Below are 72,089 nucleotides of genomic sequence, written 5' to 3'. Positions count from 1 at the left end.
TATATATGTCGGAGATGAAAGGAAAACCGGAGCCTTCCCTTTGCAATTTTGAGGAAGCCTTCTAATGCTTTAGCCTAGATTTTATCATAACTGTAATTAAGCAATTGTCATTTGTAATTGTTTGACATTTGTGAAAGCGAAAGTGGGTTCGAGGTGACAGCTGGTCGCCGAACGTAGCCACGGTCACGGGATAAACGTTTTGCCTGACGAAGGTGTGGATCGGTTGTATTGTTCTCCCTAGAAATCACATAGAATTGTACTTTGGAGATGCTGATATAATGGGACACACGTTGTATTAGGAATCAATCTCCAGACAGAAACAGGTCGTCCCATATAACGTAATACGTTATAACGTCATCCCATATAACGTAATAAGTTATAACGTCATACCATATAACATAATACGTTATACCGTCATACCATATAACGTATTACGTTATAACGTTATAACGTTATAACATATAACGTAATACGTTATAAAGTTATATCATGTAAAGTAATACGTTATAACGTTATACCATATATCGTTACATATGTCACGACCGGCATACTTCAAATCCGACGGACTGACGATAGAGATAAAGCACTCGGCGACAATGTATATCGCGGAAGTGCCTAATGAACCATCAACATCCCAACGGTCCTTCCACCGAAGGTTCTAGAAGAAAGAGCACGTGGCAACGATCGCGGACGCCTAGCAAATGCATGGACGGTGGGGATGTTGAGGGATGACAAAAGAAAGTAATCGGATCCGATCGAAAGTAAAATCATAAGAGTCAGTCTTAGAAAGTCACGCCTAGAGTTCGGAAGTAGATTGTAAAGTGTATTGATGTTAGAAAAAAAATAAAGTTTTCTTTTTTTATTTTTTACCTCAAATTCCTTTTTTATTTTGTTATTTTACGTGACACATACATCGACACTCTGTGTTACCACAGATTTTATACGAAATAGTGAAATTGAAAATTGAATACTGTATTCAGAGTTAAAATATAATGCTATATGGAAATGAAATAGCACTTCAAAGACTTGATAGATTTCGTTAATAAAATAAAGCAAAATAAATCTTTAATTCACTCACTACGAATTTATGGTATTGATTAAAATCAATGAATGTAGAGTTACTTCCGATTAAGGGTACAACTGTTATAAATTAAGAGCATAATTACATTGAATTAATGGGAAAATGTTGTTATAAATTATTGGTATAACTGTTAAGAATTAATGATGTAATTGTTTTAGATTAATGGCTTAAATGTTATAAATTAATGGCTTAGAAGGTATAAATGAATAGCTTAAATGTTATAAATTAATAGTTTAAATGTATAAAATAACAGTTTAAATGTTGTACATTATTGGCTTAGATGTTGAAAATTAATAGCTTAAATGTTATAAATTAATGGCTTAAATGTTATAAATTAATAGTTTAAATGTTATAAATTAATGGCTTAAATGTATAAAATAATAGTTCAAATATTGTAAATTAATGGCTAAGATGTTGTAAATTAATAGCCTAAATGTTATAAATTAATAACTTAAATGTATAAAATAACAGTTCAAATGTTGTAAATTAATGGCTTAGATGTTGTAAATTAATAACTTAAATGTTATAAATTAATAGCACAAATGTTGTTGAGAATTGTGGATCTTTGAAGTCGAAATAATGTTATAAGAACACTAAATTTATACTGAGGATTAATTTTAAAATAGTAATATATTTATTTCATGGACGATTTCTTATATATTCATCGATACACACTTGCACGCGTCTCAGCACTTTCTTCTATACCCGACTATTAACGGACTGAACAGTTTACATTCATCTGTTTTCGAGACGCCGCGCACACACATACATCCACACGCTGATATTGACATACAAGTATCTCTACTACACATTTAACCCAGTCCAACACAGAAAATTATACATATCTCAACAAATGTTATAAATTAATAGTTTAGACGTTATAAATTAATTGCTTATATGTTATATATTAATGGCTTAAATGTTATAAATTAATAGCTTAAATATTATAAATTAATTTCTCAAGTATTGTAAATTAATGGCTTAGACGTTATAAATTACTAGTTACAATGTTGTTATTTGATATTTTTTTTATTTACCTTATATTTAAATTCTTCTTGGATATTCACTATCCGGAATTTCAGGCACGAAAGAGCTCGCGCGCGACTTCCGCGTTCCTTATATATCTTGACAAGGTGTCGAGATGTCAATCAAACGTTAACGATCTCTTGACATAGCAAAGGACGGGTTTTCCATTATAATAAAATCAAATTGAACAATTTCTTAATTTTTATCGTAAATTGGCGCCTTCGACGATTTAATACGGTATCCATTTTTATCATTTTAATAGTTTCTACAAACTAAGACTAAATTCACACCTCCTTGATACTAGTTTTCGACTATCAATTAGTTTGAACAAAAAGGGAAAGGAGCCTAACGGCAGTCGATGACGTTACTGTGAAATATGTTATGGTATTTAAATAATCAGCCAGATAAAATTCATATTAATCATTATATTATATTATCGATATTCGTTCATTTACTCGTTCTAATTACAAAATAAAATGTTCTCCTTTCTTGAATAACACCTACATCACCGTCTGCGATATTTAAATTTCTTATTTAATGCTTATTTAAAAGTCAGGTACCTTTTTAATTCCTCTCAAGTTAAACGAGTAAATTTACTCGTTATAGTTGTAACATAAAATGGCTATTTTCTTCAATACCACTTGCATCGCTGTACGTGATACAAATATTAATTATGTATCGAATAATATGTACCAATTGGCTGTAATCGCGGTTAGGTATTTCTTCGTTTAATCTACCAAGAGATCTATTAGGCTATTAGCGAAAGACTTATTGATTCCTCAAAGATGTATCTTAACTTAAATCTTAAAGATTAACTAAATGATTATATTTGATTAGTTTTCGACAGTGTCTATCATATTCAGCCATCTTCTTTTATAATTAATACTGCTCGGATCAATTATTTTATAATAAATTGCAGATTATGCCACAGTATATTATAAGATATTTGTCTATAGCTCTTTTTTTCTAATTCATTGATTTTATTATTAGTCTCGTTGGTTTTTCCTGTGAGTATCTGCTGTACGTACATTGGAAATACATAATGGATACGTACATTATATATATATTTTAAAATATAAAAATAAAAAATTAACAATACCATTATAAATATTGCTATTATAATTAATTAATAATAATTTAATTAGATAATTAAATTAGAATAATTTATAAATATTTAACGTAATAAAATAAAATTTTTTAATAAAAAATTGAAATTTTTTAATAAAATTGATAAAAATTGAATTATCTTGTATATAAGTATATATTAATATATAATTATTAATTTTAAATATATTAATTTTAAAATCTTTATACATATATTTAATTTTATAAAAAAATTAAAATATAAATATAAATATTTTAACTTTAAATTGAAAAAAATGCATTATATATAATTAAATATTTATATATAAAAATTAATATAAATTATAAATGTTTTATTATCTTGAGATATATAATTAAATTATTATTAATAATAGGTAATATTAATTTATAATTATTTATTTATTTATATATATATATATACGTCGGGTTTACATTAGAATTAGGGTTAGGGGCGTGAAACGAATCTTCGTTTGGGTTACACGTTGTCGTTATGCAATAGAGAAGACATTGACTAGTGCAAATACGATTACCATAGAACCGGACAAGTAACCGTGGTTATTAGATATTCGAGAGACTAATGACAATGATCCTAGGTTCAATAACGAATCCGCGGACAACGGGACGGTAGTCGTACGCACTCGCAAAAAATCTAAGTCGGATTCTGTGTTAATATTCGCTGACCGTAAGGAGTTAATCCTTTTTTGTCGATGAAACCGCAAGAGAGAGAGACTTTCCGACCAGGTGATACCCCAGAGGAAAAATATGACGGGGTGTGTCTAAGGACACGAGATCATCGGATTCATCGGGGACATCCTACGTTCGGAAAGTAAGGGAAATTGACGTTGCTGCTAATTGGCCAATCTCCATATCGGTAGTTAGAAAAGGATGCTAGCCGCCCTTGAGGGAGGGTTGCTAGTGGGAGACGTCGTTCGTGGAAAAATAGGTCTCTCCTGTCTTCCCGTAACTGGGACAAAGATTGTGTATCTGTTGAAGGATTTTAGGTAACTAGATATTAGTGTTTATGACGGTCCTCGGGCTAGCCGATCACGTACTGTGGAGACGCGTCGACATCTGGTAAACATCCTGCCCGGAGAATAGGATCTGCGTGTGGCGAGCTACGGGACAGAAACCGTTGGAATGTTTACTGCCATGTGCCGCTACAAATCTTTCTTTTAAGGAGAGCTATAGGATTACTTAATGCCTTTGTTAGATGGAGAGTTCGTCCCGTTGACCGTGTGACACCAATTACCTCTCAGAGAAAAGACATCGACTCCCGACTGTCGGACGCCAACGCCGCGACGCATCTTAGTCCCCATCAGAGATAAGGCCCCAACCCCGACTTTCGGACTCCTTGGAATCCACACCAAACCCCCCAACATCCCCAAGCCAGGGTGTATATAAGCCGAGACATCACCCAACCCGGGGAGTTCTCGTTCTAGTTGCTGTTTTTGTACAACACCCCTTTCTCTGTTCAACGTTATTCTACTGTAAGTGCCAAAGTCATAATAAAGTTCGATAAAAGAGAATTAATAGTTGGGCTACGACTCAGCTTTCTTTTCTCTCGCAACCCAAGTATCCATTTTACGTGACATTTTGGCGATCCGTGCCAGGATCCATCAACTTCAAGAAAACGAAATTACGCATTTCGGATGCGATCGACTGCAGATCAGCTCACTTTGCGTGAAAACGACTTCTACGGAAAGCGGACTACGGTCATCACCAAAACTGAAACTGGTCACGAAAAGAAGAATATTCAGGTAAAGAACTGGATTCTTTTAAATATTATCGTACTCGTCGCAATAGCTTCGCTAGTACAGACTCCAACAACAGTACAATAACCACTATGAGCAAAAAATCAGAAGACACATCTTCTGTTAGCCCTATGGCTACTGGTGTGAATCCAAGTATTCGGGCCATACTAGACGCTATGCAGAAGCAGAACGAAATCAAGTTAAGAAAACTGTTAAAGGAGACTATTAAAGAAGCTACTAGTCGGAGTTATCAGGGTAGTTTAGTTTCTAATAATTTGAACAAAAGCTTGGAGAAAACAGACGTTACTGTAGGAAATGAAGAAATGGTTTTGAAAGAATTTTCAAAAGAATTGCAGTCTAATGTAGAAAATTCTTATGAAAAGAAAGTATCAATTGACACCGCTTCACAGGATTATATTTTCATTAAAACAGACTTAATGTTTGATGTCAATAGCTCGACAGAATACCAGAAAGAGTCTGTGAAACGAAGGAAAGAAGATATTGCAGTATTGTATAATGATTTGTCACCATCTTCGTCACAAGATACTCAAAATTTACAAGAATGGTTTGACAAAAAAAGTAAAAGTTTAGGAGAAGCAGAAAAAGATCATAACAAGAAGGATAATATTTCAATGAGAAATATTTTGGACGGCGATACAAATAAAGAAAACCAAATTGAAACGAAGGAATTAGAAGCAGTTAGTAAATCAACTGCTGAAAATGATACAAAATCAATAGACAACGTTGAACAAAATATATCATTAGAATCCATACAAAAAGCAAGAGATAATGCTTACAATAATGAACATTTGCTTATAGAAGAAGACCAAATGATGACAGCGAAAAATGCGTGTGACACTACAGAATCAAAAACTTCAGCAGATCTTATGTCGAGAAATTTAGATGCTAATACACAAGAGAAGTCTTTAGAGAATAAAGATGACAAGAATCCATCTCCATCTATGTTAGATAGTAGTAAACGGAGCAGTCGTTATAATGTTGCTGCAAAGCCTGCTACTTCGCCAAAATTTGAAGAAATTGTTTATAATCAAACCAGACAATCAAACACAAATAAAATTTTGCGAAGCGCTTTAAAGACGAAATTAATCGAAGACAAGTCTGAAATAATTAATAAACAAAAGGCATCGGAAAATGTAGAAAATAAATTTGCCAAAGAAGAAAAAAGAGGTGTTAAACAAAAATCAATTTCAGATAGTGAAAACGAAACAACTGATACTCGTCAACGAAGGGAAGTTCTTTTAACGAACACAGCTAGTGATAGCGATAGGTATAAATCTGTAGAAAATGATAATGCAGCAACGGGTGTAATAGCAACTGATGAAGCGAAACATAGAGGCAGACCTAGGAGATCGGATAAAGTCGAAGTTAAAAAAGATGAAGATACAAGGAAGATCCTACAAAATGAGAAGGGTGGATTAGAAGAACAAAGAAAACTCGAAGAAGATACAAAAGAAGAAACTGCAGAGACAGAAGTCAATTCAAATTGACTGTATATTAAATAATAAGTGCGATTTACTTGATACCGAAAGAGCTATTGAAATTAATGATACGGTTCAAGATATTAAATTTACTGAAGGTAGAAGCCGCACTCAAAATGATATGGAAGATGTAGTAGAAGATTCACAAGAATTATCTAATAAAACTAAGTTATCAGAAATAAGGATTGCACTTAACAAAATTGAATATACAAAAACTATTTTACGGAATAAAAAGAATTCATTAGAGAGAGAAAGAGGAGTAAGGAAAAAGAAGAAAATGTACAGACAGAAATTATTTCAAAAAATATATCAGATGATAAATGTGATTTGCTTTAGAAAAAAAAAAAATATTATCCACAAACTACATTAGGAATTTATCTATTTTAGTGAGGAGAAAGAGAAAGGATAGAAGAGTTGATCAATAGACTGTGGATTTTGAAGCGTTTATGAAAAACTTACAATTTTAATAAAATATTCAATGTAAAGTCTTTGTTATAATATTCAGATAGATAGATGAAAAAAAAACTGAATTTGCATAATTACTCATGGCTTATTGATCAATCATGCGACTCGTTCAGAGGTAACTCGAGTTGTAAAGGCGACAATTTATTAAAAATGGTATATCTGACGTACGATGCATTTGCTCATGTTAAACTATTTAAATAAGTATAAAAATCACGCGAAAAAAAATCTACTGAGAATAATGTTGAACTAGTTAATAATAATAAATCATATAGTGAAACACAAACCTTAAATCAAGATTTTAAGTTCAAAAAAAAAAAAGAAAAAAAAAGAAGAAAGAAGTTGATAAAATGACAGCAACATGTAGCAGCAGGCGAGAGAAAATAAGCCAAATTTCTAAAAGAAGAAACGATGCTCAAGAACTCGAAATTTCTCGAGTGGATATGCTAAACAACGAATTTAATGAACAGTTGAAAGAACGTGAAACAGCAATAGAAGACTTACATCAAATGTTAAAGCATCAATCGGAGATTCATAAAGTTACCTTAAATGAAGCAAGTTTGAAAATAGGAGAACTCTCTGATAAAATTAAATGTTTTAAAGGAAAAGATAGCCAGATACCGAAACGTAATGAATTACTCGAAGAAGAACAGAATAAATGGAGAAATTTAGAAAAAATGATTACAGAAAAACTTGAAGAAGAAAAATCCCGTTAGGAAACAGCTGAAGACGAAGTGAGAAAGCTTTCCAAATATAACGAGCAACTTCTAAAAGATTATCAAGAAATCCATAAAAAAAAAAAAGAGAGAAAGGAAATACGCTGAGGTTGTTCATCATAATCACAGGTAAAGAATTAAACATGTACCTCAACTGAAAGATAAAATCAATCGACAGGATTTATATGCGAAGAACATAAGAACACAATATATAGAACAGCACAAGATGATCGAAAAATTGAGAGTAAAAGGAAAACGTGTGCATAATAAAGGTAAAGAGAACACATAATGTATCTTCACCAGGGGCGCATGATCCAAAATTAAATAATAAAATAAAAGGTTTTGTTACTGAAAAGTTAGAGAGATTTCATGACAACAAAAGCATTGCCTGTGCAGAGTGCAGTGTATCAATGTGCACTAAAAATGCAAGCAACGTGACGATTACTTTTAGAACACCACAAGCACCACGAAAACACAATCAAGACCAAACAAGATCAAGTTCAAAAGTGAAGTTACGTGAGCTTATTACTGCTAACGACCAAAAATTGAATTACGATCCCGAGCATCAACTCGCTGATCTTCAAGTAGAATGTTCCGACAAAAACAGGACGACACAAGATTTCGAGAAGCACATAGAGGACATGAAGGAGGAAGTGCAAAAATTAGAATTGCAACTCGACGAGTTACAAAAAAAAAACACACACACACACACGCACGTAAAAAGAGTTCAATCTTTTGGAATACAAATTGAAGAACTAACAATAAAATTAGAAGAAATAACATAAGTCACAAATATGAAGTTGACTTGCTGGAACAAAAAAAAAAAGGCCAAACTTAATTCATGTGTTAGTAATTCAATGGAGGAACGTGAAGCTGGAGCTAAAGATGCAAAAGGGATAAAATGTAGTTCTTGAACCACAAGGACAAATAATCTGCCCTTCAATATGAACTAGACGAACTAAAGGGTGAATATGAAAAAGTGGGTGATTTTGGATATAAATATGAAGAAGAAACTAATAAATTGAAACTGGATTTTGAAAAATAAGAAAAATGATCCTTGTCAATGAAAATAAATTTGAAATATTGCGTAGGGTAGAAATTGAGGGTAAAGTAAAAGATATGAACGAACAAAATAATTTTCTTAGAAAAGAACTGGAAAACGTCCAAAAACTTTCCAAAGATGTTAATAATCGCTTACTCGAGGCGAACCAAGAATTAAAAGATTCACATAGAAAACACACTCTTATTTGAAAATTGAAAAAAAAGAAAAAAAACATCAGGAAGAATTAGGTGATATAATAAAACTTCATGATGAAGAAAAATATAAACTGATACAGCATTGGTGTTCTGTAGAATGTCAAACTGCCATAAAGGGTTACATTGATGGAAAAGTGCAGTAAATATTTAAATAACAATCCATGACTTCTTAAGTAATTGTAACAATCTTGATGTTTTACTATGGAACAACTAGATGAAGTGCACAGTGACATTAATAAAGTAGAATCATCGATAAAAGTAGATGTATCTTCTTCATTAATATCAGAATCAACGACTGATATTATAAAGAATGCGCATGATATTCCAGATGATCAAAAAAAAAAAAAAAGTCACAGGAATGTACAGATAATACAATTCACGATGGTTTAGTAGTAAATAAATGTGATGTAACAGATTTAAATAAAAACAAAAAAAAATTTTTTAAATAAGGAAAGTAGTGAGACAGAGAGCATAAAGAACGCTGCGATTAATGAAGTAGAACAAAAAATAATAAATAAGGACCCACAAATTGATGATCAATATAAAAAAGAAAAAAGATGAGAAATTTCAAGAAGAGCAAGCAGAGAATACAACTGAGATTGGAGATCATTCAAGATATGCAGGTGACACATCTTTAGATAAAGAAAGTACGAACGATGTTGAAATATTTAATACAAATGAGGGTGAACAAAACATTGAGAAACACAACGTTTGTACAGTGTTAAATATAGATACAGTTAGTGTTACTAATGCTCAGTGTCAAGCATTAATTAAAACACTTGGTGAAACTTTTGATGATAAAGCCCAAACATTGCATCTCACGGATACAGACACAGATTTGTCTAAACTAGTTGATAGTAGTTCAGAAGTAATGGTACTGACTGTAGAAACTATTATATATTAATGATATGAATGAAAGTACAGAAGAAAATATTGTTTTAACTGTACATGAAAAGGATGCTGTTGTAAATTCCAATGAAGAAAAAAAAATGTTTCTGCAGAACAAAGACGAATGAAGAACGCTGAAATTGTAAATGAAGAATTTAATTCGATAGGTTAAGCACGAAAAAGTGATGGAACAATTATAGAAGTAATTTCAACAGAAATTGTGGCTCAAGAAGTTTCTGAAAATTGTAGCCAGAAATACAATTATGACATATTAAATCATACAAAGACAAGAAACGATTCTATAACTCCTATTACCTCAGGAGTAATTAGTGATCTAGAAACTGCAGATGACATTGATATTAAAGAAAAGAATAACAAGAAACAACAAATGGAAATGGCAAGATTGATCTTTTGATAGTTCACATAAAATTAATGTAGAAAAGAAAATTATTCATAATAAAATTGTCGTACTTATACATGTTGCTAATACAGAAGGAAGGAATAAATCTATAAGTGAAGCAGATAAAGTGCGCATAACTAACAAAAGAAGTGTCATTCAGGATATCTTTGATGATTGGGGCATTGAAAATGCAGATGACAGTCAGTCGGTATCTAAAGCTCCAGATACTGTGGAAATTGAATTGAAAAGTTTACTAAATGACACAAAAACACGAACTATAGAGGAAAGCACAGTTGTACTGGTTGACGAAGAAATTACATGCATGGAAAAAGAACCAGTTGTAGATGCTGAAAAGGTTTTAGAAGTTGCTAGACAAAACAAAGAAATGCAAGTATCAAAGGAACAACTGGATAACAATCAAACTATAAAGAAACAACAAGATAGTATAAAACCATTACTCAAAGACCACTAACTCATTCTATATCACAGGCTGTTAGAAAGTCTACAAAAGATTCAACACGTGATACTGCGGCATTTCGTCAAACTTAGCAAATTATCCCTATTAATCGTAGTCGAAATTTAACCAGCCAACAACCTTCACAGGTTGAAATAGCAAAAGCATATACCACGACGAAGAAGAACAAGTACAAGTCGAGCCAGTCAGAGTCCAATTCCATCGCTCCATACTGAGGAAACACTAAGATTTTGGAGGACCAAAATCAATCTAAAGAGGGGGGTATGTGACATCAATCACATCTCAACCTACATCAGTGATAATACATCGACACCCGACCTTCGGACACTTTTGGACACATCACCACCTTATCATCATAGCATACACCAAGACTGTGAGGCACCTTAGTCCACATCAGAGATAGGATATGGACCCCCGACCTTTGGACACTTTTGGATACATCACCACCTTATCATCATAGCATACACCAAGGCTGTGATGCACCAAAGTCCACATCAGAGATAGGATATGGACCCCCGACCTTCGGACACTTTTCTACATCATAACCTACACCTATCCCCTCAACATCCTAAAACCAAAACGTATATAAACCGAGACTTCACCCAGCTCGGGCAGTTCTTGTTCCTCTTCTAGTTGCTGTACTCATACAACCCTTATTCTCCGGTTCGGTGTTATTTTGTAAGTGTTTATAATAAAGTTTTATAAAGGAAAATAAGTAGTTGGGTTACGACTCAGCCTTCTTACTACCACCCAAGTACCAACTTTACGTGACAGGAGCCGCCTCGGACCTAAGACTGATAATATAGGACTTGGGTTAAGTAGTAGAAAGGTAGTCGCGATACACTGTGTGGTTTTTAATAGTTCTTACACACGGTGTGCACGCGAACCTTTCCCACCAAACTAGATTAAGAGTGGGGCCGCTCCACTGGGATACGTCGCAAGAGAGGGTAGGAGATCCGACCGGCCTTGGATACAGTATCCGGCCGTGGGAGGGAGGAATCCGTCTTCAATGTCTCTGCCATGTACATAGCTTTGTTTCCCCCTCCTTCCATTGTATCTAAGGCATGAGCCTGCTAGGTAAGCCTTACTGATGAGTCCACTAGCAGGCTCTGGACGAAACACACTTTTTTTCTTCTTTTTCTCCGTCTTCCTTCATATATCCGTGATAATTGTAGCCTGCTGGCTGTAGATGTCGCTTGCCGGGGTGTAGTACTGCTGTATTTCCTTCTTATTTAGATGTCGTGGAAGAAAAATCGGACTTTGGAAGAGTACGAGGCGTCGGGATTTGAACCCGGGATCCGAACGTTTGTACTCTATGGCGCTAACCACTGCGCCGCCGTCGTCCGACACTAGTTGGTTTCGAGTGGTGAGATTTGCGTTCTCGTGTGCCGCCACGAGAGGAAATCTCAGTGTGGGTGTGCTTTCTGAACGAAGAACGCGGATTCGTTGTTCACACTTTTCGTTAGGAAAGTGAGGGTGCCCATTGATTATAGCCAACGTTAATGAATGAAGATAGGAGGAGGAAGCCTCCTACCAACGTGGCTCGTGGGTGACATTGTTTATTGGAAAAATAACTACCCGCTTTCTCCGTTATTTGTAAGAGTGCGCAATAAACCTAAGCATTGTTCTAAGGACCATCCATAAACCGAAAACACTTACAGGGTTAGAGATTCCTTCAAGCTATTAAGATTACGTCAAAGGATTCAGTTTATAGGATATAGTATGTAGTAGATCAGTATATAGTATAAAGTTTCAGACGGCGCACGGACCATCGTACGCGCCGTAACAGAGAGAGTTATAAGAATATACATAAAATGTAATTAAACATCGCAAAAGTAACTTAATTAGAAATGACTAGAATGTATGATGTATAATATAATAAATTCAAATTGTCTAAAAAATATTACAAATTTATAGAGATTTTACTATAAAATGTTTTTAACAGAAGCTGATACAGTTATATAGCATTTTCAAGCATTTACGAACATTAATGTACGAATTTGAAATTAGCAATATTGAAGCGCGGTACTCGGAAAGACGAATGTACATGGATAATTGTATGCACTAATCAACGATACGGTTATAATTGCATGCTTGATAGAAAAATATCATCGTAAAATTGATATGATTTCATGGAAACGCGTCTAACTTGGTATCTCGAAAGTATCTTAAGCAAACTAATTAGCGTGCCTGTTATGTCTTTTAAAATGTAAATTAACATGTAACAAAGAAACCTTCATCAATTTGATTCGCTTCAAACTGCGCAAATAAGTAGTATAAATAATATTTGTGATAGATTTGGCATCAATTCCATGTTTCCTTTAATATTTGCCTTTAGAAAGTTCAATTCGTTTCACGATTATACAAATTACTAAAAAAATGTCTATATTAGTAATTTATTTATTTTGCATTAATCGTGACATGTTAGTTGCATTATGTTATATGTAAACTACCACAGAGGAAAAATGATAATCTTTCAGTTATTAGTTTTCTGATTTTAATGTCATTTTATGAGTACTTTAACACGAGGTACTTGTAAATGAAAACAACCAATTAGGTCTAAAAACATAAGCCTGTTACCAAGACTCTTATTAAATTGAACAAGCTTTTCAAAAATCGAACGTGTATATTAACGCGAACTTATTATTTGACTGATTTGACTGATTTGACTGACATCCGAAATTGGTGAGATCATATGAAATTTTGCTTTTCGCGGTTCGGTGTATAAGAACGCGTCACCGATTGCTCAACTTTCGATATAAAAAGCGGATCAAGTCTACCGGATTATCCTACAGACACGCATTAATTCGTAAGAGTTAGTCATCATCTGGATAATAATTATCTGAAGAAACTTTCAACGTGAAAATATAAAATTTTCATTGATTACATATTGCGTTCGCCATAATTGAAAAAATGGTAAACCTTCGATCTCATCTTTCTAATACACATTTTCTTTACCTCGTGATAAATAAATTCTTGGAAATTTAGGAAAATTTTCAGTGATCATTTTAAGGAATTTGACAAATTTCCAACGAGACTATGTGACACCGTTAGGTAAAAGTGATTCAAATGTAGTAGCGATATTAAACGAGAAATCTATAAAGGTGTCATTAGAAATTCTAAGAATGTCTCTGCATCTTTCTCTTAGGTATCACGCCAATAGTTTTCATTACCGTGATGTAATATTTATCATGCTTATTTTGTACGTAAAACGAATCGTTGGAATATTCCCGAAGCTAACGAAGCATTTCCCAAAAGTTAAACCGAAGAAATTAACGCGAATAGTTAAGTGAAATTTTTCCATTAACTTGCTGACCAACCGGCAAATAAAAAATCATAAAAATTGTTTCAATGTGTTGAGGTCACGCATAACTTCTTTTTTCATTGACGATTACCAAACAGGTAAAATTTCGAAATTGTACGAAGGCCACGTGACCAGATCGTATTGGAATTTGAAGTGCATGGAAAAAGACAACTCGAAGTACAAACCTTGAGCTGTACTACTCGAAGTACAAACGTGAACTAATGGATGCAGAAAAGCAATTAACGCCAAACATCCGAACAGCATCTTGGAGCCCGTCATTGTTCTGAAATAAAAGAAGTGACGAATTAAAAAGACGCAGGACTAATAATAATAAAGGAAACTTAGTTCGTATTATAAATTGAATTTACATCAGAAAAGAAGCACGATCAAGCGAAACAGATCGTAGAAATGACAAATATCATCGATATACGTTTCAGTGTAATTTCACTTTTGAAAATTATTTAGTTTAATACGATCGTATTCATCGCTCTGAAACTTTCATTGTGCTGCAATTTGTGCTGCGTCTTTTTAATTTCTCTATCTTTCTGTGTTTTCGGAAAAATTACTTGAAAGATTAAGAATTGCTTGCCTTATTTTATTTTCGATTAGTTAGGATTTGATTATTCCAGGTAAGCTTTATTATTTATAACAGGTTTTATCACTTGTTTATTATTTAGGAGTTTGTTATTTTAGGATTAGTACCTTTTAGGATTTCTTATCCTTCGAGTTTCTGTTTCAGATATCTAGGTCTATTTCAAGATGTTTTATTACATTAGGATTATTTATTCGATTAAGATAATTTAAGAGTTTCACAATGTACAAAGAAATAATCGCATGAAATTTAGATTTATGCTTTAAACGTATCAAACACGCGGTAATTTCAATGTCTATAGCCTCGAACGTGTTCTGATTAGTTGTGTCATTGTCTGTGACATTGAAATCACAAAAATCCATTGCAAGTGTGCTGTCATGCAATGTGGATGTAATTGGGTTTTTTGGGTATTTCCTGTATCATCTGATTTGTACAGTACTATTTTAACGCAAGGACAGGAAACTTATTATATATTTCCCGTCCATTATTTGAATCGTTGTGAAGTGTAACGAATTATATTCGATTCGAGGAGATGTTAATGAATTACTCATTTCATATGTAATTACATGGAAATAAAAATCATTGCAAAAATAATTGATCTAATGACAACGGAATTTCCAATATTTTTTTGTTTCGTCACGTCTTTTTCATAATATATCTTTTATAGGTACGTGATTTATTAATCGTTCGAATGGAAATAATTATTCGTATAATATTCAAATGATTCTAGCCATAAAATAAATTAAAACGATACCTGTCAATGATATGCAATCTGCGTATGACGTCAACCTCGATCTATGCTTATACAAGAAATTTTATCAATCAATGACTAGATATACAATAATCAAATATTATAAAATTTCCTGAAAACCTTTAGGTGTTAATATTAAGGTGTTAATATCTTTAATATTTGCAAGTTATTGTTTAGCGCTAATTAGTTAGAATGTAACAAGTGGTGTACCAGAATTGAGATAATTAAGCCACACGAACAATCTTATTTAGATCTTTTTAATTTTTTAATTCTCTTTTGCTCTAATACTTCGTAAAATTAATCTTCATTAGCTACTACACTTCATAGAATAACAAGAGATAATTTTTCTTATATAACGTTTCATTCATAAAATCTATCATTAAAGTATATCTTCATAAAAATATCATTCCATACTAACGGTATATTTGGTGTCATACGAGATAACAGTTACCAGTGATGACATATGTAACTTTATAAAGATATCTCGTTTTATTATATATTAAAAGAATGTACTCATTGCTGCTATATTTCAGATGAAAAAAAGGAGGCAATGATTTTACAGTAAAATCGTTCGTTTACAACTGATTCATTTACATTTCATGATAATACTGTGCATTCTGAATATGCTATGATTTGGTTTAAAATAATAAATAGTCCATTCTTGCATACTATTGCTCCAGCTTTACTTGTATTTTCGATATTGGTATAAATAGAAAGACAATTAATGTCGTTCGAGTCTATTTTCGGATCATTTATATTACGTTTAATCCATATAGTTATTATATGAGACATAGTATCGTAAAATTTGAAAGAATAAAACGTTCGTACAGGAAGTACATTTTATAAGAACTCCAACAAATCTGCGTGTGCACCTAAAATACAAACTGATAGTGATTGTTCATAAGTTTATATAGATTATCTAATGTCAATCGAAGGTATCAATTCTTTTTCTCCATAAGAGTACTTTTTCATTTATATGTGTTCAAAAATACATGTGTTCAACCGTGAAGCATATGTCACCTACAACGAAAAAGAGTTTTCCTATACTTAATATTTCCTTTATATACCTATGAAAGTCTATTCTTCGCGTAGTATGAAATTATGAATAAATCTGGAATATTGTTCAATCTGAAAAGAAAAATAACTTATTGACATCATTCATTGATACGAGATTCAGAATGTTTGTTTTGTCTTGCAGAAAAAGAAGGCAGCCCTTTCTTTTAATGTGAAATAGAAAGCGAAAATTTGAAAACAGATTTTTTGGAAATTTACTTGCAAATATCGTTTTCAATATCGTGATTTTCTTCCCAATGGTACTGTACTTTCAAATTTTCCAGTATCCCTCTAAAAACAAAAAGTCGAACCTCGTTATTATTAACGTAGGCATTATAAGGAAGAGAAGTATTAGAAAGCAGCTCCTTTTTATTATGGATTTCTTTATAATCATGTAAATAAGAAATTCCGGAAATTTTTTCCTCAAGAATTTAATTCTTGTGTTTTGATTGATAATTATTACACTGCATACTAACTTTTCGCATACTGTTCGCGTCTAACAATTTCCTAATAATAACTACTTCAAAATTACATATGTTCTTGCACGAATTCAAAAGTACGTATGATACAATTACAATTGATTCTAAAATAATAATTATTTGAAGATATTAAGATACTAATTAAACGTTTCACTATATTTCAAAATCTGGAACAACAAATTTTTATTTATAAAAAATGAAACTGTGGTTATATATTCTTTGTCATGATGCTATTTCTTATTACCATGTCGACATTTTTTAAAATTCATTTTGTTATCTCTACGCAATATGAAAATTCATATACTGCTTAATATTTTTTACATATTATCCATCCACCGCATGATATCTCCTGAAAAATCAAAATATTAATGTTATATTATTACAATGCTTCTTAAATTTCAATTTTTGACAAATTTGAAATCCAATATATTTTGCACAATTATTATTTATCAAAAAATTCTAAGTTAGTAACTTTCTTTTCAAATGGCAAATAACATATACTTTGACTTACCTGTAACTTTTTGCTCCTAATCATCATTTCCTCTTATAGAACATCATTATTGTTCTTATAATTACTACCAGTGTCATAGATATTGTAGTGGCTACAACTGAATTAATAGAAAATGATAAATAACTGTGTATAGCACTAACACATAACTGTGTATAACAATGACACATAACTTTTACTTACATATCAGTCGATAAGGGATTACTGTGATATCCTGTTGATGTTTCTTAAGGCACTTGATTAGGTGTGATACGGTATCATTCCTTATGGTATACTGTAGATAAGTATTTTAGAAAATGACAAGAATAAATCTAAATTATTCAGAGGTTCCAGTTTCGGCTTAGACATAAATACAGGACCATTTGCAAAGAAGAAAGGGTGCGTTTCTACAGCCTCGTTATAGTAACCATGAATACCAATCTCTGAATTACTGGTTAGTAAACATAAATATCCTATAAAATTTAATATATTTCTTTAATTTTTAATACATACATGAGTTAGTAGTTCTAAATTATGAATCATCCTACCTGTGATATTACACTTTTCCTTATAATATCATCACTCAAGTGAACAACATTAAGATCATGTAAACCATGTCATCCTATCTTACTGTGAAGATACTTAGTTATGTTATCTAACATTATAAAAATATCATCAAATTCAAGTCCTTTTATTCACATCACATGGCCACGACCATCTGGTTCTTCGTTATATAATGTTCTAAAATTTGTCGTACATATAGGATGTACAAACCGTGATATCAAGGTATCAGTTCTTCCTTCCCAAGGGATAGTTTCATTAAAATTCTGATAGAATTAAAAATTAATTATTAATATTCTAACAATCATATATGTTAAATACATTATAGTCAACGATATATACCTGAGCGAATGTAGGGGTGATTCCTTGATAATTATAAATGTCATCAGCCCACATCATTGTGCCACTTCTTTGTACTCCAGCCTCTAGATTAACAGCCTAAACAAACATACAAAATTTTATAGAAGCTGTACAAAATATAGTATATACGCGCAATATTGAAGCGTTCAAGGGGATATAAAGGTAATGTACATCACATACACTTGTACTCTCATGCAACAAAATACAATTAGATTTAATAGTTTAAGCTCTTTTATTCATCATAATAGATTGGAAATTTAAGTGTCTTACGAGGGTGAGTAAAAAGTTACCCGCTCTGTCGGTGTAGAATTTATTTTAAGCAATTGTCAAAAAAGACATACATCATTTTTTGACATAATCACTCAATTTCTGTATACACTTTGTCCATTTGCTGAAAGACCTTCGTATTTTCTCATTAAAAAATGTTTTGGGCTGAGCTGCGAACCACGAATGCATCGTCGTCTTCACCTTTTCATCAGCTTTTTCGGCATCCATCTCGCACAAACTTTTTAAAACCCAAATCTGTCGTGCACTATTGCATAAGCAGAGCCGTGGCTGATTTGCAAATGATTTGCCACATTATCCAGCTTCACTCGTCTATTCCATAGAGCATAAGTTCATGAGCACGTTCAATGTTGTCATCATGGATGTGGACGGGTTTCCAGCTGTTTTTTCATAACACTTCTGCGATCTTCTTTGAACTTTTGTGCCCATTCAAACACACTTCGTGACAAAACACTTTCTCCATAATGTGCATTAAATCTTTGATAAATATAGGCATCAAACATAACCTCCGACCACAAGAAACGAATCACAGCATCCTGCACTGTTTTCCTGCAAATCACCATTGCAAAGCGCCATTACTCGCGCAACGGTCACAAACGAATTGACGTGACACAATGAAACCTACGCAGCAGCAATGAACAGATATTGACGTCATACGAAGAGTGCAGATGTATCAATACGGTGGATAGAAGTTTTAACTATCTGGAGTGCGGATAAATTTTTACCGAGAGTCGTATAGGAATCTATAATCTGTAAGTACACCTTTGGCTGAATGGAAATTTCTCTTACATATAGTCAAAAATGCAGAAACAGTGTATTGAATTGGAAAGTGATAAAAAATAAGTGAAGTTTCGAGGTTGCATGTGATTGCATGAGTACACAGGACGTTTTTAGCGAATAAAAAATAATTTTGAAAGACACGAGACTTATCTTGTATTTCATGTACTCTCTGTGTCCGAATTTCCAGAAGCTCTCTATCTTATGACGTGTTTTAGATTAGCCGGAAAATTTTGTATGTACATACAAGAAGTATACGATCTAAGTGGAATATTCCATTATTCTCTTGATACAACAGAAACGAAATTTACAGAACTTCTCAGAAAGTTGGTTTATTATTACCAAATTAATAGAATTAATATACGTTTATCATCTTTACATACCTAAGTCGTGGAGGTTTATCGTGCGTAAAAAATTAGTGTCGTTTCAAAGTTACATTTCGTACATTTTAAGCCTATAATTTGTAACGTACAAAACAATGTAAATTTGAGCTGTTTCTTATCTCCTCAATAAGAAAATCCAACTTTACGTTTTTTACACAATGATGTTTATGGAACAGTAATATCATATTATTGCATCGCTTGGAGAATGAAGTCAAGGTACGATGTGACCCTAGTGTAAACGCTGGGATACCCAGCTGTGTCGCACTTATAAGCATAAGACACAATACCTATTAAATACGAGGTTCATTCATGTTGTATCAGCAGTGGTCCGCCGCGGTCAGCCTGAAAGGATCGTTAAATTTTTAATCAAAGATACTGAAATATATCGATCGAATTGTATTGAAATTATACTTATATACAGTAATAATCTTCTATTGATTTGTGTATTGAAATACTCCAATTTATAATGTACATGTTATATGTATTTTGAGCAAAACTAAGATTAGAAGGAAATTAGATTAAATACCATAATGAGGTGTGAGAAGTGGGCAAGACTATTAAATTGTGTTTATCTATTATTTCTAATGTTTAAGACGTCGATTTGATGTTAATTCGAATTGACGTGTCTTCAGATACCGTATAGTTTGTAGTAACTCTATAACTTAATTACCGTACAAGAATCCTCTCCACCCTGAGCATGTTCGGCGCATATTATACCATCAGTGATATCAGGTGCATTAGGAAATTTGGAATAAGCTATTTTGCATTCGGCGTTCTTAATCACTGGCATTTGTACTTCCATTAATGCATTACGTCGTGGTCGTCCTACGAAGAAAATAAGAAAGATATTTAAGACTGGAACTGTTTAATTTTATTATAAAATTGATATCACTTACTATATCTTAATGCTCCCCATCCAGCAACAAGGGGGTTATAGCCGACGAAGTTGCTCTTTCGTAGGGGCTCTTTCGTACAAATGGGATATACGTACCCTGAAAAATAAAAAAATAAATGAAAATGCAGGAAACGAATGACCAAAAGTATGAGAAAGAATTGTACACGCTTTATGACACAATATATGTGTACAGTAAGAAATTTCAGGATATGATACTTCAGTAATACTCAATAGCATATATATATATATATATATATATATATAAATATATATATATATATATATAAATATATATATATATATATATATATATATATATATATATATATATATATATATATATATATATATATATATATTTGAGGACTTACTCGAAAATGGCACCTCCTCCACCAATCTAAGAATGGCAATATTATGATTGTGTATGTTTTCTATTCCATCCATATGTGCACAATGTGCTGCGGTCAAAACATGCCTAGCCGATATCAGGGAACCTCCGCACTTCCATAGTGGTTTGTCTGGGTTTCGGGGATTACGAAAACCTAATGCAGCGATCCATGGCCAAGCGCCTAAAATGCAATAGTCATAGTTGTGAATATACATAATTTTTTCTCACATAATGAGTAACAACGATTATTACCTATTCGATATTCGATCATACAGCAGACGATAAGTACATACGTACAAATACTCTGAAATAGAGATTTGATGAAGACAGAAATTAAATTTTTATTCCAGTGGAATACAAATTATTAAATAATTCTATATAATTTCTATTTGAACTATACTGAACTATAAAGTTCAAACGTGTAATTTCTGCCCTAACAGTTTTTGATCTCTATCCATATTATTACTCCTATATCAATTTTTTATTTCAAGCAAAAAGATACTCTTCCTAACATGAAGTAAAAGAAAGAAATAATTCAAGTTAATAAGTAAAGTTACTACTGATAGAATCATAGCATTATTATTTAGTGTAATTGAAATGTACATTGATGTGCTGTTTAATGCCTTTAAAGTTCATTCTTTGCAGTAAATGGCTTATTATTAATCGGAAAGAAAGACATAAAACGTACCAAGTTCAGCTGGTTTACCATCGACCACCCTGGTATGAGAGACGTTGCTAAAACCACAGTATGGTGGTCGCAAAGCCTTATACTTATACACAGTTTTTATTAAAATTTCTCTCTTCTCTTTGTTTGGATCGTTCGGACAGCAAACGATCGTAACATTGCCCTGGTATCTGCACACTGATCGTCTATAAAAATCGGTGGCTGTACGGTACTGTTATCTGCCATATTTCTTGCAGAGGTTTACATTTTCTGTAGTCAAGGCACCTGCCTTCTTGATTGTCCGGTGTGGTACATTCTGGATCAAACAATTTTAAAACATTTATACAGTTCAAAGATGCGTAAGAAAGCGACACCGATTACTTAACTTTCGAAGTAAAAAGCCGATCAAGTCCACCGGATTGCCCTACAGACACGTATTAATCCGTAAGAGTTAGTCATCATGTTGATAATAATTATCTAAAGAAACTCACGTGAAAATATAAAATTTTAATTGTTATATTAATAATTTAATTATAATTTAATAATAATAATTTAATTTAAAATGAGTGAGGGCTAGGAGATCATTTGGATCGGTGGAGATAGGAGTTAGCGGGCGGGAATTGAGGACTGCTTCTATTTCTATGATAAGAATATTACGGTGTTAAGCTCATATGTTTCTGTTTCTCCACTCGCGCTGCGCCATAATATCCTTTGATATTTCCGATCCTCTGGTCGTACGAGAAATTGCCGATACATTTTCTCGATGTCGCCAGTGAGTACGTACTGATGAGCGCGGAATCTAATTAATATACAAAATAAATTGTGAATTGATTCGAGAATATAGGATTTCCCCATTTTCATGATTATCGTGATTTTTGTATAAATATATTTTTTAACATACTAATAATTAGGTACTTATAAATTAGTATTATCAATTATTTTGCATTTATAATTCCGCCTCTAGTATAAGTGTTAATTGAAAACTAACTTTATGTTTCAAAAAGTACTAGCAAAGTCGTTGAGTAACAAGCCACTGATGCTAACACAAATAGCATTGTCGTAATTAAATATTTCTAAATATTCATTTTTCATTTTGAACCTGTAGAAACAATTTATTATATATACTATTAGCTAAGTAATTGCATATTTAATTAAGTCGAAATATAAAACTTAGTTATTTTGATAATTTAGAAAATAAAAAACTGACAAACATTTCAATTTAATTTATGGTTGGAACAAAAGACAGTTATTTTTCATTAATTGAAATATTGCAATGCAGAGTACTTTCCAAAATACGCCGAGAGTATTCCTGATGGTGAAACGAGCGTTGCTTCATCGAACGCAGCTAAAGAAAACAACATCTATGTAGTTGGTGGTACGATGCCTGAAATAGAGGGCGATAAATTGTACAATACCTGTACTATTTGGGGTCCCGATGGAACTTTGATAGCAAAACACCGAAAGGTAAGTAATATATTCCTTTATGGCTTTGAATTTGAAAATATTGGGGTGAAGAAAGTGACTCTATCTAGGAATAATTTAGGAATATACATATGTACATACGTATACTATAACCAATTCTATAATTTACGGTTTATAAAATACGTTATGATACGGGAAACGCCCATTTTTGTTGTAATGTGTTTGTTGTTGTATAAATTTTTCACATACGAAAATACTTATTTTTTCTCCTTTTTAAACATTATTAAATGATAAGATTTTTTAATAAAAGAAAGTGATAAAAACGCTGTCAGTTATTAAATAAAAAATAATTAAAGTTTAGGAGTTGGTAACTTTGATATTAAATTACAAAAGTTGCAGCAATAGAATTAGCGACCACATTTTTATGTTATTAGGTACATCTATTCGACATCGACATTCCTAATAAGATTACTTTTCGAGAGAGTGATTCACTCAGTCCTGGTAACTCCCTAACGACGTTCGATGTGAAGGGCTACAAAATAGGTATTGGCATTTGCTATGATATTAGATTCGAGGAAATGGCACGCATTTATCGGAACAAAGATACAGTAACTTAATCGATCAATACTTAACTAGCAAAAAATTAAATATCTTTCTTAAATATATTCTATATAAAATTAATATAATCTGTAACTCTGTATAAAAAGAAGCTTAATTTAAAAAACCAGTATATTTGCTGAAAATGAAACAAATAAAAGAATTAAAAGCACAATAAGAGGACTGTCCTCGCATATTCAGAAATGATGGAATGTGAACCGTGCAACTACGAAGTTAATTGGTATTCGGTGGCTTCATATTTCCTGCTTCTCTGGGTTAGGTTGCCAAATGCTGATATATCCAGCGGCATTCAATATGACCACTGGACCATTGCACTGGTCATTACTTCAGCGTTCCAGAGCGAATGATAATCAATTATACGTTGCCTGCATATCACCGGCTCGTGTTCGTTAAGCAAGTTACGTCGCATGGGGACATACACAGTTGACCAATCCATGGGGAAAGATTCTTTACGATTTGGAAACTCAAGAGAATATGGCAGTCACCGATATCTGTAATTTACAGCTTAAAATTAAAAGCGAGAGATCCATGATGTAATTAATTTTTAGCCTCGTTAATTTATCGATTTAGCCATCTTCCTCTGTATTTGTTGAATTTATTAGTAAGCATTACTTATTACTTCGTATGTTTCTTTTTTTCTATCAGATCTAAAAGTTGTTGAGGAAGTAAGGGCTCAGATACCTACAGTTTCTCAGAGACGTACAGATTTGTACGACACTGTCTGTAAGAAGGAGTAACTCTACACTAAAACAGAAAATGTTTTTTTATAATATTTCTACTACCATATTCTTTTTTTGTGAATTATTACTAATTTCTTATCATTTGTACTAAATGAATGACTCAATTAAAAAAACCAAAACGTTATAAATAATAATCTGTATATCCTGTGTATCAACATGTAATTGGATATTATAATAATATAGGAATGCTATAATAATATAGGATAATAATATAGGAAAATAATAATATAGAAAAACACACATGCTTTTAAACACCTTTAATATCGATCACATAAATTGTTATAATTCACAATGATTACGCATACATAAAAGACCCCTTGATAGTAAAATTTACGATCAAAAGGCAATTACGTATCGTTTAACAACATTTAATTTATAACACCTTTTAAACATTTAGACAGATTAACACATAACACTTCTTATATATAAACATCAATTCGAAGTTATCAGCTTGGAGAAATTGGTCGATTAATACCTGTAGATTGTCTGTCTCGATGAAAGACTTAAAGAGAGCAAAAACATGATAATGCCGCTAATATAATATTCCTTCTTTCTTGTATCTGTCTGCCTCTCAGGTCGTTTTACTAATTACAATAAGTAATTTCGACTTCTTTGCGCTCTCTTTTAACGCATTCGAGACCGAAAGAAATTCATATCAGTCAGTAGGCAAGGGTATAATATACATATTTTATATATAACTTATGTTGTTACGCCGCCTAAAACATCTGCACGCCAGCCCGCGCGACCGGACAACAACCGACCTGCGTAACGTCACTTCGACCCTCAATAAACCTAAGGGCCCACCATAACTTTCACTTTCCTGTATTGTTTCGCCATGTGTCGTCAATCCGTTTGTCCTGAAGAATTTCTTCAGCCTAAAAGTATTTTCGACGCACATCTGGTTTTTTAGAGAGGTCCTTGGGTTTATTAGTCGCACTTAAAACACGGAGAAAGCGGGTATGCACCCATGAGGAAAATCCGAATAGCCCTGTAATAAAACAAGCTAGGTTTTCTCACGCACACAGTCATCTATCCACCACGATGGTAGGAGACTTCCTACTCATCCCTTCGAGCAGTAATGCAGGTCATGACCAATCGACACCTCGGTTCGTTACCCTCACTTTTCCTAACGAAATTGGGAACAACGAATCCGCGTTCTTTAGGCACAGGGGCACACCCACACCGAACTTTTCTTCCGTATTAAAAAAAGAGCGACAGTCAGTCTAAAAACTAACGCCTAACGCGGCAGTCTGCACATAGCGCGAGAGTCGCATACTTCCCGCAAATCTTTGTCGGTTCTCGGTGTGGTCGAACATACATCTTCTCTCCTAAATACATCATAGTGCTAAGTCCATTAATACACTAATTTCCAGTATAAGAGCCCTGCTCTAGCGCACATATCTATCGCATCGTCGTGCGACAGGTTGTTAACTATTTATTTCGGCATCAGTGTAGTCTAAGTGTTGGACATATATAATTTATAACTCTGTGAATCACAGGGTTATACAAACTCAATCACCCCTTATTATCTCAACGGAAATCAGGGGATCGATCAATTCGTGGTGTCGACTGCTACAGTCGTAACGGGGATTTACGACCCCCGTTGACGTCTCTCCTCGCGATTACGTCTCCCCGCAATTGGTCGAAATTACATATGTAGTAATGTATATATCATGTTAATTTCATATTTTCTTCAATATAGAATTATATATATATATATATATATATATATATATATATATATATATGTCGGAGATGAAAGGAAAGCCGAAGCCCTTCCTTGGAAATTTTGGGAACATCCTCTAGTACCTTAGCCTAGATTTTATTATAGTTGTAATTGTTTAAGATTTGTAATAAGCGAGATTGGGTTCGAGGTGACAATCGGTCGCTGAACGTAGCCACGGTCACGGGATGGATGTTTTATCTAACGGAGGTCTGGAGTGGTTGTACGTGTTTTCCGAGAAATGTGGTTGTGGCGGCATGCGGCCTCGAGAGCGGGCCGAGCCACGTGTGATGTTGCCTCGGAGGTGCCGATGCAATGGGACATACATTGTATTTAGTAATCAAAACTCCAGGCGGAAACTGCCTAGCAACGGCGTTTGGAACTTTCTCGATGCTTCCAACGAGTGTGCCTAGCAACGGCGTTTGGAACCTTCTCGATGCTTCCAAACGAGTATAGAAAACAAAATGCAATCGTACAGGGAGAAAAATCTCCACGAGGCTGGCATTCTTGCGATTGCCTTGGAGAGTGATACATCGAGCGTTTTCGAGGATCGCATTTGCGTCTAAGTTAGTTTCGCTTAGTAGTTATCCCGGTGACCGTGGATTCGTTTGAACTCAAACATTGCTAATAGTATTATTTAATTTAATTATTCGTAGATCGTATTATTCATTAGGCTTAGTGTTTGTTAGACTTATTATTAGTTGTACTTATTATTTGTTAAGCTTAGTGATAGACCTGTATATACGTGTAAATAAAATCTCGGCTTTGTGAAACGATGGCTAGTCCACATGAAGAGTCGTCGCGCGCCCAAAATTCGAATCCTGATCCGACATATATATATATATATATATATATATATATATATATATATAGTAACTTTCGAACCAATAAATCTCCGAACTAAGAACTGTCATATTTCGTCTCTATTTATCGAATATTGTTAGAAAATGCAAAAAAAAGAAGTTAAATAGAAAAAGTACTTGGAAACTTAAAAGAAAAAATCTCGAAAAATCTCTTAATACTTTTTACTGTCGTCTTGAGACGCACCATATGTTAAGCTTCTTCGTAGTTACAACTTTTACCGCAGATGTAACGAACTGACAAATGCTTCGAATGGCGCGCGCGCGTCAACGCCTACACTTCAATTTTAAATAAATGTTTTTAAATAAATGTTTAAAATAATACATTAAATGTATTAACTTTGTTGCGCAGTTTCATTTAATTTCTTACGATATGGAGGGTTTAATTACGTTTAAGATATCTATTTGAATCTTTTAAATTCGAAGTTTTTTAAAAAATTACCTTAAACTTTATAAAATTAAATCGTCTTTCCACTTTGTTGTATCATAAAACAGTCGTCTTAAAATATTCTATATTTTCCTCGTCTTAAAAAATCTCCCTACAGAAAGAATAAAGAAGAATAAATTCCCATACGTTAAATTTCGCGTGATTGATGGAATACATAACGATAACGAGAACTAACTAGCGACAACAAGCAACCATTAGCAAGGACAACTGGCGACTATAACTGTCGTCTCTATGATGTATGGCGACTAAGGAGAACAGCCAGCAACTACGGATTACATGTAACAACCAACTGCCCCACTTCTAAAAGGCAACTAACTTGCAAACCCTTTGATGGTTTCTGTAGCGTGATATACCCCTTGAACGTGGTTAAAGAATGTGGTCGCCGCTGGACGGCGTTTTGACAGCAGAGCGATCTCGCCAATTCAAAGCTTGACATTACTGTGGCGGCACAGGCCACGCAACTTTTCAACGGCTCCAGATACAAAGCGCGACGCCACCAAAGCGCAACACCGATGTGCCCAATCTGTCATCGATATCCTCACACTCTTTCCGCCGAATTCTCGGAAGAGCATACTCGTGCCAGCACAGGCGACACATCTTATGAATGCACGCGAGTGGGGATATCGATGGGCTACGAAGGGAAGGTCTGCGCGAAGAAAAACAAAAAGCAGAGTCAGTCTGGCTTGCGTCATTAGAAGTGTAACTCCTCGGTCCCTTTTCGATAGCAACGCGACGAACGACATCTCGGTGTCTATCGTTATTTGTTAGTTGTTACCTGTTGTCCGTTAAATGTTATTGTTGACCGTTAATTGTTAACTCTGATTGTTGATTAGTTCTAATAAACTGTTATTCGTTAAAAACACCAAGAGTAGTTCCTTACGCACCTATCACTATACCACCTCATTACAAACTACCGAGAATCATTAGGCTCGTTATCGAGCATCTAGCTTTCAGAAGATGCTTTATCATATGATATGACTTCACGATATTTTTATAGCAAGAAGAATGGCCAACCTCTAACAAAACAAATTTTTACTAAGTGCTGCATGTGAGCTGCAGGCCGGCCTACTAGGGAAATTTGACGAATGAATAAACTAAAATATATACGAATATATTCGTTATATCATAAAATGCCCGCGTTATGTTCTCTAACACCATAGAGGAAACTAAATTTATATATTAAAAAATTGGAATACCTGTTATAAGAGAGTTAATTAAATTCTAACCTATCGATGACTCCATAAAAACCTTTATTTCCTAAAAATGTATATCTTCCAAATTCTCCTTAGAAAGTATCATAGAGAAAATATGAAACCTGAAAAGTACATCACGCTGATGCCTCGATCAACCCTCGTGCTTCGCAGTCCATGTGTCCGAGCGATGAATTCCCTCCAAACAAGGAAAAAACCAAGGGAGGTCTTCTTCGAGGGACGTGAGAGGGTAAGGGAAGCAACGGGAACGATGATCACGCGATATACTGGCGGCGTACGTATAGAACGGCTGTTGCGAGAGAGTTCGCAAGAAACAAGAAGAAAAAAGGAATCGTAGGCCGACGCGACTATACGCTGTCGACGGACAAACAGCGACTGAGCCTAACTGAAACGAACTCTGTCGCAGTATGAGCACGGGCTACGTTCGCGGGTCGATCCAACACGTTCTGCGTCTCTCCTCGGCACCGGCGTCAAAACCACCCCCGACGAGCGCAACGCACTGGTGCACCTGCAATATTAACCACTGGTCTTTCCTTTTTCGCGCGATATTATATCAGCACCTATGATACCATTTCAAAGACCGCAATCAAAACATTAAATACCGCATTAAAGCCATACAATAATTCGCAATATTCATTCGTAAACGTTATTGTATATGTGCTTAATTAATCGTTATTATGTTTCGAATGATTTACTACCTCGTATTCCATAAGCAGATATATGGTTCATTTTCACCTCAAGTACGATATAATTTGTAACAAATATTTATAATTCACAATGTAAAATATTTATAATTCATTGGAAATATTTTTCTATCACGGTATAGTGGTCAAATTTCACATAAATCACAAACATATGGTAGTCAGAAGCTATACTCACGACATGACAAATCATGAAGATGTCATGAAAAATGGAGTCCGTCCATATATATTCAAACGCAACGAACAAGTTCGAACTTTTCGAGAACAAACGATTTGTTCGATAACATCTGTCGCGAGCTTCTCTTCCTTTAACGATAACAATTGACAACTAAAGCTCGAGAGGCTCGTAAGGATGAACAGCGACGAGTATCTAGAAGCTATGTACTCACCTGGGCAAGGAGACTCCAACACCAAGGACGTTGGAAGTTTCGAGAAGCGAAGATGGAAACTGAAGTAGCACGTCAGGTCAACTCCGGCGAAAACTGCTAAAGAAAGAAAAATCCAACTAATTTGTTTCCAACGATAAAATGAAATTAATTTGTTTCACAAATTATTAACTGGATATTATTCAAAAATTATTCAAAATTCGCTTGATTGATTCACGACCCGGGACATTTGGGTCATACCATTTTGGTAATGGACGAAAATGGCAGAAGGAAGAACGACCGTTTTTTTCATATTTCTCTTTCCCCGGGAAACGATGGAATGCCCGAGCACCTTGTTTCATTTCTTCTCGACATCAATTTCAATCTTTTTAAACGAAATATAATCTGAACGATGAAAAGTTCATTCAAATAATGCTCCGCGCCAGACACTCACGAAAATTAAGAAGAAACACGGAAAATTCGCGAATAAAACGGATTTCTTTGTCCCAGTGAGATAATAAACCTCGTTCACGTATTGGTTTTTAAAATCAATATATCCACCAATGTGCACTCGTTTAACAAGGGTGATGGAACGTGCCAAAAATCTCTCAAGAGGGTCTTGGCAACGGAAGAGTCGAAAACGTCACAATTATGAATGAAAAATTCGAATAGTTGCTGATTTTACAGTCGAAACCGATAAAGAACTCCAGATATTCCCCCAATTAATTTACAATAAATTCGCGAAAATGATCGATTGCTGACGTCATTGTATTCTAGAAAGATTGTAAAACAATAAGAATTTATTGAAAAAACTTATATTCGATGATAACACTTCTAATAAGAGTACTAAGAGGAGCGATTCTGTACTCACCTTCCTGCCTCGAAGTACCGAACGCAATTAACCGTCCGCCCAGGATGGAACCGTTCGGAACTTTTGTAAGTCACTGCACGGCCGCTGCTTATGGTGGAAATGTAATAGATATAAATACAGAGCGCGTGAGCGAACTAAAAACGCGATAGAGAAGTAGAGAGAGGATGTTCCGTCCTTGTCTAATGACGCGCACTTGTACAGGAAATATGTAACAGGGGTATACGAGCAGCGTCAGTGTCCACTAGTGTGCATGCCTGATTAAACAAGGACAGGAAGTATCTATACATGGTGTTCTCTTTCTATTTCCATGTTGCATCCATCTTACTATACAGTACACACACTCAGCTATTCTATCATTATATTTGTGCGTTGCTTATGTGTGAACCAAACATTTCCATGGCAACAAATCGTTTGTCTCTTGTTTGATGCTCGGTTTTCAACGGAGTTGAAAGAATTTTTTAAGAGAAACGTAATGGACGGGTTGTTTTTAAAGTAATAAACGGAAATTCTCGTATCCATTGAGAAACGATAGGCGATTTGAAAGTGTCACTATGAACGGTGATTTATCGATGCAAGATAGTATGAATAAGATATTTTATAATCTGCGAAAAAAGGTAAGGAATATTCTAGATTTTAGATTTTAGAATTTCCACGTCACAGACGAGTGTGTTTTGTTATTTGATTTGTAATATTGCTGCAGTTCTCTTAATAGCTGTTCGTTTCATGCGATACTCGCACATAGTATCTATGACTTTTGCTTCTAACAATTTTTATAATTAGGCTGTATCAAATATTTTTAACGTTCGTGTTTCATGAAAAATCATGTGTAACTCGTTGAATTCGCAAATGTAACAAAAAATTACATGAAAAAACTTATTATTGTAATGAAAAAATAATTATATTAGGAGGAGAGTCGTATTTCGGAACGTCATCGGAACATATTATACCTTGTATGTGATTATTTGGAACACAATGGGTGAGTATATTATAATTAAAATATATTCCTAGTTCCAATTCTCTTGAATAGTGTCAGTGACCAATCGAAATAGAAATCAGTGGACATCGTGGAAAGAGAAGGCGAAACCAAATTTGAAAATTCGACATCGGTAATTCAGTAGTTAAGAATAACTCAATCGATAATGTAGATTAACTAGTTATAAACAAATATATGAAATATAAATTCAAATTATTCTTATCCATCTAAAAATTGGAAATTAAAGAGCAGAAGACAAGAAATTATCTTCGAGGATTTATATAGTAAATACATTCTTTTGCCTGTCTTACCTAGAGATAAAACAGTTGTTTGATGGTTATCTTATAGTGTTCAGTCATTGCGAAAAATATTTTTAATCAGTTAAAAACTATAATTAATTAAAAACTACATTTCTTTAGGTATATAGACATTAGCGATGTATTATTCCGGGAAGCTCGTCTATCTCCCGAACATCGGGTCTGCGACAACATCGATTTGGAAATTATCGTTGCAGAGTATGAAAATTATTACAAGATGAAATTTCAAAAATATCCCATATTGTGTAAGAAAATAACTGGAAGGGAAATGACGAGGGAAGTGACAAATGCAAGCAAAACGTAAGAATTTAAATTATTTAACGATATTAAACGGTATTCAACGTATCGTATTCAACGTATCGTATTCAACGTATCGTATTACAATATGATCCAGTGTTTGTAGAAGTATTGAGACAAAAGCCAAATCTGTTAGTAAAGAAGCGAGAAGTGAGCCTGTGAAAGAGACGAATCTACAGCAGAAGATAACTGATGACAATACGAATCATATTAATCTCGCAATGACAGTGACGTCACTATTCCCCAATGAGAGTGATGGACGTTCATCAGAAGAGCTATTTAACGTCCCAATGGAACAATCCATGCAATCGAAGATATTGAAATGCATTGAAAAGCTTTATTCAGATAATCCGGAATTACGAAAGATTGCTGAGGACATCTCATGCGTAAGTTATTTTCGATTAATATACGTATCGTAAAGCTTTTAAACGATAAAATTCCCGTCGATAAACCGTCCAACGTATATCGACGATGACGTGATTTCAGTAACGCTTCAAATATCAAATTACGTAACGTTTACTTAATATAGAGAAGACGCCATTTTATCTTTGTATCGTCACAGGAGATCATAGTAAACAAATTAAATGTACATTGGGATGACGTTATAGGCCTAGAAGAATGTAAAACCGCTGTTAAGGAGGCCATTGTGTATCTCCTTGAGTATCCTATCTTTTTTGATGGCCCGTTTTCCCCCTGGAAAGGTATTTTGCTGTACGGCCCACCTGGTACAGGTAAGATACTCGCATTCTTTTCATTTCTGTACGTGTTTACAAGAAATATACAAAACAGGGAAAACGATGTTAGCGAAGGCAGTCGCGACAGAATGCCATTGCACCTTTTTTAACATAACTGCCAGCTCATTGGTCAGCAAATGGAGAGGCGATTCCGAGAAGTATATACGTGTAAGTTGCTTTGTCTATGTAAGTTTCTTTGTTCCTTTGTCTATGAAGGAGAGATTCTAGGTATAAAAAGATTTGATTTTATTTTTCGTCATTTATATATAAATAGAATAGTTGTTTGGAAAACGAAATGTTATCATATTCGTGATGAGGCAATGAATTTAAGGAATTTCGAATATAATATTTAATGAATAATACATTTGTTAAACTGAACAGGTTTTATTTGAACTTGCCTATAGTCATTCGCCTACAATTATTTTTATCGACGAGATTGACTGGATCGCCACAAATAAAGGAGACTGTATATTGTCTGAACCTGCAAAGAGATTCAGATCAGAACTTCTTTCTAGATTGGATGGATTAGCGTCTAATGAGAATTCTAATGTAGTTCTTCTGGCTACAACTAATTCCCCTTGGTACGTATATCACGTTATTTCAATGTTTTCTAAGTAGAAAATATCGTAATATTTCTCCAAATTCCAAATATGTTATTGTGTTGTTTGAAGTATTCCTTCATTATTATTAGTATAATAGAACGATAATATTTATTGTAAATATGTTATTAGGGGCATTGATGCAGCTTTACTCAGGCGTCTCGAAAAGCAAATATACGTATCATTACCCAATGAAGTTGCTCGACTTGGTATATTCAAATTGTACCTTAGCAACCACTTATTAGAAAATACAGATATTGTAAACCACATAGTAAAATGTACTGAAAGATATTCTTGTGCAGATATAAAATTGCTTTGTAAGCAAGCGTGGCTACTAGAAATAAGCCCGATATGGAGGAGACTTGAAAAGAAAGAAACACCTGTTACCACTTTGAAATATGAATGAAAAAGTTATGAAATATTAGCAAAATTGTTTAAAAAAATGTCACCTACAGTTATGCAAATAGATAAATATGATACGTGGAACAAATAAATACGCAATCGTAAGGACAGATATTGAAAAATATAAATAAATGGATTATCGTTCGAGAAATCATTCGCATGTGTGTGCATGTGTGTATGCGCGCGTGTGTATGCGCGCATGGGTGTGCGCGCATGTGTGTCATGTGTGTCATGTGTGTGCGTGTGTGTGCGCGCACGCGCTATAGGCTAAGTTTAAAATGTTCGGTTGTATTATATCCTTGTATTATATATGTCGGAGATGAAAGGAAAACCGGAGCCTTCCCTTTGCAATTTTGAGGAAGCCTTCTAATGCTTTAGCCTAGATTTTATCATAACTGTAATTAAGCAATTGTCATTTGTAATTGTTTGATATTTGTGAAAGCGAAAGTGGGTTCGAGGTGACAACTGGTCGCCGAACGTAGCCACGGTCACGGGATAAACGTTTTGCCTGACGAAGGTGTGGATCGGTTGTATTGTTCTCCCTAGAAATCACATAGAATTGTACTTTAGAGATGTCGATATAATGGGACACACGTTGTATTAGGAATCAATCTCCAGACAGAAACTGCCTAGTAACGGCGTTTGAATCTTTCTCGATGTTTCCAAAGAGTATACAACAAACTTTTGACAGAAATTGCCTAGCAACAACGATTGGAACCTTCTCGATGTTTCCAGCGAGCATATAACAAACAAATGCAGTCGTATAGCGAAAAAGATTTTCATCAGATATTCATTCGTGTGATCGCCTTGGAAAGTGATACATCGAGCAATTTACCGAGTGTCTCAGCAATTGTATTTTGTGTTTAAAATTATTCTACACATAGTAAAGAGTTATCCCATTGACGGTGGATTCGTTTGAACCCCGGAACATTGTTAATAGCGTTAATTAAATTCATTATTCGTGAAACCTATCAATCGTTAATCTCATTATACGTTAAATTCATTATTCGTAAGACATATTATTCATTCCTCTTATTGTTCGTTAAACTTATTAATCTTTAATCTAATTATTAGTTAAACTTATCGTTTGTTAATCTTATTATTTATTAAACTCATTATTCATAATATTTTGTAAAATCTTGTTTATTCGCGTAAATATATTCTCTGTTTCGAAAAACAATGGCTAATTCAAACAAAGGATCATTACGCGCCTTAAATCCTAATTATAACCCGACATATATATGTGAGTGTATTTTATCAAAAATATGTTTTTTAGTTTTTCTTATCTTAGTAATTATTTTTAAAAAAATAAAGTCTTATATGAAAATAAAGCTGTTCTTTATTTCAAATAATTGAAGTAAATAAATACAATGAGTTTTATATTTTATATTATCTTATATTAATATCTTATATTTATCTTATATCTTATTATAATATCTTATTTTAATATCTTATATTATCGTTATATTGTTATTGAAAAAATTGATATAATCAACAGTTCTTCCTGTTCTCTTGATTGTTTCTTGCTTGTTTCAAACCATGATAATAACCTACAAAAGAAATAACATAGTCCATTGAAAATTTAATATACAATAAAATACTTATGTGAAATAATTACCTGTGTGAAAACCACTAATATACCATGACATCAACATACTTGAAAGTGCGTCTGTATCATTATCTGGTAATCTAGTACATTTTATTAAAATTTCGTATTTTTTTTCCAAATAAAATGTTAAACTTATTCCAAATTACTTATTAATATTAGAAGTATTCAGCATTCCATTAGAATTTTTAAATTGTACTTACTTGGCCATTAATTGTGGTGGTAAAGGAGGTGCAGGTGGCATTATATCAGTCATCGAATTGAAAGATGGTCCCGGTATGAAGCGATGTTTATACGCATTTGCTTCTTCAGAGTCACAATCCATTTTTTCTACATTATATTTTTTCGAATTTACATTTGTAGAAAAATTAGTCTCACAAGTCTCATCGTTCTCTTCATTGAATTTCTCTTCCAAAGCTTTCTTTTGTTGTGCTATTTGACTTTGCAAACCTTCTGATTCTAAAAGAGAACTCAACTCGACTTTCTCTGTATTACCATAGCCTAAACACAGAGTAAAAGAAATTTTTGTCATTTAATAGAATGACTGAGTGCCATTCAGTTACCGTCCTTACAGGCAATGTATTAGAATTTCCCGTGCATAAATGTATATGTATAAATGTTTGCCTTGATATATGTAGTAATAATCACTCGTCTAATGAGGAGAATTATATTCCAAGCAGCTAATAATGAACAATAAGTAACATGCATGTTTATGGTTCATGACCCTATATTCCACTATATCATCTATGGGTCTCCCCATAGACATTGACAGGTACTCCTGCCCAGTTAAGGACCTGCTGAATGACACTGTGATAGACTATGCGAAAGCCTTTACTTCATATATATATGTATTTTTAGTACATTTCTTAATTGACATAACCATCATGCTAAAGGTATTACCTACAAATTTTACAACACACGTGCCATTGTTTTCGTAAATTTTTTATATTATAGCTTCATAAATTTCTCCATCCTCTGAGTATATTGCACGACAAGGTGCTCCTATGATCCATTTCTATAGAGAAAAGATGTGTATACAAATAAATATAAGTAAATAGCAAAATAAAATAATTTGCTTCTTAATCAATATATTTAATAATATTCTGTATCAAATTTGTAATATTCTATCAAAATCACAACCTTGTGTAATTTACTTGCGTGTTTAGGCTGCTTAAGATTTTGTAGGTTTTCTTTCGGTTGAGAATTTCCAACATCCATTCCCATTCGCTTGATAACTTCTTCTTTTGCTAAATTTATTGCTTTATCATATGCTTCTATTAATGCACTATCATCCCAAACATTATCATTGGCTGTGTCTGTATCCTTTTGAGATAGCAAATTATACGTTATTAATATTGATACAAGTATTTTATTATCAAACTATTGCAAATTATCATATATGTCATTTTTCAAAAATTGACTAAAAGGTAGTGGATACTGTTAATTACTATTATGCTAAAATCTTGTACTAAAATAATGTTAAAACCATTACGTTTCCATTACCATACATACGTTTCCATTTCCTCGTATAAAAAGAACATTCATATCATCTGCCATTTTAAAATAACATCATTTAAATATTGAATTTGCTTCTGAAATATTAATTTGTCTCATTTCTTTAACTCTAACACATTGTAAACAATGATGACATTATGCCAACTATAATACTAAAAATCTATTCCCCATTCATTCGAAAGATTATTTTTTGAAGCAAGGTTAACATTGAATGTTCCCAAACTTCAATAACTGTATTTTACTTTCTTTACAATATCTAACAATATATTAGAATACTATAAAAAAATATTGTATGCACAAGAAACTGTTTATAGCGAAATAGCAAAAGAATTAATCACATATTATAACTAAAACGAGATTGTTAAGTAGATTATATTACACTGCATATGCGTTAGTGTTTCAGCTGGTAAATATAGTTTTTATATCTGAAGATAAATAAGATTTAATTCTATAAAATTGCATAATGAATTATACATCTATCTATTACTATTCGTATTTCCCCTTAGTTGTATGTTGTCAATAGCATCAATCACGAACATATAAATAAATATAGAAGAAACCGTTCGGAAATGGAAAGGGAAAAATGAACATGGAAGACAAGAAAGTTTTCTTCAGGTTTAGCGTATGCGTGATACGCTTTGAATGTCTCAGATAAAGATAAAGATACTCTGCTCATTTCTATTTGTTCCGCAGAACGAGAAATTTGTTGTCTTTCATATTGGTTTTTACGATTCAATTTTTGGGCAGTTTTCCCTAGTGAGTGTCGGTCCCTGTTTGATATAACCAGACCGTAATTTATACAGATATGTATTATAGATATATATTTGTAAAACTGAAATCAGATGAAATAAATGTTGCCTGAGGTTTTAAACGTTTAATAAAAACAATATTTCATTTGGAAAAAATGTAAGATATGTAAAATTACACATTGATCATTTTGCTGGTCTTGTATCATAAAACGTGTGGCCCGAAGAGCATGTCACGACCGGCATACTTCAAATCCGACGGACTGACGATAGAGATAAAGATGTGGCGGCACTCGGCGACAATGTATATCGCTGAACCATCATGAATGAACCATCAACATCCCAACGGTCCTTCCACCGAAGGTTCTAGAAGAAAGAGCACGTGGCAACGATCGCGGACGCCTAGCAAATGCATGGACGGTGGGGATGTGGAGGGATGACAAAAGAAAGTAATCGGATCCGATCGAAAGTAAAATCATAAGAGTCAGTCTTAGAAAGTCACGCCTAGAGTTCGGAAGTAGATTGTAAAGTGTATTGATGTTAGAAAAAAAATAAAGTTTTCTTTTTTTATTTTTTTACCTCAAATTCCTTTTTTATTTTGTTATTTTACGTGACATTTTGGCGATCCTGCCAGGATAGTGAAAAATGTTTGTTCGGAAACCAAAAGACATTCATCATCTACGGAAGATCGAATTATTTGGGACTACGGTCATCCGCAACAACAAAGTAACTATCGCGAACCAAGTGAAGTAACAATAAAAGGTAAACTGAATTCCTTTGTACGTTACCGTGAAAGAAAATTTAGCTTCAGTAGCCAAGACTCGTCTTCGTCTGAAAATTATAAATCAGCGCAATAATGTCTAAGGCAAACGAATCTCAAACTTCAACCTCAACTGACCCAATGTTGCGAGCAATATGGGACAGTATTCAAAAACAGAACGAGAACATTGCCCTTTTACGAGAGGAAATGTTACGTTTGTCTATGCAAAATGACGAAGAGAACAGACACAGGGCAGCAGAAATCGAGAATCTCGGAAAAACCGTCGCAGCGCTACGGACTGGGTTCGGATCCCCTGCGACCGATGAATTTGCTTCCATTATCACCGAAGACAATTAAAGTGCGTCGACAGCAATCAATCGCACCGTGAATATGGCAAAAGCACGCAAACTGTCAGGGTTAGCAGCTCCAGACACCCCACCTGTCCACCTCGACATCGAACAACCCGAGGTGGAAGAAAGAGGCTATTTTCCGCCCGCTCCTCCCACTCTACGAGCTAAGGATGCAATACGCTACATCCCAACGCTCAACGGAGATGATGATGTAGGAGTTGAAGACTTCATCAAAGAAGTGAGAAGTATGAAGGATCGCTGTATGGAGCAAGATCTATTGCTAAAAGCAATAAAAGTGGAAAAAATCGTGGGGAAAGCAGCCCAAAGTATTCGCAACATTCCTATTGAGTGTTACAGTGATCTGTACGACGCACTGAGAAATAACTTAGCAGCACAACTGACTTCGGATGAGTACCAAGAACAATTACGAGAGTTGAGACAGGGACGCGAGGAATCAGTGCAAAGTTTTAATATTCGGTTTAGAAGAATACTCAACCGTTTGCTGTACGCAGTAACCAATGAGTACCCACAACCACTAACGCGTAAAATTATGACTGAAGAAATCACGAAGAAGACTGTTCGTGTATACCTAAAGGGACTCAGACGCGACATAGGACGAATACTATTAAGCAGTGAACCCTTGAATCTTCCGGAAGCTGAAAAAAAGGCAGCCGATGTAGAACGCTACTTGCGAGAAGAACGACAACCTAATTGGTCATGTAATCGCTTACCTTCGGTTAGTAATCGCCCCGACAACCAGCATATGCAGGTAAGACGATCTGTACCATCAAGATCGCCTAACACGCCAGTAGCTCAGAAACCTGCTACGTTTAACCAAGTAGAAAATAGATCACCTGCTGAACGCGCGTAGATGAAGTGCTTCAAGTGCGGAAAGCTGGGACACATTGCCAACAAGTGTCAAAATTTTCTACCACCGATCCAGCGCGATCAACCACCCGCAAGGATTCAGGCAGTCCAGGAATGGGACGAAATACAAGAAACAACATCGAACCAAGAGATGGACGAACCGTACGAGACATACGAGTCAACATCGCCACGGGAAGACTGCTCGCAATACCTTTGTCAACCCGAACCGAAGAGCGAGTATTTCTGGTCGACACAGGAGCAGGGATAAACCTGGTGAAACGTAACAAAACTGTCAACGCGATACAAATAGGGCCTAAACAAAAATTTTCTATGGGACGAGACAAATACGAAACTAACGAATACGTAACGAAACGAATTTTTGGACAAAATCACATTTTTCACATAGTACCGAACAATTTCCCTATTATCGAAGACGGAATCATTGGGCTACCATGTTTAGAGAAGTATAACTATTCAATATCCAATGACAAAATCCGATTAAACGACAAAACCATTTTATTTCAGAAACCAATACATTTGACTCCTGGAGAAAACAGAGTTCAAACAATCTATTTGGAAGGCAAACCAACTAAAGTATGTTTTATCAACACTGGTGAGCAAAACATTGAAATTTCTAGCAATATTCAAAATTCTCATGACTTTTCCAACGTATCAAAACTAAAAAGCCTAGTGAGAACAGATCACATTGAAAAACCAATCCGTGAATCCATCGAAAAGATTATCCTCCATTATATTGACATCTTTAATTTAGAAACCGATCTTTTACCCTGTACTAATTTAACTCAGCACACAATTTCGTTAACCAAAGACAAAATTATTAACACGCGATCGTATAGACCACCGGAATGTCACCGTGACGAGATTTCGCGACAAATAGGAGACATGTTGAAGAAAAATATTATAGAAGAATCCGAATCCCCTTATAACTCTCCGGTATGGGTAGTTCCGAAAAAATTAGACGCCTCAGGAAAACAGAAATGGAGGATAGTTATCGATTTCAGGAAACTAAATGAACTCACAGAACAAGACGCTTACCCTTTACCTGATATAGACGACATTTTAACACAACTAGGAAACGCAAAATTCTTTTCGGCACTTGATTTATCCTCAGGATTCCATCAAATTCCAATGAACGAGAAATCTAAAAAATATACCGCTTTTTCGACACCGCAAGGGCATTTTCATTTCAATCGAATGCCATTCGGACTTAAAAACGCACCCGCTACCTTTCAAAGATTAATGGACAGAGCTTTAGCTGGACTTGTAGGAAAATACTGCTTTGTTTATTTGGATGACATAGTGATATTCGGAAAAACGATTCAAGAACATAACGAAAACCTCACGATAGTATTTCAGAGACTCAGAGAATTAGGACTTAAATTGCAACCGGACGAATGTGAATTCATAAAACCGGAATTAGAATACTTAGGCCATGTAGTTTCATCCGAAGGAGTCAAACCAAACCCCAAGAAATTAGACGCTGTAAAAAACTTTCGATTACCCCGCAGTGCCACGGACGTGAAATCATTCTTAGGTTTAGCAGGTTATTACCGCAAATTTATTCGAAACTTTTCCAAAATCGCGAAAAGCCTTACAGACTTAACAAGAAAGGACACACCATTCCATTGGACTGACAAACACCAGATTAGTTTTGATACTTTAAAAGACAAACTCTGTAATTTCCCAATATTAGCTTATCCAGACTTTAACAAAACCTTTACCTTAACTACCGACGCAAGTAACGAAGGACTAGGAGCAATACTGTCGCAAGACGGTCATCCTTGTTGTTACATTTCAAGAACACTGAATCCACCCGAACGAAACTATACCACGACAGAAAAGGGACTCTTAGCCATCTTATGGGCCGTGAAAAGATTAAGACAATATTTGTTAGGACGACGCTTCATTATTCGAACCGACCACCAAGCTCTTAAGTGGCTACACAATTGCAAAGACCCTTCTAGCAGACTGATTCGTTGGAGACTTAGACTCGAAGAATATGAGTATGAAATCGAATATACAAAGGGTAAAGATAACACAGCTGCAGACGCTTTATCTAGAGTTCACGCAGAAACTCGCGACGAAGTAGTTAACCTCGACCTAGTAATTGATCACACTAATTCATTCAACGCATGGAAAGACAACAACGAGAATCCGAAACTCTTAGAAATTAAACCAAATGACCAAACATTTTACCAATTAACTCGAAACGACTTAGGAGAATACGACGAGACACTTTGGATCAGAAGACTTTACAAAATTCTTAAAGATACAACAAAAATCGGCATAGGAAATAGCGATTTCACTGAATTAGAGAAAACACAGATTAAACTCACGCTAATATATTTTAACGACACGTACAAGAAAATTACTTATGCACCTAATCCCATCTTAAAACTAGACGAAAACGAAATAATACAAGCAATAAAGGAAAACCATAACGACACCGTAGGACATTTAGGGATACAGAAAACGTATCAACGGATCAAGGATAAATTCAAAATTTCCGGACTTTTAGAAAGAGTAAAAAACTTTGTGAAAACATGCGACACATGTCAAAAGGGGAAACTAACACGTATCAGACCCAAAGAATCCCCACAAATCTCAGACACGCCACTTAACCCTAACGACAAAATCGCTATGGACATCATAGGACCGATGACGAAAACCAAACGCGGAAACCAATACATACTTTCAATACACGATGAACTTACGAAATATCTGATACTAGTTCCCCTTAAAACGCAACGAACTGAATCCATAATTAACGCGCTCATTGAACACTATATTTACATATTTTCGGCACCAAAAACGATCCTAACAGATCAGGGACTTTTGTTAGTGATTTAATGACGAAATTTGAAGAAGCTTTTAAAATCAAACACATCAAAACAACTTCATTTCACCCACAAAATAACGGATCCCTCGAAAGAACGCATGCCTCAGTTAAAGATTTAATTCGTATTGCATTACACGACAATGACAAAGAATGGGATGAAGTACTTAATTTCATTTGTTTAGGGTACAACACCGCGAAACATGAAGGAACAGGATTCTCTCCCTTTGAATTGACCTTTGGGCGAAAAGCTAACTTACCTTCCGCAATATCCAAATTTCCCACACTTACATATGATGATATGTACTTACTTTGGCAAAAACAGTTGAATAAATATTGGGAAACAGCTCACAAAACACTTATTCAGAATAAGCAACGATACAAGCGAGACCAAGAAAGAAAGATTGTTAAAACTCAGACTGTGTTTAGGAAAGGAGACTTTGTTTTAATTCACAACGACCATAAAAGAGATAAGTTGGACCTTGAATGGTTAGGACCCTACAGGATTAACGATGTGAAAACTCCTTATTACATTATTTCTATCGACAATGCTAAGAAAAAGATACATGGTAACCGATTGAAAGCGTACTTTTTTCAGGATAATGCTGACCCTAGCACTAGTAACAATACCCTTAATTAGTTGCCTTAAATTCACGGGATAGGAATTACGCTTTGTAAACAAACCCAACCAATTCACGATCGAAAACTACAACATGATTACGCCTCTGAAATTATTAGCTTCTCGAACACTAACAAATATTGTAAAATTGCTATATTTAAGATTAACGAAATAACTTTTGTACCATCACATGCAGAAAATCAATTCATAGCGATCCCTGAAAAAAAAGCGTAAACATATCCTTTGATCTACATTTAAATAATTCCATTCTACTACGATCTTAGAGGACCAAGATCAATCTAACCAGGGGGGTATGTCACGACCGGCATACTTCAAATCCGACGGACTGACGATAGAGATAAAGCACTCGGCGACAATGTATATCGCGGAAGTGCCTAATGAACCATCAACATCCCAACGGTCCTTCCACCGAAGGTTCTAGAAGAAAGAGCACGTGGCAACGATTGCGGACGCCTAGCAAATGCATGGACGGTGGGGATGTTGAGGGATGACAAAAGAAAGTAATCGGATCCGATCGAAAGTAAAATCATAAGAGTCAGTCTTAGAAAGTCACGCCTAGAGTTCGGAAGTAGATTGTAAAGTGTATTGATGTTAGAAAAAAAATAAAGTTTTCTTTTTTTTATTTTTTACCTCAAATTCCTTTTTTATTTTGTTATTTTACGTGACAATACCATCGGCGCCTGGATGAACCTTGATAACTCGGCCCAGAGGCCAGTGCATGGAGGGAACGTTGTCCTCTCTGAGGATGACGATTGTGCCCTTTTGGATGCTGTGTCCACCCTTGCTCCATTTATTGCGGTTGGTTAGCTCGTTCAAATACTCCTTATGCCAGCGGTTCCAAAAATGTTGTTTAAGCTGTTGGATATGCTACCATTTGGAGAGTCGGTTCGATCGAATGTCCCTGAAATCTCGATCATGTAAGCGCATTAATGAATCGCCAATGAGGAAATGTCCGGGAGTGAGGGCTAGGAGATCATTTGGATCGGTGGAGATAGGAGTTAGCGGGCGGGAATTGAGGACTGCTTCTATTTCTATGATAAGAGTATTACGGTGTTAAGCTCATATGTTTCTGTTTCTCCACTCGCGCTGCGCCATAATATCCTTTGATATTTCCGATCCTCTGGTCGTACGAGGAATTGCCGATACATTTTTTCGATGTCGCCAGTGAGTACGTACTGATGAGCGCGGAATCTGTGGCGGATCGGTATCAACAGGACGCCGACAGGTCGAGGCATCAACGCGGTGCAACACCTCCCGCGCGATCCGCGGGTACCAACCGCCAACACTAGAGGGCTACGACGACAACGAGTCTGTCTGTCTAACTCGCTAGCGGTCGAATATACGAGCGATTGATATAAATACCGCACCTAGCGAGACTCCCTCTACGTTTAAGGCAGGGACTACCGGGCATAGCCTTACTGACGAGTCCACCGGTAGTCCCGGGACGAAACGCACAACTCTCCCTCTCTTTTCATCCGTCACAAATCTAATTAATATACAAAATAAATTGTGAATTGAGTCGAGAATATAGGATTTCCCCATTTTCATGATTATCGTGATTTTTGTATAAATATATTTTTTAAGATACTAATAATTAGGTACTTATAAATTAGTATTATCAATTATTTTGCATTTATAATTCCGCCTCTAGTATAAGTGTTAATTGAAAACTAACTTTATGTTTCAAAAAGTACTAGCAAAGTCGTTGAGTAACAAGCCACTGATGCTAACACAAATAGCATTGTCGTAATTAAATATTTCTAAATATTCATTTTTCATTTTGAACCTGTAGAAACAATTTATTATATATACTATTAGCTAAGCTATATACTATTGACTGACAAACATTTCAATTTAATTTATGGTTGGAACAAAAGACAGTTATTTTTCATTAATTGAAATATTGCAATGCAGAGTACTTTCCAAAATACGTCGAGAGTATTCCTGATGGTGAAACGAGCGTTGCTTCATCGAACGCAGCTAAAGAAAACAACATCTATGTAGTTGGTGGTACGATGCCTGAAATAGAGGGCGATAAATTGTACAATACCTGTACTATTTGGGGTCCCTTTGGGGGGGAACTTTGATAGCAAAACACCGAAAGATAAGTAATATATTCCTTTATGGCTTTGAATTTGAAAATATTGGGGTGAAGAAAGTGACTCTATCTAGGAATAATTTAGGAATATACATATGTACATACGTATACTATAACCAATTCTATAATTTACGGTTTATAAAATACGTTATGATACGGGAAACGCCCATTTTTGTTGTAATGTGTTTGTTGTTGTATAAATTTTTCACATACGAAAATACTTATTTTTTCTCCTTTTTAAACATTATTAAATGATAAGATTTTTTAATAAAAGAAAGTGATAAAAACGCTGTCAGTTATTAAATAAAAAATAATTAAAGTTTAGGAGTTGGTAACTTTGATATTAAATTACAAAAGTTGCAGCAATAGAATTAGCGACTACATTTTTATGTTATTAGGTACATCTATTCGACATCGACATTCCTAATAAGATTACTTTTCGAGAGAGTGATTCACTCAGTCCTGGTAACTCCCTAACGACGTTCGATGTGAAGGGCTGCAAAATAGGTATTGGCATTTGCTATGATATTAGATTCGAGGAAATGGCACGCATTTATCGGAACAAAGGTACAGTAACTTAATCGATCAATACTTAACTAGCAAAAAATTAAATATCTTTCTTAAATATATTCTATATAAAATTAATATAATCTGTAACTCTGTATAAAAAGAAGCTTAATTTAAAAAACCAGTATATTTGCTGAAAATGAAACAAATAAAAGAATTAAAAGCACAATAAGAGGACTGTCCTCGCATATTCAGAAATGATGGAATGTGAACCGTGCAACTACGAAGTTAATTGGTATTCGGTGGCTTCATATTTCCTGCTTCTTTGGGTTAGGTTGCCAAATGCTGATATATCCAGCGGCATTCAATATGACCACTGGACCACTGCACTGGTCATTACTTCAGCGTTTCAGAGCGAATGATATTCAATTATACGTTGCCTGCATATCACCGGCTCGTGTTCCTTAAGCAAGTTACGTCGCATGGGGACATACACAGTTGACCAATCCCTGGGGAAAGAATCTTTACGAGTTAGAAACTCAAGAGAATATGGCAGTCACCGATATCAAAAAAAAAAAAAAAACTGGCGAACCGTGTGTTACCACAACGAGACACGCGATGCTATTTGTCGCTTTAAATTGTGCCGCAACTCGTTTTTGAGATCTTTGCCTGGGGCGCGTTAAAATATGCTGAAAATATATTTCTGGCTTTTCTGGATTTTAACTGAAATATTACAAATAACGTTGTAAAACATATGTACTTATGACTTACAGAGTAATTGAGTGTACAAAATATATAGTATACAAAATAGCCAGCGATTTAGGGCTTTAAAAGATCAAAAGGAAAGAAAAGAAAAGAAAAGAAGAAAGATAATATGTTGTGGCAGTCTAAGTCGATCTAAGAAAATAGATAAAGGGAGGGAGGGGCAAAGCTAGTTAATCTGGAAAGAATCCAAGCGTCAATTTCAAGCATTTACAGAGAATCAAGCGGGCTGGTTAAAGTCGTGAGTTGAGCAATTATCCCGCGTTAGGTTCAATCAGGTTAGTCCCACGCGAAATTGATCCAACCATGCGAAAACGAGTGTATTCTGATTTCTGTCGCAGATACTTCTGGCTAGTGCAGTACCTACACGGTGGTTGTTGAAATAGCCGCTTCTCATCTACTTTCCGCAGCGCGGACATCATCCTTTGATCCCTTACGACTAACGAAGTTTTCAAAGATGTACGGCAGTTTGAGATTCTACTTGAAAATGATCATCATTGCGGTCTGTGTGCCGTCTGCTCTTCTTTTTGTTCTTCCGTTAAAGACTGGTAAGTTGATACTGATTAATTATGCGATCGAAACCCTATATAATTGCTATAAAAATTCCGCTAATATAATATTCCTTCTTTCTTGTATCTGTCTGCCACTCAGGTCGTTTTACTAATTACAATAAGTAATTTCGACTTCTTTGCGCTCTCTTTTAACGCATTCGAGACCGAAAGAAATTCATATCAGTCAGTAGGCAAGGGTATAATATACATATTTTATATATAACTTATGTAGTAATGTATGTATCATGTTAATTTCATATTTTTTTCAATATAGAATTATTATATATGTCGGGTTTACATTAGAATTAGGGTTAGGGGCGTGAAACGAATTTTCGTTTGGGTTACACGTTGTCGTTATGCAATAGAGAAGATATTGACTAGTGCAAATACGATTATTACAAAACCGGACAAGTAACCGTGGTAGTTAGGTACTCGAGAAACTAATGACAATGATCCTAGGTTCAATAACGAATCCGCGGTCGACGGGATGATAGATGAACGTACTCACAAAATCAAAGTCGGACGCGTAATATTCACTGATCGTAAAGAGTTACACCTTTCATCAATGAGATCGCGAGCGAGAATGCCTTTCCCGTCCCGATGATGCCACAGAGGAAAACTATAATGGGGTGTGTCTAAGGATACGAGATCATCGGGTTCGTCGAGAAAAGCCTTTGTTCAGAAAGTAAGGGAAATTGGCGTTGCTGCTAATTGGTCAATCTCCATATCGGTGGTTAGAAAAAGATGATAGCCGCCCTCGAGGGAAAGTTGCTAGTGGGAGACGCCGCTCGTTGAAAAATATGTCTCCCCTATCTTCCCGTAGTTGGGACAAAGACTGTTTGTCTGTTTGAAGGACTTTAGTTAACTAAACCTTAAGATTTATAACGGGCCCTCGGGCTAGCCGAACATGTACTGCGGAGACGCATCGACATCTGGCAATCATCTTACTCGAAGAATAGGGTCTGCGTGTGGCGAGCCACGGGACAGAAACCGTTGGAATGTTTACTGTCGCGTGTCGCCACGAATATTTCTTTTAAGGAGAGCTATAGAATTACTCCATACCTTTGTTAAACAAAGCGTTCATCCCGTAACCGCGGCTACGTTCGGCGACTGACTGTGGCCTCGAGCCCAAGCTCATTATCACAACTCTCGAACAATTACAATCGGATTGAATAACTACAATTGTTCCATTACAGACTCCGGTGTTCTTTCATCTCCGACATATGTATATTTTTTACATTTGTAGTTGCGCACAGATTTTATTAAAGAAAAGTGTTAACAATGTGTTTTCATGATTTATTTCTCGCGACTGACTTCCATTAATCCCTAATATTCCTGTCGCCATACGCGTGTAAATCTAACATGGCTGCTCATAAATGTCATCAGCAAAGTTATAGTGACGGGTCTTTAATTTTGTTTAATATCGAAGTAATTTTCCGTCTGCCGCTCGTTTTTCCTTATTCTACCGCAATTAGAACATTTATTTATTAATATTGCTTTAAAGTGACAAAAGTATTGTTCGTGTGAATATACGTGTATATATATATATATATATATATATATATATATATATATATATATATATTTATGTTGTGTGTTATTTTAATATGGCTAATGTTTTGTAATTCTTCGATTGCGTTATTTATTGTTTTGAGTAGTTTAGTTTATAGAGTATTCGATAATATAAATCTATATATATATATATATATATATACGTATTCATATGCATATTTCTCTTGGCAGTGTAGTATTCATACGAAATGAAATGTCAATTATTTATTTATCCTTTACCGGAATGTAGGCTAGTTTTAAGTATGTATCTTAGATTATCGGTTTGATAGAATTCGCACACATATATATATTTCTGACAATGTAACCTTCATTTCTTTAATAATACAATATTGTATGTTTTATGTATTCGTTAAACTATTAGTTTTTGACTTCATGTATACTTATATTTCATAAATTGATAATATTGTATTTATTGCATAGTATTGGAAGCACTGTCTCTAATATTTACTAGGTTATTACATGTTCGGCATATATGTTTATACTTATATGTAACTCTCCAAATTGATTGATTGAAATATATTTATATATATATATATATATTCCTGGCGTTTCAATTATTTTCCCCTTTTGTAGTTATTCTTATTTCCTGGTTTATTTAGAATTGTGTGTATATGTATTTTGTTTATTGGTTGGATCCGTTAATCGCCCTCGTTTTGTTAATCCTTCCTTTCGTTTCGTAGTGCCGTGTGTTCCTTTGTGCATTCAAATCCTTATTCGCGTGTTTTGTATAGAATGGTTTTCTTGTTCTTGTTACGGCGCGTGCGGAGCGCGGGACGTGACATCCCCGCCCTTGGAGTTCAAATTTCCAAAGGAAATTTGACTGATGGTATCTCTGAGTTCGCTCAAGGCGGACGTAGATGTCGTTGGTAGTTGAGTGACTACCGGTGTTATCGATATCCCTTGAGGTTGTGCTGTTTGATCATCGATATTTCGTCTTCTTTTGAGGTATAGTAGCGGGTGGGTGACTGAGCCGCATATTGCTCCTAATAGGGCGATTCCGCATTCGTAAGTTTCACGTAACTGGTATCCGTGTGCGGCTATATATATTATTGTCTTGATTAGTTTAAATATTGCGAGTATTCCAAATATTGCTGCACTGACAGTTCCAAATTCCATAAAACCAGTCCATAAGCTTGATACGGTATTTTTCGCTATTGTCGTTAATGTGTTTTGTCCATCATTCCCAGGATGTTTACTGTTCCAGGGACGATTGTTTTTCCTGTTGCTCCTCTGGCCAATGCGTTCAAGACTGCAGATTTTCTGCCGGGAACATGACGTGGTCCCGTAGTGCATCGAGGTCTTTTGGGTATACATTCCGCTCGTGGCCAACGACGATGGTGCTGAATATCGCCACGTTTGGCGCACGTCCGGGCGGAGTTCCTGTGGTGCGATTCCTTTGCCAAACGGGTAGTTCCGAGTAGCATTTTGTTGTATGTCGTACCTTTACTTGTACCGGAATGCATTTGACTATATGGACCGCTTCCCCTGCGATCAATGTTGAGAAATGTTAAGTTGGTATGATCGCTGCTTACTACAAGCTAAGTTGGTACGACTTCTAACGACGCTCTTTTGTCTTAGAAGTCGACCACGTTGTTCTATTGACTTAGAGATTCCTGTGTGGTAAGACGTGTTATAAGACTGAAATATATTGGAGAAAACGAATCTAAGTGAATCGTTATAAACCCAAAACCATATTAAATAACAGGTTATGGGCCCAGAGCAGTAAACTGCGGGGAAAAACGGTATTATTTTTTTGAGTTTTTTGTGTTTTCTAAGACAACCCGAGAAGAGACCACGCCATGGCCGATCACGACAAAGTAAGTGATGTGGACAGCGATATGAAGCCGGTCCTAAGAAAGGGGAATTACGAGTATTGGAAGACAATGACGGAAGACTCGCTAATTTTCCTGGGTTGCTGGGAGGCAATAGAACCAGGATTTACGGAAGCGCAAAGGCTGGACCCAGAATGCATGAGGAAGGATAACATGGCACGTGCATATCTTTTCCGACATATTCGCCCCGAATATATCGGAGAAATTAAATCCTTGAAGACAGCGAGAGATTGTTGGAAGGCGCTAGAGGACGTCCATGGAAGGTCCACGTCGATGGACACTGTCCTATGCATACGGGAACTGGGTACCATAGAAAAAACCCCGATATGGACGTCGCAAAATACTGCGGAAAGATATACGATCTGTGCGAAAAAATTTCCAACGCAGGTTTAAGAACCGAAGACCACATGATGGCGTGTTTCATCTTAGCCGGCCTCGTGGCGGACCCAAACTACACGACATATCTTAGGACGGTAAGACTCGATAAGAATCTAACCTCGAGGGTCGTGAAATCCGATCTCCTACTTGAGGAAAGGAGAATGGAAGCGGCCATGGGTCCCTCCGAGAAGAACAGTGCAATGGCGGCTTGCAAACAATCGAAGACCAAGCCCCAACAAAATCAAGATGGCGCTAAGAAAAAGCACAAAAACCCAAAGGGTAAAAAATGCTATAAATGTGGAAAACGAGGCCACATATCGTACAACTGCCATGAGGGAAAAGAAGACAAGGAAGAGAAAGACCCAGAAAACAAAGTGGAGAAAGGATCGGAAGATAAACCGAGATCCAAGGGACTTATCTCCACACTGGCTTTATCATCTATCAACCACGTGGAAAGGGACAGGATCAGCTATCTTGACTCGGGAGCCTCAAACCATATGACCCCGGATAGGTATCGGTTCGTGGACTTCGTGCCTGCGACTGGACAGATCCGGATTGGTAAGGGGTACCTGGAAGTCAAGGGAAAAGGCACGATCGTCGTGAAGATGACCAAAGCCTGTGGCGGGTGGAGTCTATCCTTGTCGAACGCCCTGTGGGTGCCTGAATTAGATGTAAATCTAATCTCGATCACTCAATTGGCATGGGGATCTGGTATTTAACTCAAAGGTAGGAGACAACGTGTACTACCTAGAGACAATACCACCTGAGAGGCATGTAGCAAACGTTTCCATGGAGAACGATCAAGAAGAACCTGGAAATGATGACGACCACGCCGAGGTTATTGAAGCTAAGGCGTACAAAGGTATCGTGTCATGGCATGAGAGGTTAGGTCATCTACATGGGGACGCGATGAGAAAGATCCCTGTGAGGAACGTGAAGGAGGGCTCTAGGATACATGAGGAACCATGCGGGGTCTGCGTGACAGGGAAAATGACAAAAGTACCATTTCCGAAGACAGCCCACCACATGTGTCAACGTCCTTTAGAAATAGTTCACAGCGATATTAGTGGCAGAACGCAATGCAAGTCGCTGGGCGGAGGTAATTATTTCGTAACGTTCATAGATGATTTTTCTCGTTTCATGCACGTCAGAATCATCAGTAGGAAGAATGAAGTACTCAAGTGCTTCAAGGAGTACCAGGCGGAGGTGGAGGCTTTACACCAATCCAAGATAAGTGCCCTTCAAACAGATAACGGGGGTGAGTACACAGGAGAAAACTTCGAGAACTACCTGAAGGAGAAAGGCATCTTACACAGGAAAACTGTTCCTAGAAACCCTGAACAAAATGGGGTCTCCGAACGAGCGAACAGAACCCTGGTCGAGATGTCCAGATGTTTACTCATCCAATCTGGACTCCCTGACTATCTGTGGGGGGAGGCTGTGAACACGGCATGCCACATAAGAAACCTATGCCCATCCGCTGCCATCGGAGACAAGATCCCACTGGAATTATGGAAGGGTAAGGGATGTGACCTCCAAGGGGAGATAAACAGACTGAGAGTGTTTGGATGCAGAGTCTGGTATCTAAAGAGTCCAAGCGGAGGAAAATTCGAGAGCAGAGCGGATGAGGGGATATTTGTGGGATATGACAGACAGGTCAAAGGTTATAGAATTTACCTACCGAAGATCCAAAAGGTGATAATATCCTGTCATGTCAGGTTCGAGGAGAACACGTTTCCCTACAAGAGCGCTAAGGCGGAAACGAACCATATAAAGGATAAGTCCTCGGAATGGATATGGGATGTAGAAGCCTTTGAACATAGGGGAGAAGCCGGTCAAACTGACGTCGAGACACAGAGTGACGGAGAAAACGACGAAGGGGAAACCGACTACTTTATGGACAGTTTAACGTGTGAGGACAATCCAGTGAATACTGTGAGTGTACCGTTTGTGCCGAGGAGGTCGGCAAGACTACACAAACCAAGAATATGTGATTGTTGTGCTCACACTGCGACTGTTCGTAAAGCTCAAAACGTGTGTGTACCTGTGAATGTGTATGAAGCCCTGAGGGGGCCAGACGCTCAAAAATGGACTGATGCAATAAGGAAGGAACTAGACAATCTAAAAAGTAAAGATGTGTGGGACATTGTGCAAAGACCCTTAAATAAAAACGTTATAGACTGTAAGTGGGTGCTTGTGATAAAGAGAGACCCTGATAGGTATAAGGCTAGGCTAGTAGCTCGGGTATTCTGGCAGAGGCCTGGAGTAGATTATTCAGAAACCTTCAATCCAATAGTAAAACGCAGAACTCTAAGAATTCTGCTTGCTCTATGTGCGGAAAATGAGTGGGTTTACGAGCACATCGATGTGGAATGTGCGTATCTCAACAACCCTCTGGATGAGGATATATACATGGAGCAACCAGAACTCTTTAGAGTTCCAGGTAAAGACAGAACTAAATTTGTGTGTAAGCTCAAAAAGAGCCTGTATGGACTGAAGCAAGCTGGAAGAATGTGGTTTAGACACATCAATAGCATTTTAAGAGGTTGGAGTCTGAACCCATGCGTGAGTGGTCCATGCGTGTATGTGGATGCGTCTAAAAAATTTATTGTAGCTGTGTATGTGGACGACATCCTTGTGTTTGGGACGAATGAGTGGATTGAGATATTCAAAACTAGGATTAAGGACAAATTAGATGTTAGAATGCTAGGTGTAGACACTCAATTTCTGTCCATCCACCTGAGTAAGCCAAACAGCACCACTGTAGTATTCGATCAATCTGTACAGATAGGTCAAATGCTGGATCTGTTTGACATTACTCGTGAGGTTGGGGTGGTGGGAGTGTCGACACCGCTAGCTAGAGAATGTGAGGCTGGTTTTGATATTGAACGTGATGAGCCTTTCGACAGTAAATTATATGAACAAGCTGTGGGGCACATAATGTATGTAGCTACTGTAAGTCGTCCTGATGTTGCGTGTGCAATAGGGAAACTAAGCCAAAGATGCGCGAATCCGACTGTATCCGATTGGAAAGCAGTGAAGCGGGTATTCAGATATTTACTAAAGACCAAAGACTTGAAGTTAGTATACCAAAGGACCGGGCAACCTCTGAAGGTGTTTTGCGACTCGGATTTTGCGGGTTGTACGGTAGACAGGAAATCCAGGAGCGGGTATGTGTTCATACTCGCTGGTGGTGCGATATCCTGGCTATCCAAAAAACAACCGATTATAGCTCAATCGACGTGCGAAGCGGAATTTGTGGCAATGCAGGAAGCAGCAAGGGAAACAGTGTGGATTTCTTTACTGTTAAAGGAATTGGGTCAACTGTCATATTGCCCTCGCCCCTGCAAGATATTCTGCGATAATATCGGAGCTATTTCATGGTCAAAGGACGAGATAGTTGCTGAGAGTTCTAAGCACGTCCAAGTGCGTTACTTTTACGTTAAGAACTGCGTATCGAGGGGGATACTAGATTATACTTATGTACCTAGTCCTGAGAATGTGGCTGACATTCTCACCAAAGGCCTAAATAGGATTAAGACTCAGCAATTTACCAAAGCTATGGGGCTTGTAGAAACTAGCGATCAAAGGGGAGTGTTGAGAAATGTTAAGTTGGTACGATCGCTGCTTACTACAAGCTAAGTTGGTACGACTTCTAACGACGCTCTTTTGTCTTAGAAGTCGACCACGTTGTTCTATTGACTTGGAGATTCCTGTGTGGTAAGACGTGTTATAAGACTGAAATATATTGGAGAAAACGAATCTAAGTGAATCGTTATTTTATAAACCCAAAACCTTATTAAATAACAATCAAAGCCATGTGTCCTGGGTTTTGGTTATGGTGTATGCAAATTCGTCGGGCGGTAAGTTTGCCAAGCTTAAAGCGTTCTCTATTAGTTTCTTCTGTGTGGTGTATCTTTGCGTCAGTGTATCATGGTATAATGTTTTCATTTCTCGAGTTTATCAGAAATAGGAATAACCTTTTATAGAAAAAGAAAATTTTATATTTATATATATTATATTTTTTTCTTTCCTTTTTTTCTTCTTTTTTTTCTTCTTCCCCTTTTTCTTTTTTTTTGTTTTTTTTATTGTTAATACCTTTGTTTTATTTTAGGTTTTACGTACTTGTTATCAGTGAAAATAAATATTATGAATACTACTTGGATTGGAAATATATACATATATGCGTACAAAATCCATTTCTACATGTTAGATATAATAATATAACAATACTACGTAGATTAATACATAATAAAATATCCTTTTACTCCGGTTATATTTATTACTAACTCTCAATTAATCTATCTTAATTATTTTCTAACCACTTTCTATATTTATCAGTTATTTTATTTCTTCTTGTTAATCTGCGAAATCCATGCATGTACACTTCCTTGTATGGTGATTGATTGTTCACGAGGTAAGTTGCACTTTCACTGTTTTCGTTATTCGTTGAACTAACACGTTTTACATTCAAACAGTAATTGGAACACTCGTAATAAACTTCTTTTCTTTTTCCAAGTTTCCGCTATCTGTGTCATTCGACGAACAGTGCCACGCCTCCACAACACCGTTATAACATTTAGCGATGCTGCTCTTTGCATTAAGGCAATTGAAGTTAATTCGTTCGTTTATTTTCAGCTGGTACATGGTGTTCCGCAAGCAGGGAGCCATAACCTATTTTGCATGTAGACCTTCTTGTATGATGATTATTTGTTTACAAGGTAACTTTCACTTCCCCTCTTTTAATTATTTATTGAATCGACATGTTGTATATTCAAACAATAATTGGAGTACACATAATAATTTTCCCTTTTTCTTTTTAGGTTTTCGCTATCTGTATTATTCGACGAACAGTGTTACACCTCCTTTTGATTTATCCATAATATAATTATAACATTTAGTAACCTTGTATTTTGCACCGAGACAACTGAAACTAATTTATTCACTTATTTTAGGTAGCTGTCATACATTGTGTTCCACGAACAACGATCCATAACCTATACTTGCACGTACACTTTCTTGTATGTTGATCACTTGTTCACAAGGTAACTTTCACTTTCACTAGTTAATTGTTCATTGAGTTAACACGTTTTATATTTAAGCAATAATTGACACACGTATAATAATTTTCCTTTTTCCTTTTAGGTGTTCGATATCTGTATTATTCGACGAACAGCACTATAACATATACTACCGCACTACGTTGCCCACTGAAATCGCTTTATTCATTGCTTATTTCGATTATGCGCTAGTTTTAACTTGTTTAAATGCACCGTTCGCGGAATCCCTTTTACTTCGATCTTGACGTTTTGGTTCTGCAAGATTTCTAGCACTTTGTATGGTCCAGTATATTGATCGGAGAATTTTCCTTTACTGGGTTCTTTTAGTAAATATATCGAATCTCCTACTTTAAAATCTTGGGGGTTGATTCGTCGGTCGTAATATTCTTTTGATCTTAGTTTGGATTTTATCAAATTTTCTCTTGCCATTCGTTGTACGGTGTTAATTTTATCGAACAGATCTTCGAGATATTCTGCGTAAGTTGGTTCCATGTTCTCTTCGATTATTACTTCACCAGTAGGTTCTCTGGCTAGATGTCCAAAAACTAATTCGTGCGGGGAGAATTTCGTTCCTTCGTGTACAGAGGTATTATAGGAAAACATAGCTAATTCTACCCATTCGTCCCAATTTTTGGAATTTTCAATGTATAATTTGAGATATTCTATCAGCACGTGGTGAGATCTTTCGATTGAACCGTTACTTTGTGGATGATATGCCGTCGTGGTATATTGTTTGATGCGGAATCTCTTTGCTACTTTCTTCATTAGTGAGGATGTAAAGTTCGTTCCTTGATCAGTGAGAATAGCTCTCGGTGACCCGAAACGACAAATAAATCGCTTTACAAAAACGTCCGCTATCTCCGCTGAAGAGATTCCTCCTAGTGGAATCCCAATTGAGTATTTTGTTAATAAGTCTTGGATAGTTGATATATATTCGTTTCCCTTTTGGGTTTTTGGTAATGGACCTATAATATCCATACTAACCTTATCGAACGCTTTACCTGGTGTGTCTGTAAGTACCATTGGTTGCTTTGCTTTTATTCTTGTGAGTTTCTTCAATTGGCATTCCTTACATGTTATTACGTAATCTTGAATTTCCTTTTTCATATTTTCCCAATAGTAATGTTGTCGTATTCTTTGATAAGTTTTTGTTATTCCTTTGTGTCCTGCTACGCTTGATTCATGTTTTTCTCGTATTATGTTGTTCCGCGCTTCCACAGATGGGGTAATTACTTCCCCAGTGCAAATGGTGATGGTTAAGTTTTTTTCCATAAATATTTCCTTTAATTTTCTGATTGTATATCGCCAGGGTATTTCCTCCAAGTTTCCTTTGCTAATGCTGAACGAAGTTAACTGTTTTTCATTTACTGCGTCTAATAGAGATCTTAGCGAGTTTAATAAATTTTCTGGTGTTATTGGAATATTTCTATTTTCCTTTATCGGTAGGAATACAATGTATTTTCCAGAATCGTAATTCAATCTTGCTTTTTCTAACATTAAATCTTCATAACGAGGTAATTTTCCCGTTTCCTTCATTTCTAAGGCTCCTTTATCTATCGGATTGCCATGTATATCTATAAATACTACTTTATGGTCATTTACTCTCGCAATTGAGTCTCGGGTTTCTGAAATTCTTAGTTCCGCAATTATCGTAGGTCTCGTGTCCTTTTCTCGTTGTTGAATTAGTTCTGGAATTACAGTGGAGGTCTCTTTTTCGCTTGTCGTATCCGTGCCTTCTTTTTCTCGATTGGTTATTTCTCTATCTGTACTTACATCGATTTCTGCTAATGCTTGGTCTAAATATTTTATGGGGGTTTCTTCTATTGTAAAATGTTTTCGGTTAAAACCCTTTCCTTGATTTTTAGAATCACTGGATTGAGGCAAGACGTGTGGTTTAGCTTCGAATATGGGAGAGTCTTCGGTTGACGTATCTATTTCGAATCTTTTTGAGACAGGATAGCGAATCGGTGAGACTTCCTCTCTCTTTCTGATTGGTAAACAAACTTCCGGAGGGTTCCTAGATAATGCGTCTGCGTTTGCGTTCGCCCTGCCTTCTTTGTATACAATATCAAATTCGAAGTCCGATAACTTTAATTTCCATTTCCAAATTCTTGAAGTAGGATCTTTGATAGAATGCATCCACACTAAAGGTTTATGATCGGTTACGATGGTAAACTTTCTTTCGTAAAGATACGGTCGGAAGTGCATTGCGCTGTAAACAATTGCCAGACACTCCTTTTCTATGGTAGAGTAGTTTTGTTCGGCGGGATTTAATAGCCTTGAGGCATACGCAATCGGCAAATCCTTTCCGATTGGCCCTTGACTCAGTACACCGCTTATTGCATATCCTGATGCGTCTGTAGTAAGGTTAAAGGGTTTAGAAAAGTCTGGATATTGCAGGATGGGTTTCGTCACTAACGCTGTCTTTAAATTATTGAATGCGTTTTCTTGATTTTCTGTCCATTTAAAGGGAGTGTCTTTCTTTAATAGTTGTGTCAATGGTTTCGCGACCTTGGGGAAATCGGGGTATAAATCTTCTGTAATATCCTGCTAGTCCCAGAAATTGTTTGATATTTTTCGCCCTCTTTGGTCGTGGAAATTTTGATACGGCTTCGACTTTCTTTGGGTCGGGTTTCACGCCATCCTCACTAATTATATGTCCTAAATAATTCACCTCGTGTCGTAAAAATTCGCACTTATCAGGTTGTAATCGTAATTTAGCTTTCCTCAGTCTTTCCATTAATTTATTAAATTTAATTTCGTGTTCTTGGAGAGACGTGGAATAAATCGCTATGTCATCCAGATAGACGAATAGTTCTATTCCTTGCAGACCAGATAATATTGAATTCATCAAACGTTGAAATGTTGCTGGGGCATCTTTTAATCCAAAGGGCATTCTTTTGAATTGAAAATGCCCGTATGGTGTCGAAAATGCAGTTTTGTGGGCATCTTCCTGTGACATACAGATCTGGTGAAAGCCCGATGCCAAGTCAAACGTGGAAAAATATTTTGCACTTCCTAATTGATCCAATATTTCTGTAATGTTGGGTAGTGGGAAGGCATCGCCAATCGTTTTATCGTTCAATTTTCTATAATCGATGACTAATCTCCAGCGCTTATTTCCTTGCGAATCGGGTTTTTGGGCACAATCCATAACGGGGAGTTATATGGAGATATTGATGGTTCCACTACGTCCGTATCTAGTAGTTCTTGGACCTGTCGATTTATTTCTTCTCGATGTATTGGTGGATATCGATACTGTTTAGTATTGATGGGTATATTATCCGTTGTAATTATCCTATGTTCCAGAACTTCGGTTGCTTCCAATGTATCTCCTGGAATATGAAACCTATCTTGATTATTACGAATCAATTTTCTAGCATTTTCCTTTTCTTCTTCGTTCAAATGTTCGAGTCGTAGTAACTCATTTATTTTATCGTATCTACTTTCCTCCGATCTTAGAACTGTATTGCACGCTGTCCTAGGAAGCGGGGGGCGGGGGGGGGGGATTTTCAAATTCTTTAATTACCATCGTTGGTGTTGTAAATACGTAATCTCTCGAAGTAGTATTTATTACTCTTATGTAACCTTTTCCTTTATGATTCCTCACAACTGCATTACCAACATAGATTCCCTTGTTCGGCTCGATTCTTGGAATAAATCCCTCTTTTATCTCTGGATTAGCGATATTAATCGAACACGTTATTGAACTTCGCTTCGGTATAATTATTTTTTCTTTAGTATCGAAGGGAATATAAATATTTCCCCATCTGATATGTTTTCCCTCATAATCTAAACGAGCCTTACAACCTGCAAAAAATTCGGATCCTAGGATTCCGTCTTGATCGATTAGCAATGAATCATCGACTACATGAAAAACAACCGGATGGCCCGCAACCTGTATTACCGTCTGCCCTAAGAAGACCAGGCTCGTTGCCGTAATTCCTCGCACTTCGATTGATTCCTTTTCGTCGATGATGGCTGAATCGAGTATAGCAGGTTTCTTGATAATGTTGATTTCCGATCCAGAGTCTAATAATAAACTCGTCTTAGTCTTTAGATCTGGGGAAACTATTCGTGCAGTTGGGGTCGTTGGGGAATCGTTAAATTTTATTGAAATAATTCGGAGAGGTCGCCTTCCGAATCTGAATTCAACTCCTGATGATTTTCCTTCGCCGGTTGCTTGTGCTTCACTCTTTTCCTTTTGCCTTGAGATTCTGGATTCTCTGTCTGTGACCTCGTTTGGTTGTGGGATGACTCCCCCACAATATTTAGTGGTTGTTCGTTCGATCTTATGGTCGGCATTGCGTTCGCTCTGTCTCTCGTTATGGGTGGTGGAGTCGATCTCGCGGGGGTGGCTGTCCTTGTTGTGTTTGTTGCCGTCGGCGCCGGTCGCCTGGTTGCCGCCTGTACTCTTGGGCGATTCGGCGTATCGTTCCTTCGTGGCTCGCCCCATTCTCCCGAAGGACGTGTTTGGTTTCCCGATGGTCTCGAAGCATAGGGTACGATTAATCCGGCATCTACTCGGGCTTTAAATTTGTAACAGTCTTTCACTAGATGCCCGGGTTTTTTGCAATAGTTACACGTGATATTTTGTCTTGTAGAATTCAAAAAATTCTGCGATGGAGGTAGCGATCTTCGATCTTGGCGGTTGTTCCTGATATTGTTGTTAGTGTTCGAAGGATGTGCGTTGTCGCGTCTGTAATAGTTCGAGGGTGTCGGTCGTTGGGGTCGCGTTCTATCGGTTATTTGTTTCAATTCGTGTGTTGCTTTGACGGCTTGACGATACGCATCTTCTAAAGTATGGTACCCTGCTATTTTTACTCGCACATATACCTCGTTCGGAAGTCCTTTAACGAAAGCTTCTTTCGTTTCCCAATCTATAGTATCTTGGATATCGGGGGATATGATGCCGTAGTCGCCTCTTTCTCCGTCCATTATTGCCAATCTAAGATTTCTAACGCGATCCATATAATGTAATATGTCTTCCCCGGGTCGTTGAAATATCGTTCCTAATTCCCCTTTATATTCGTTAAGAAATTTCTTTGGGCCGAATAGATCCTTTAATTTGTTTCCGAAATCGTTTAGACTCATTAATTCTGTGTCTTCGATGGCGAGGAGCGCGTGTCCACGGAGCTTATTTACTAACAATTTTACCAATTGAGGTTCTTGATATCTGGGAATCATATTTCGCGCGCGCTCACAAGCTCTTAAAAAGTGGAATACCGATGGTCGATATCCGTCAAACACTGGCACCGATTCGATCGCATCTTTTAGCTTAATTGGCTGGGTATGTCCACTCGGCTGGACCGTCTCTTGTTGCGTTGTCGGCGGCGATACGGGTGTTTTAGGTTCTTGTTTTGTTTTAAGTTCGAATAAGCCGCTTTGTAATTCGGCGAGTTTTGCACTCATATCGGGAAAGTTCGCATCCCATGCTTTAAGCTTTTCCGACAATGTCAAAACCATTTCTTCGTCCAACGATTCCACTACACTCGCCATTGTTTCTTAAATATTTGTTAAATATATATATTAATCAAGATAGACTAACTAAATATTAACGACAAGACATGACTGAACTCGGTGCAAAGGAATAAAGTTATGCTACACGAAATAACTGGTAACACAATACACAAAACATTAACTAAATTAAACGAGACTTACATAAATGCAAGTCACGTATAATCGAAACAATGATTATTGAAATTCGGTAACAATACAATCCACGCTATCGCATTAAAGTAGCACACGGTATTGACACACACAATATCATGAAACACAAAACAATATTACAAAACACTTCTAAATAAAATTATAGTGATTAACAATTAATTAGTTATTTCAACAACACGTTACTGTTGACATTAAACCAACGCCATACCAAAGAGACACGCGAGCGACCATGTTGAAAAATTCGTCGCGCGCACATACAAATAACAGCCAATGCAATACAATACAGCATCATAATAGCAATGTTAGGTACTAATAAAAAAAAAAAAAAAAAAAACAAGAAAAAGGGGGAGAGAGTTAAGGAAACTATATATAATAAATAACAACTAACATAATTATAACATATTATACATATTATATTATATACAGGGATACAGTATTCGTACAAAGGAACAGATCCAAACGAAAATTATATATATAAAAAAATAAATAAATAGTATATATATGTAATATCGTGATATAATATATTTACAAGGAATGGATGATACAGATGTTAATCGGACAGAAAAAGACGATTGTTGTTCAACCTGAACTATTCACACCAAACGTACAGAAAACAGCACAACTAAATAATTAGATAACGACTCGACTTTCACAAAATGCAATCAACACTCTCTCGGCAACGCCACTCGCAAACTCCGTTTGTTGATTCCTTTTCTCCCGTCCCTTGGCAACCGCTCGTGGCCAAGATCACGTAGGTCTCCTCTTTCCAAAACTACGCGATCAAAAACAATCGCCTCGGCTCTCGCGACATTCCACGCGGTTCACCCGCCAACTCCCAGGCCTCTCACTCACGATACTACACTCTGTCATCCTGCAATAACATCTGCCCTCAGATGTTGCCTTCTATCTCTCTGTCATCAGATGCGTCACTTTCGGCGTTTATGACCCAAGGTTTCATAAAATCAGCAGTAGTTGATGACCGTTTTGGCCCCTCATGCTCTCCTACCTTCTCCACAATGTAGCGATCATTCCGCATTGCTCGCACTATCCGGTACGGACCCAAAAATCTTCCTCCCAGTTTTAATCCTGGGCCAAACTGCGTTCTCTTTATGGCCACCAACTCTCCACTTAGGTACTGTTTCGCACCTTTTCTTCTTTTGTTGTAGTGCCTCCGATTTTCCTCTTGAGTAGCAGCAATTTTCTTTTTCGCGTCCTCACGCAGTTCACGACGTTGCTCTTCGAATTCCACCACCCATTCTTCTTCAACCAATTTTCGGATCTGTGGGTCTTCTTTAGTTTGCATCTCGACCCCGACAAGTAGCTGGAAAGGAGTTTTTCCCGTGCTCCTGTTTAATGTAAAATTCAGGTATTTCTGTACTTGGTCGACATGTTTATACCAATCATCGGGTTTAGGGGCAGTCAGTTTACTTAGTAAAGGTATGAGTGTCCTGTTTACCCTCTCTACCTGCCCGTTCCCCCTCGGCGCCCCCGTCGTGACTAATAAATGCTTTATATTTTCTTCTTCGCAATACTCTTGGAACGCGTTGGATGTGAACGCTGTTCCCCGATCAGAGATAATTCGTCGTGGGTTCCCAAAAACAGCCGCTTGCTTCTTCAGTCGATCGATAACATCCGCGGTATCAGTAGATCTAGTAGGATAAAGCCACGTAAACTTCGTGAACGCATCCACTACTACAAAGATGTGTGCGTATCTTTTCTTTGTAGCTGTCATAGGGCCCGCATGGTCAATATGGTAAGTGTCTAACGGTGTGTCACCTTTGTCTAACGGATTTAGATATCCCTCTTGCTTGCCCAATTTTCGTTCGGCTAGGATACAATCGAGACAGTTAGATACCACATGCTCGACCTTTTTACGTAGCCCCTTAAACCAAAAGTCCTTCTTGACTATAGCTTCTGTTTTGGTGACCCCAAAATGCCCACGCTCGTGCGCCTGCCTGACTACCTGAACCTGCATAGCCTTCGGTACTACTATTAACACATCATCCTTACACTCTTTATACAAAATATTGTTCCTTATTACATACCCATCGACCTGATTGCACGTTGCGGCGTCTAAAATCCTACGGACTTCAACGTCCTTGTTCTGTGCACTTCTCAACCGTGCAATCAGCCCGTCTTCACTTTCCGTTACATACATAGTGCTCGGCAGGGGGTTTCTACTCAGAGCATCCACATGCTGCATGCTTTTACCTGGCCTATGACACACCTGATACTTAAACTCGTCTAGTAACAAGGCCCATCTGGCTACACGCGCACACAAATCTTTCTTTTTCATTGTCATAGCAAACGCTTGGCAATCCGTGACGATAGTAAACGGCATACCTAACAGATATATTCTAAACTTGTTCAACGCTTTTACAATTGCTAGTACTTCCAGTTCGTAACTGGTGTACTTTGCCTCGGCGGGAGTTGTTTTTCCGCTGGCAAAGTAGACCGGATGGAATTTTCCATCGTCCAGATCTAGTTGCATTAAAATTGCTCCGTAACCCTCTGCGGACGCGTCTGTATGCAACTCAGTCTCCGCGCCCATTCTATACAACTTTAACACTGGTTCGTTGACAAGCGCTGTTTTCAAGATTTCAAAGGCCTCTACTTCTCGATCGCCGAACTGAAATTTTACCTCCTTTTTCAACAAATCCGTCAAAGGCTTAGCAATCTTCGCGTATCCCCTAATAAATTTTCGAAAGTACCCCGTAAGTCCCAAAAAACTCTGAACCTTTTTAACAGATGTTGGCTTGGGAAAGTTTGCTACTGCCCTAGTTTTATGTGTAGACGGCCTTATGGTATTTTTTGAGACTATATACCCCAAATATTCAATTTCCTGCTGCAGAAAACGACATTTTCCCCAGTTTATAATTAGCCCATACTGCTCAGCTAACTCCATGACCATTTGCAAACGTTCCCACGCCTCCTCTAAATTCTTTGCAAGAATAATAATGTCATCCATATACACGATAACAATACCTTTACCTACTAGTTCCTTAAAGATCATCGAAATATACTTCTGAAACACAATGGGTGAAATCTTTAAACCAAACGGCAACTTCAAAAATTCATATTGCCCCGATGGCGTAACGAAAGATGTATATTTTCGGCTGTCTTTGTCTAAACACACGTGAAAAAAACCATTCTTTAAATCCAACGTTGTGAAAAACTGAGTACCTTGCAATGCATCTAAAATATCATCAATTAAAGGCAATGGGAAATGTGGACACTCAATAAGTTCATTAAGCTCGCGAAAATCAACACAGACTCTGATAGAACCATCTTTCTTTCTAACTACAACTATGGGACTTGCATATTCTGAGTTTGACGGTTTTATTGTACCTTCATTTGTCCATAATTCCATCAACTCGTCCACCTCTTTTTTCTCCGAAGGCGCCAATCTTCGCGGCCTTCGAACCACAGGTTTGTCACTCTTTAAAACGATTTTTGCCGTTATCCCAACGTCCCGCTTTTTCTCCGGCCTATACCCCCTAACGATATCGCGAATCGCTTCACGATAATGCGGTTCCCGTACGTGTGTTAGGTCTGTTTCGTCGGTCTGTTCTACCACGTTAACTCTAAACACATCCGGCACGTCTTTGTTAGTCTGTTCGTCAAGCCGCAAGAAAGTCACTTCGCCTCGTTTAACCCGTAACTCTACCTGATCCAGAAAATCAGTGCCTAACAACAGGCCGTGCTTCGTCAATATTTTGTTTGAAACAACGTGCAAAGTGATTGGCAGTTTACACCCATCAACCGTCATTGCCTTGGTGAATTCACCCCAGGTCTCATTGCCAGCGGAACCAACACCGTCGAACTTAAGCGTGCATTTACCTAGGGGTGGTGACCCTAACCTCGCATACTCGTCTGATCGAATGAACGTGAGATCACTACCCGTATCCACTAGTGCCACAAACTTACAATCATCTATCGCCACTTCCTTCACATACTTCCCCTTTTCGGATCTTGACACTACGCAAGTCTCTTTCGGTCGTGCCGTACACCTCGCTGCAATATGTCCAAATCCGCTGCACTCGGAACACCTAACACCTTCTCCCCTCTCCGGACACTTAACACTTAGATGATCCTCACTACCGCAAATGAAGCATCTTCTTTTCTTCATTGCATCTACAGATTGACTGGGCTTCCCGTTCTTCTGGGTTTTAGCCGGCTTCACAATCGACTTTATTCTGCGACTCTTCTGCTCTTCGTACATCACTAACCTCTTCCTCAACTCTTTGATTGATGTAGCGCCGTACAATATAGCCTTATTGTTCTCGTCGTCTATTATTCCATCCACGATGTATTCCACCTTTGCTTCCTCCTCTATGTCCACATGGTTGGCTATTTCGAGCATGCGGTACATGTAAGCCAAACATGCTTCATCACTCTCCTTTTTTGTTTCTTCAAGTTTCTGATGTACTTGCCTACTGTTGACTTTCCTCGAAAATTCTTTCACTAGCCCCCTCTTCAACTCATGCCAAGTCCTGGCATGACACTCGAAGCTCGCAAATATTTTCGCTGATCCCTTCAGCAGCTTCCTCGCGTAGACTGCCTTCTGCCCATCCGACCACATGCACGTATCAGCGACTTCCTCGAACGACTCGAACCATCGTTCGACATTTTCACCTTTGTTGCCACTAAACGACTCTAATGCATCTTCGACGTCTCTAAAACTCAGTGTCGAACCAACACATGCCCTTCGACAATATTCATCACGGTCCTGATACACCCTTCGCGTACCTCTCTTGTATCCTCTTGCGTCTTTTTTGTCATCTTCATACTCACTTTCGTCGTCGCTTTCTTCTTCCGACGATATGTCATTACCATCCATGGCCGCTTGTAGCCGTGCGCGTAATTCTACTTTTCTTCCCGTCGTTTTTAAACCCAAACTAGCGAGGCGCTCCTTCAACTCCTTCGTATTCATTTTCTCAAAATTTTCATCTTCGTTACAATCACGCTCAGCTCTCTGTACATTTCCTAAATCTCGTTGACCGGTTAGCTCTTCACCGCCCGTCGATCCCTTAGGATACGATTGTCCAGCCCTACACGCCCGATTCAGCCTTGCAATCAGCACTGACCTCGCACCAGATATAGGGAGGTTCATTCGTGCGAGCTTACTCCTCAGCTCCTCCAGCGTCGAACCCTCTTCACCCGACAATCGTTCGTCCCCAACGTTTGCCATTTTTCACACTACACAAACTTAAACAGTCAACGATATCGTCTTTTATCGCACCGCGTACCGGTAAATTCACAACTAGCTCGAATAGCTCTGTTAAACCGTTTCGTTTTCTGTCTTGTCCAATCCCGGACGAGCCCCCAAAAATGTAATATCGTGATATAATATATTTACAAGGAATGGGTGATACAGATGTTAATCGGACAGAAAAAGACGATTGTTGTTCAACCTGAACTATTCACACCAAACGTACAGAAAACAGCACAACTAAATAATCAGATAACGACTCGACTTTCACAAAATGCAATCAACACTCTCTCGGCAACGCCACTCGCAAACTCCGTTTGTTGATTCCTTTTCTCCCGTCCCTTGGCAACCGCTCGTGGCCAAGATCACGTAGGTCTCCTCTTTCCAAAACTACGCGATCAAAAACAAACGCCTCGGCTCTCGCGACATTCCACGCGGTTCACCCGCCAACTCCCAGGCCTCTCACTCACGATACTACATATATACATTAACTATTTTTATATGTGTGTACAGAACTGATGGCGAACTCATCAACCATTTTCTGAACGACGGATGGAAGAACATGAATAGCAATCCACACAGTGGAACTGTAAAGTATTTGTACGCCACTCACGAAACCAAACACTGATGCTATCCACCTGTAAACAAACAACATTTATAACTATGCATATAATTTTCACTTATGTTCATCACTATATATATATACACGCATGTTGTAAAGTAGGCGATATTTATAACATTCACTTCCATTGATAATGCAAGTGACTCATAAAAATAAGCCGTCATATTTACCATTGCACGCGCATATATGTATATATACTCGAAAACAAGGTACATTTGTGATATTTATTCCTATTGATGATATATACTTATATATTTATAACAATAAAACAAATCTCATTTATACTACTTACCAATACGTACGCATATATGTATATAATTACAATCCAAGTAGTATTCATAATATTTATTTTCACTGATAACAAGTACGTAAAACCTAAAATAAAACAAAGGTTTTAACAATAAAAAAAAACAAAAAAAAAAAAAGAAAAAGGGGAAGAAGAAAAAAGGAAAGAAGAAAAATATAACATTGTTAGGGAAGTGATACATTTACATTGTACATGAGAGTGTGTGTGTAAGGGCCAGAGGGCGTCAAGGTCTTAGTGGAGACAAAAGACTGTTGCCAGATGTTAGAAGAATCTAGGATAGTCGGTTGGCGACCAGCGTGCGTGCAAGACGTTCTTCAGAGAGTAATATAGATGTATAACTGTTGTGTGGGAAATGTAGGCAATAATTTGTATTCCCATATCCTCGAATTTCCTTAACAAATATATATAAATATAAAATTTTCTTTTTCTATAAAAGGTTATTCCTATTTCTGATAAACTCGAGAAATGAAAACATTATACCATGATACACTGACACAAAGATACACCACACAGAAGAAACTAATAGAGAACGCTTTAAGCTTGGCAAACTTACCGCCCGACGAATTTGCATACACCATAACCAAAACCCAGGACACATGGCTTTGATCGCAGGAGAAGCGGTCCATATAGTCAAATGCATTCCGGTACAAGTAAAGGTACGACATACAACAAAATGCTACTCGGAACTACCCGTTTGGCAAAGGAATCGCACCACAGGAACTCCGCCCGGACGTGCGCCAAACGTGGCGATATTCAGCACCATCGTCGTTGGCCACGAGCGGAATGTATACCCAAAAGACCTCGATGCACTACGGGACCACGTCATGTTCCCGGCAGAAAATCTGCAGTCTTGAACGTCTTGAAAACAATCGTCCCTGGAACAGTAAACATCCTGGGAATGATGGACAAAACACATTAACGACAATAGCGAAAAATACCGTATCAAGCTTATGGACTGGTTTTATGGAATTTGGAACTGTCAGTGCAGCAATATTTGGAATACTCGCAATATTTAAACTAATCAAGACAATAATATATATAGCCGCACACGGATACCAGTTACGTGAAACTTACGAATGCGGAATCGCCCTATTAGGAGCAATATGCGGCTCAGTCACCCACCCGCTACTATACCTCAAAAGAAGACGAAATATCGATGATCAAACAGCACAACCTCAAGGGATATCGATAACACCGGTAGTCACTCAACTACCAACGACATCTACGTCCGCCTTGAGCGAACTCAGAGATACCATCAGTCAAATTTCCTTTGGAAATTTGAACTCCAAGGGCGGGGATGTCACGTCCCGCGCTCCGCACGCGCCGTAACAAGAACAAGAAAACCATTCTATACAAAACACGCGAATAAGGATTTGAATGCACAAAGGAACACACGGCACTACGAAACGAAAGGAAGGATTAACAAAACGAGGGCGATTAACGGATCCAACCAATAAACAAAATACATATACACACAATTCTAAATAAACCAGGAAATAAGAATAACTACAAAAGGGGAAAATAATTGAAACGCCAGGAATATATATATATATATAAATATATTTCAATCAATCAATTTGGAGAGTTACATATAAGTATAAACATATATGCCGAACATGTAATAACCTAGTAAATATTAGAGACAGTGCTTCCAATACTATGCAATAAATACAATATTATCAATTTATGAAATATAAGTATACATGAAGTCAAAAACTAATAGTTTAACGAATACATAAAACATACAATATTGTATTATTAAAGAAATGAAGGTTACATTGTCAGAAATATATATATGTGTGCGAATTCTATCAAACCGATAATCTAAGATACATACCTAAACTAGCCTACATTCCGGTAAAGAATTATAAAATAAGAACTATATTACGGAACATGCATGTCTATATATAAATATATAAATTATATTCTAAACTAAACTACTATTAATGTATGCGCATTCTACATTATTGATTCAAATCGATAATCTAAGATACATACTTAAAACTAGCCTACATTCCGGTAAAGGATAAATAAATAATTGACATTTCATTTCGTATGAATACTACACTGCCAGGAGAAATATGCATATGAATACGTATATATATATATATATATATATATATATATATATATGTGTATGTGGGCGCGTATGTTTTATATTATCGAATACTCTATAAAATAAACTACTCAAAACAATAAATAACGCAATCGAAGAATTACAAAACATTAGCCATATTAAAATGACACACAACATAAATATATATATATATATATATATATATATATATATATATATATATACGTATATTCACACGAACAATACTTTTGTCACTTTAAAACAATATTAATAAATAAATGTTCTAATTGCGGTAGAATAAGGAAAAACGAGCGGCAGACGGAAAATTACTTCGATATCAAGCAGAACTAAAGACCCTTCACTATAACTTTACTGATGACATTTATGAGCAGCCATGTTAGATTTACACGCGTATGGCGACAGGAATATTAGGGATTAATGGAAGTCAGTCGCGAGAAATAAATCATGAAAACACATTGTTAACACTTTTCTTTAATAAAATCTGTGCGCAACTACAAATGTAAAAAATATATATATGTCGGAGATGAAAGAACACCGGAGTCTGTAATTGAACAATTGTAGTTATTCAATCCGATTGTAATTGTTCGAGAGTTGTGATAATGAGCTTGGGCTCGAGGCGACAGCCAGTCGCCGAATGTGCGTATCTCAACAACCCTCTGGATGAGGATATATACATGGAGCAACCAGAACTCTTTAGAGTTCCAGGTAAAGACAGAACTAAATTTGTGTGTAAGCTCAAAAAGAGCCTGTATGGACTGAAGCAAGCTGGAAGAATGTGGTTTAGACACATCAATAGCATTTTAAGAGGTATGAGTCTGAACCCATGCGTGAGTGGTCCATGCGTGTATGTGGATGCGTCTAAAAAATTTATTGTAGCTGTGTATGTGGACGACATCCTTGTGTTTGGGACGAATGAGTGGATTGAGATATTCAAAACTAGGATTAAGGACAAATTAGATGTTAGAATGCTAGGTGTAGACACTCAATTTCTGTCCATCCACCTGAGTAAGCCAAACAGCACCACTGTAGTATTCGATCAATCTGTACAGATAGGTCAAATGCTGGATCTGTTTGACATTACTCGTGAGGTTGGGGTGGTGGGAGTGTCGACACCGCTAGCTAGAGAATGTGAGGCTGGTTTTGATATTGAACGTGATGAGCCTTTCGACAGTAAATTATATGAACAAGCTGTGGGGCACATAATGTATGTAGCTACTGTAAGTCGTCCTGATGTTGCGTGTGCAATAGGGAAACTAAGCCAAAGATGCGCGAATCCGACTGTATCCGATTGGAAAGCAGTGAAGCGGGTATTCAGATATTTACTAAAGACCAAAGACTTGAAGTTAGTATACCAAAGGACCGGGCAACCTCTGAAGGTGTTTTGCGACTCGGATTTTGCGGGTTGTACGGTAGACAGGAAATCCAGGAGCGGGTATGTGTTCATACTCGCTGGTGGTGCGATATCCTGGCTATCCAAAAAACAACCGATTATAGCTCAATCGACGTGCGAAGCGGAATTTGTGGCAATGCAGGAAGCAGCAAGGGAAACAGTGTGGATTTCTTTACTGTTAAAGGAATTGGGTCAACTGTCATATTGCCCTCGCCCCTGCAAGATATTCTGCGATAATATCGGAGCTATTTCATGGTCAAAGGACGAGATAGTTGCTGAGAGTTCTAAGCACGTCCAAGTGCGTTACTTTTACGTTAAGAACTGCGTATCGAGGGGGATACTAGATTATACTTATGTACCTAGTCCTGAGAATGTGGCTGACATTCTCACCAAAGGCCTAAATAGGATTAAGACTCAGCAATTTACCAAAGCTATGGGGCTTGTAGAAACTAGCGATCAAAGGGGAGTGTTGAGAAATGTTAAGTTGGTACGATCGCTGCTTACTACAAGCTAAGTTGGTACGACTTCTAACGACGCTCTTTTGTCTTAGAAGTCGACCACGTTGTTCTATTGACTTGGAGATTCCTGTGTGGTAAGACGTGTTATAAGACTGAAATATATTGGAGAAAACGAATCTAAGTGAATCGTTATTTTATAAACCCAAAACCTTATTAAATAACAATCAAAGCCATGTGTCCTGGGTTTTGGTTATGGTGTATGCAAATTCGTCGGGCGGTAAGTTTGCCAAGCTTAAAGCGTTCTCTATTAGT

General features: G+C 36.5%; 4 protein-coding genes and 1 pseudogene across 8 annotated transcripts; 3 read left to right on the top strand and 2 right to left on the bottom strand.

Moving 5' to 3' along the window:
- The first annotated feature begins 19,192 nt into the window (after positions 1-19,192).
- On the top strand, positions 19,193-24,658 carry LOC143304691 (omega-amidase NIT2-like). Its single transcript, XM_076627195.1, has 4 exons — positions 19,193-19,283; positions 22,918-23,102; positions 23,495-23,603; positions 23,938-24,658. Exons 2-4 carry the CDS (start codon positions 23,019-23,021, stop codon positions 24,069-24,071), a joined length of 327 nt encoding a protein of 108 aa, XP_076483310.1. The 5' UTR covers positions 19,193-19,283; positions 22,918-23,018; the 3' UTR covers positions 24,072-24,658.
- LOC117165278 (venom serine protease Bi-VSP pseudogene) lies at positions 20,965-30,681 on the bottom strand (annotated as a pseudogene).
- Positions 30,682-31,474: 793 nt separating this feature from the next.
- On the top strand, positions 31,475-35,250 carry LOC117165277 (katanin p60 ATPase-containing subunit A-like 2). 5 transcript variants are annotated; one of them, XM_076627191.1, is made up of 7 exons: positions 31,475-31,573; positions 31,990-32,187; positions 32,282-32,570; positions 32,747-32,915; positions 32,974-33,086; positions 33,300-33,499; positions 33,650-35,250. In XM_076627191.1, the coding sequence occupies exons 2-7, from the start codon at positions 32,105-32,107 to the stop codon at positions 33,921-33,923; spliced, it is 1,128 nt and encodes a 375-aa protein (XP_076483306.1). In that variant the 5' UTR covers positions 31,475-31,573; positions 31,990-32,104; the 3' UTR covers positions 33,924-35,250. The 5 variants fall into 5 exon arrangements, with proteins under 5 accessions (XP_076483306.1, XP_076483305.1, XP_033204601.2 ...); XM_076627190.1 differs by having other exon boundaries at positions 31,572-31,703; XM_033348710.2 differs by lacking the exon at positions 31,475-31,573 and having other exon boundaries at positions 31,838-32,187; positions 32,294-32,570.
- Positions 35,251-35,294: 44 nt separating this feature from the next.
- Positions 35,295-37,182, bottom strand: LOC143304690 (survival motor neuron protein-like). Its single transcript, XM_076627194.1, is given in 6 exon segments — positions 35,295-35,469; positions 35,538-35,608; positions 35,729-36,026; positions 36,426-36,540; positions 36,666-36,848; positions 37,029-37,182. Coding segments are annotated over 6 exon segments (780 nt in total). The 5' UTR covers positions 37,083-37,182; the 3' UTR covers positions 35,295-35,410.
- A 1,041-nt stretch (positions 37,183-38,223) lies between these two features.
- On the top strand, positions 38,224-39,775 carry LOC143304689 (uncharacterized). The gene has a single exon (XM_076627193.1). The coding sequence runs from the start codon at positions 38,937-38,939 to the stop codon at positions 39,765-39,767; it is 831 nt and encodes a 276-aa protein (XP_076483308.1). The 5' UTR covers positions 38,224-38,936; the 3' UTR covers positions 39,768-39,775.
- Positions 39,776-72,089: the final 32,314 nt, after the last annotated feature.

The sequence above is a fragment of the Bombus vancouverensis genome, unplaced genomic scaffold (assembly GCF_051014615.1).
Source record: "Bombus vancouverensis nearcticus unplaced genomic scaffold, iyBomVanc1_principal scaffold0048, whole genome shotgun sequence".
In the NCBI taxonomy this organism is placed as follows: domain Eukaryota; kingdom Metazoa; phylum Arthropoda; class Insecta; order Hymenoptera; family Apidae; genus Bombus; species Bombus vancouverensis.
The sequence above is the reverse complement of the archived record's forward strand: the minus strand, read 5'-3'. Positions and strand labels throughout refer to the sequence as shown.

Excerpts from the sequence above, each read along its gene's own strand:
- LOC143304691 (XM_076627195.1), top strand. The coding sequence starts at position 23,019 with ATGCCTGAAATAGAGGGCGATAAATTGTACAATACCTGTACTATTTGG. Across the intron at positions 23,103-23,494 it reads TGATAGCAAAACACCGAAAG|GTACATCTATTCGACATCGA; the intron begins GTAAGTAATATA and ends TTATGTTATTAG. Across the intron at positions 23,604-23,937 it reads TGTGAAGGGCTACAAAATAG|GTTGCCAAATGCTGATATAT; the intron begins GTATTGGCATTT and ends TCTCTGGGTTAG.
- LOC143304689 (XM_076627193.1), top strand. The coding sequence starts at position 38,937 with ATGGCAAAAGCACGCAAACTGTCAGGGTTAGCAGCTCCAGACACCCCA.
- LOC117165277 (XM_076627191.1), top strand. The coding sequence starts at position 32,105 with ATGAAATTTCAAAAATATCCCATATTGTGTAAGAAAATAACTGGAAGG. Across the intron at positions 32,571-32,746 it reads TTGCTGAGGACATCTCATGC|GAGATCATAGTAAACAAATT; the intron begins GTAAGTTATTTT and ends GTATCGTCACAG. Across the intron at positions 32,916-32,973 it reads GTACGGCCCACCTGGTACAG|GGAAAACGATGTTAGCGAAG; the intron begins GTAAGATACTCG and ends TATACAAAACAG.